The sequence below is a fragment of the Leptodactylus fuscus genome, chromosome 8 (genome assembly GCF_031893055.1).
Source record: "Leptodactylus fuscus isolate aLepFus1 chromosome 8, aLepFus1.hap2, whole genome shotgun sequence".
NCBI lineage: Eukaryota > Metazoa > Chordata > Amphibia > Anura > Leptodactylidae > Leptodactylus > Leptodactylus fuscus.
In genome coordinates, this window is record NC_134272.1 from 15,575,834 (window position 1) to 15,636,781 (window position 60,948).

General features: G+C 45.1%; 4 protein-coding genes across 4 annotated transcripts; 3 read left to right on the plus strand and 1 right to left on the minus strand.

The window, feature by feature from the left end:
- Positions 1-18,607: 18,607 nt before the first annotated feature.
- On the minus strand, positions 18,608-24,256 carry NT5M (5',3'-nucleotidase, mitochondrial). The gene is made up of 5 exons (XM_075285229.1): positions 23,465-24,256; positions 21,870-21,970; positions 21,206-21,266; positions 19,688-19,802; positions 18,608-18,965 (listed from the first exon to the last, which is right to left on the minus strand). The coding sequence occupies exons 1-5, from the start codon at positions 23,720-23,722 to the stop codon at positions 18,820-18,822; spliced, it is 681 nt and encodes a 226-aa protein (XP_075141330.1). The 5' UTR covers positions 23,723-24,256; the 3' UTR covers positions 18,608-18,819.
- Positions 24,257-28,043: 3,787 nt separating this feature from the next.
- Positions 28,044-38,806, plus strand: COPS3 (COP9 signalosome subunit 3). Its single transcript, XM_075285228.1, has 12 exons — positions 28,044-28,428; positions 30,930-31,059; positions 31,842-31,954; positions 32,037-32,086; positions 33,476-33,568; positions 33,840-34,019; positions 34,103-34,243; positions 34,338-34,511; positions 36,606-36,692; positions 37,449-37,562; positions 37,835-37,915; positions 38,499-38,806. The coding sequence occupies exons 1-12, from the start codon at positions 28,374-28,376 to the stop codon at positions 38,550-38,552; spliced, it is 1,272 nt and encodes a 423-aa protein (XP_075141329.1). The 5' UTR covers positions 28,044-28,373; the 3' UTR covers positions 38,553-38,806.
- A 3,522-nt stretch (positions 38,807-42,328) lies between these two features.
- On the plus strand, positions 42,329-53,634 carry FLCN (folliculin). The gene is made up of 12 exons (XM_075285900.1): positions 42,329-42,397; positions 44,578-44,947; positions 47,894-48,040; positions 48,406-48,627; positions 48,711-48,871; positions 49,257-49,348; positions 50,378-50,562; positions 50,655-50,768; positions 50,854-50,977; positions 51,050-51,181; positions 51,269-51,374; positions 52,916-53,634. Exons 2-12 carry the CDS (start codon positions 44,699-44,701, stop codon positions 53,115-53,117), a joined length of 1,734 nt encoding a protein of 577 aa, XP_075142001.1. The 5' UTR covers positions 42,329-42,397; positions 44,578-44,698; the 3' UTR covers positions 53,118-53,634.
- Positions 53,635-56,813: 3,179 nt separating this feature from the next.
- On the plus strand, positions 56,814-60,643 carry PLD6 (phospholipase D family member 6). The gene is made up of 2 exons (XM_075285306.1): positions 56,814-57,207; positions 60,393-60,643. Exons 1-2 carry the CDS (start codon positions 56,814-56,816, stop codon positions 60,641-60,643), a joined length of 645 nt encoding a protein of 214 aa, XP_075141407.1.
- The last annotated feature ends 305 nt before the right edge of the window (positions 60,644-60,948 follow it).

Here is a 60,948-nt window from a genome sequence, read left to right on the forward strand (position 1 = left end):
TCCATGTCTCTCACATATCAGTAACTCTTATGGTGAGGCACACAGGGGTTAATGTGAGGGAGATGATGGGGTTAACTGCTATTAATATGAGGCACATGGAGTTACTAAATTGTAATGCACATGACCAGATTTTTTATCCACAATTTGTCCTGGTATAGCGGTCAGCGGGTGACGTGACAGTATTTAGTCCTGTAGGGGCCACTAAGGGACATAATACTGTGTGCAGGGGCCACTGTTGGGTATAATACTGTGTTCAGGGGCCACTATGGGACATAATACTGTGTGCAGGGGTCACTATGGGACATAATACTGTGTGCAGGGGCCACTATTGGGTATAATACTGTGTGCAGGGGCCACTATGGAACATAATAGAGCGCGCAGGAATGCGTAGGAGGGACTCGGTCGAGATCTTCGGTGTCGGGGGGGCCCCATGTCAAAAGTTCGCCACGGGGCCCCGCCATTCCTAGTTACGCCACTGGCGGCGACCACTCTCATCATGGCTAGAAAGTAAAGACAGATCCAGACAAAAGACAAAAAACACCATATAGTTTTTTTTTCTTTTTTTATTGAGTAGCAACATTGTAATAAAGTTATTACTGGACCTTTAACATAGAATAAATGGGTCAGTGACTGAGAGGTCAGGCCGGTGGATACCATGGAGCTCGCTGCATTCTGACCACCATGTCCTGAGATGAAAGCCATCTGACCCAAAGGATCCAGAGGAAGGCGAAACGAACTCCCCGGAGCGTTATACCTCAGGGGGGCAAAAAATTCCTTCCTGACCCCACATGTGGCGATCGGATATCTCCCTGGATCCAAACTGTCCTGCTGCATACTGCTTTAGATTTGTATATTTTTTTATTTGTTCCGGAGATCTGACCCTGTAAGGAAAGAAAGAGACATCCTGCTCCTAGGAGCTTACAATCTAATACAATACACATTCTGCCTTTAAGAGCTTACAATCTGATAAAATACATAATGATATGATATTAATTATGTTAACCACTTCCGGACCGCCCATAGACTATAAACGTCTGGGAAGTGATTGCCTAGTTCTGACAGGACGTACCGGTACGTCCAATCAGAACACAGCAGCTGCACGGAGATCGTGCAGCTGCTGACACTGGGAGCCGCTGTAACTTCAGCCGGAGCTCCCAACAGGGAAGGTTTATTCCCTTCCCTGCATTCTCGATCGCCGTGTATACAGCGCTCAATGAGCGCTGTACACACAGCTATGGGCGCCGCCATGATGCGGCCGCTCTCTGACCCGGCGGTCACGTGATCCGCTGGGCTCAGTGTCTTACAAGAGCTGCTGGGTCCTACAGGACCCAGATCAGCTCTGTATACTGCGTATACTGCGTGCAGGAGGCTGGATTCGTACTGCAACTGAGGCTAAATGTACCAGCCCCAGTTATAGGGGAAATCAGTTTCCCTAACAAAAAAAAAGTGATCAGATGGCCCCAAAGGTCTCTTATCACCTTATGGGGACACAATCTGAAAAAAAATAAAAAAGTAAAAAAAAAAAAATTAATAAAAAAAAAAATTATAAAATAATATGCTAATAAAACGCTGTTATGAAAGGTTATAGCCCCACCCCTGACAACACCATACAAAATAAAAATTACCGTAACGGAGAGGAAAAACTATTTTGTAAAGTTTTTCAGTAGCACTTTGTGTTATTAAATAAAAAATCATAATAAAGTGAAAACCAGACACAATTTCCCTTCTATTATGTTTATATTTTCCCGGATATAAAAAAAATTAAAACAACATAAAAATAAAGCCCTATGTGTCCCCGAAAAAAGACGCAAAAATTAGTTGACTGAGACATGCGAGAAATATGTTACAGCCCTCAAAACCGCACATACAAAAAAACCCGAAAATGTGTCTGGTCCTGGAGCACAAATCGGCCTGGTACTGAAGTGGTTAATCACAATCACACAGGCCTTAAGACCCCAAAGACTATAATGGGGTCCGCATGGTCACCTGACAGACACCCAGTGGACTCCATTATAGTCAATGGGGTGAGCCCATGTACGTTTGTTACCGTAGAAACACTGATCCGGCCTCAGTTGTTAAGTTCCCCCGGCGTCCTGAATAACGAAGAGAAAGACGCTTGTATGAACCTAATGTCTGCAAGATTTTTTTTGGGGGGGGGGGGCTAATGGTCCAGTTCTGTGCCGCACCACGCAAGCCTCAGCCTGGTCTACCTGCTCATACTGTCCTCTTCAAGCTATTAAGCTCAAGTGACCCAAGATGGTGTCAGTGCACAACGTTACACACTGCATTCTGATTGTGATGTCATGCGGAATGTGTGATGTCATGCGGAATGTGTGATGTCATGCGGAATGTGTGATGTCATGCAGAATGTGTGATGTCAGCTGCCTCAACTAGAAACATATCATGTACTAACAGCTCGCTAGTAAATGGCGAAATAAAACTCAATTTTATTGATATTCATTAAAATACACCAAAGACCTACTGATAGGGAATGTAGATTGTGAGCCCTATATGGGACAGTGACTGACAATATCTGTAAAGCGCTGCGGAATATGATGGCGCTATATAAGTAAGCATAATAATAATAACTTTCAGAATAATAAGACTGCCTGGACTCAGCAAACCTATAACATTTAACCCTTTAACTTCCCATAACCCAAATAAAGACAGAACACTGTTTTAACACTCAATTTTGTGGACGGGGTTGGCCACAGCTTTATTGATAACCCACTGAACGTTAACTCTTTAACCGCAAGGCTCAACTGTACTTCAACTTGCCAACACGGGTAGGCGTGGCGTGGTATGCCGGCCGCGGGACTCCCCGCGGGCATGTCACCTCCACTCCTATTTTCTGTACTCTAAACCGCCAGCTGTGACTTCTAATCCGCAGGGTCTAAAAAGGAGACAGGCATCAGTAACAAACACCATCACATACAGAAACAATACAAAAGGGGAGGGAGGGCGGGAAAGCTTCTCTGCAGGGGGATCATGGTAGCATAGGTCCCAATTTGCATAATTAATTAATAAATCAGAACTTAATTAAAATATATATAAATACTTAACCCTAAAAAATAAAGACAAGACAACCAAAATTCATTTGTGGATGTTATTTGGCCACGGTGTTTATTTAAGGTAACGATAACAATCAATAATTAATCAATCCATCAATCAATAAATAAATTAAATAAGTGAATAATAATAAATTAATTAATAAAATAATAATAAATACTTTAATAAAACCAAAACCATCAAATAAACTTCTCAATAAAAGTAAAGTCCAACCAGCATAAGCTGATCGACTAACCACCTTCAAATAAACACCATGACGTCGTTCTTAAAACAATCACCAGCTTATCTGGGGTGGGTGGGCGGGGGCTTGATTGAAGAGGTTCTATCCGAATGACCCGAACAGCTGATTTCCCAGGTATTTATATTCAAATTTCCCGCCATAAAATTGACATGCTCCAATCAGCTGACGAGACCGAACAGCTGACCACTTGAACACGCCCCTTTTAGAAACATCTGGAAGGTCTCGCCAGCTGACCGGAGTGACCTTTCCCCTACATTTCACTACTTGAGGTGACTTGAAAATAGGCGGGAACATTAACCCTTAAACTGCCAGGCAAACAAAACCACAGATTCCTGAGGAGAAATACTACATTTTATTAAATGGTTACCACAGGTTATGCTGTGACCATGCCACCATGAGTCCCCCAGAGCTATGCAGCTCTGTGGGGCCCCCCCAGGATAAGAGGCCGAGCAGTTTGAAACTGTGAGGTTTATAAACAGGGATAAACCAAAATACAGTAGCCAATAACCTGTCGGGGGGGAGGGGGGGGGAGAGGAACTCTGACCATAAAGTTAAACAAACATAGTGTAGAGAAGGAGAGGGGCTACCCCTGCAGGAATGAGACATTCCCACATCTACTGGCACGGATTTAACCCCAATATGCATTAACCACTTATGGGAAGGAATACACAGTTAAAGCAGAAGAAGGGGACGCCATTCAGTCAGTAACGCCCAACCCTAAGTTATTCCAATAACAGCAGCTCCATCCTGTTTCTTTATTGTTTTACTCCTCTACCGCCTTGTCAGTCTCCACTATTATTCTGGCATTCTATTCATAGACCAGCAGTTCAGCGCTTTCTCCTGTGTAGACGTGCTGTACATGCTGAGCTTTGCTTTATAATTCACATCACACATGTATATTACAGCTAATAGTCTTATGTTCCTTCTTCTTTATACTGTGTATATCACATCACGCTGCCAAATCCCCTCGGGAGGCCTGAAGTCTTCTACGCGGGGTTATGTGTTCCTGGTAAAATATTTGCTGAATATCGTAAATATTGGAAGGCTTTACATGCTGTGACTTCTCATGTCATCACATCTTCTAATGTAGAAATCAATTTGCCTTAGTGGAGGGGCCCATAGATACATAAGAAACCGTTATATCAGGGATAGGGAGCCTTTGGCTCTCCAGCTGCTGTGAAACTACAACCCCCATCATGCTCCATTCACTTCCATGGGAGTTCCAAGAACAGCAGAGCAAGTATGCATGCTGGGAGTTGTAGTTTTGCAACAGCTGGAGAGCCGTACGTTCCCTACCCCTGCGTTATATAAACCACATGGTGGGCAGAGAACCCTGATACCGATTATACCGTAGGAACTAGTAGTGGGTCATATTATAATAGTTATATAGTTGTACACAGGAGCAGTATTATAGTAGTTATATTCTTATACATAGGAGTAGTATTATAGTAGTTATATTCTTGTACATAGGAGCAGTATTATAGTAACTATATTCTTGTACATAGGAGTAGTATTATAATAGTTATATTCTTGTACACAGGACAGTATTATAGTAGTTATACTCTTGTATATAGAAGGCAGTATTATAGTAGTTATATTCGTGTACATAGGAGCAGTATTATAGTAGTTATATTCTTGTACATAGGAGCAGTATTATAGTAGTTATATTCTTGTACATAGGAGCAGTATTATAGTAGTTATATTCTTGTACATAGGGGTTAGTATTATAGTAGTTATATTCTTGTACATAGGGGGCAGTATTATAGTAGTTATATTCTTGTACATAGGGCAGTATTATAGTAGTTATATTCTTGTACATGGGGCAGTATTATAGTAGTTATATTGTTGTACATAGGGGCAGTATTATAGTAGTTATATTCTTGTACATAGGGGTTAGTATTATAGTAGTTATATTCTTGTACACAGGGGCAGTATTATAGTAGTTATATTCTTGTACATAGGGGGCAGTATTATAGTAGTTATATTCTTGTACATAGGAGTAGTATTATAGTAGTTATATTCTTGTACATAGGTGTAGTATTATAGTAGTTATATTCCTGTACATAGGAGCAGTATTATAGTAGTTATATTCTTGTACATAGGGGTTAGTATTATAGTAGTTATATTCTTGTACATAGGGGGCAGTATTATAGTAGTTATATTCTTGTACATAGGAGTAGTATTATAGTAGTTATATTCTTGTACATAGGAGTAGTATTATAGTAGTTATATTCTTGTACATAGGGCAGTATTATAGTAGTTATATTCTTGTACATAGGGCAGTATTATAGTAGTTATATTCTTGTACATAGGAGCAGTATTATAGTAGTTATATTCTTGTACATAGGAGCAGTATTATAGTAGTTATATTCTTGTACATAGGGCAGTATTATAGTAGTTATATTCTTGTACATATGAAGCAGTATTATAGTAGTTATATTCTTGTATTATTCCATGCCGCTAGTAGAAAAAAGAACACTAGCGGTCTACATAGACCACCATTGTGAGGGGTCGGATTATGACGTGGATTCTACCCCAAAATCCGCCCCCTTTTGTCTCCTGTGAACGGGACCTAATAGTCTGCTTTTCTTTCATATGCGGAGGGTCACAGTGAAAACCCTTATGCTGTATGTTTACTAACAGTGTCACTGGGTGAAATATACCACTGCAGCCTATAGTATGGTGTATGTAAATACAACTGTTTGTCAGGGAATACTTCTATTATATACCTCCAATAGAAACTTGTGAAGAGAAGTTTACATTGTGGTTTGCTGACAGTCTCTCCCACTGTACTCAGGTTCGGAGCTGTCTAACTTGCATTGGTGACCGGTGCAGATGTTGCATCATGTATTTGCACTGCGGCTGATCACACCCCGTAGAGCCTTCCAATCTGATATGAAATGCTGCATGGTGTATACACAAAGATATTTTTGCTTTTATATTCAATGAAATTAATAGTTTGTCATCGCTCAGTTTACACTTTAAGAGACAGAAGCAAACAGCGCACAAGCTGACAAAACAAACACATCCTACTGTGTATTGTTCAGAAAAGTACATTTGGAGGTGTGGTGTCTTTCTCCGGAGGTAAGTGCCAAGGCTGAGGACAACGAGTGCTGAGCTGAAAATGAAAATCCAACTTTATAGCAGATTATGAGAAAAAGGGTAAAAGTAGTGACTGCAGAAAAGTCCTCAATATAAGTCCTGAGAGAGGGGCAGCGGCTGCTATAGAAGAGCCCAGAAGTATAAAGAGCAACTCCAACCACTGCTGAGATCAATATGGATGACACAGAAGGCCTAACAAAGTTATCGGGTAACAGTTCCCTGGATTCAATCAGAAGAGACAGGTTAATAAGTAGTAATTAAGATCAATTAGTTAATCATGAGCGTCCTATATAAGGCTGGTGTATAAGACGAAGAGCACAGGCTTGACTTATCTCAGTCCTTTTTGTTTTGTAAAAAAGCTATATCTGTATTCGGAGCTGTATATACCATGAAGTACCTGGTCCTTTATACCAAAGAGCCTACACAGTCTTATATAGAGTCTATAGGTTGGTGTATGGCCGTCAGCGCCGCACCTCGCATGAGGCGACCTGAAGCGACCACTTCAGGCGGCGCTATGCCAGGGCCCCAGGGAGGGCGGCATTTTTGCTGAACTAAGCCAGTCCAGGACAAGCTGTCCTGGACTGGCTTAGGGTCACCGTCACTGAGTGGTGGATTGGGGAGGTCGCTGGAGCAGCGTTGCTCCAGCGGCCACCCCTCAGGCTCAGGCAGAGAGCAGGTCCTCTCCCTGCCTGCTAAAGACACTCGCTCCGCTCGGCCCCGCCCCTTCCGCTTGGCCCCGCCCCCTCCGCTACCTCCAAGCTATGGTATACCAAAACCAGGCAACAAGTGAAGACTCATCAAGGAAGTAGAAGGTCTGAACACGTGTTCATCCTTACATATGCCTGTATTGTCAGCAGGGGCGTAACTACTGGGGTAGTGGCGGTAGCGGCTGCCACAGGGCTCGGGACATTAGGGGGCCTGGGAAGCCTCTGGCGTTTTTGTTTATTTTACTAGGCCATTACCTGCTGGAGTAACCCCAGCAGGTAACAGGTCCTATTTACTTACAGATCCTCGCTCCTGCTCATGGCCACCGACGCTTCCTATTCTGCAGAGGCTGTGATCAGGATAGGAGATCGATAAGTAAAGCCGCGGGCCCGCGAAACCCGTAAATACTGCTATCATTATACCCGGGGGTCTTTTCAGACCGCAGCATTTAATGATTGGAGGGCTAGGAGAGGTGAGGGAACATAAAAAATACTGTGACTTACCCTTCCTGGGCTCCGGTAGGCTGTAGGCCTGTTTGGTAACATCCTAATCCTCATGTGGGCCTGTGTCATAATACATCACAACGCAAGCCTGGCTCAAGTGACGTCTGATCCATCATTGAAGATGCTCGACATCAGCAGGGATATTCTTGTACATTGGAGCAGTATTATAGTAGTTATATTCTTGTACATAGGGGGCAGTATTATAGTAGTTATATTCTTATACATAGGGGGCAGTATTATAGTAGTTATATTCTTGTACATAGGGGCAGTATTATAGTAGTTATATTCTTGTACACTGGAGCAGTATTATAGTAGTTATATTCTTATACATAGGGGGTAGTATTATAGTAGTTATATTCTTGTACATAGGGGCAGTATTATAGTAGTTATATTCTTGTACATAGGAGCAGTATTATAGTAGTTATATTCTTGTACATAGGAGCAGTATTATAGTAGTTATATTCTTGTACATAGGGGCAGTATTATAGTAGTTATATTCTTGTACATAGGGGTAGTATTATAGTAGTTATATTCTTGTACATAGGAGCAGTATTATAGTAGTTATATTCTTGTACATAGGGGCAGTATTATAGTAGTTATATTCTTGTACATAGGGGGCAGTATTATAGTAGTCATATTCTTGTACATAGGGGTAGTATTATAGTAGTTATATTCTTGTATATAGGAGTAGTATTATAGTAGTTATATTCTTGTACATAGGAGCAGTATTATAGTAGTTATATTCTTGTACATAGGGGCAGTATTATAGTAGTTATATTCTTGTACATAGGAGCAGTATTATAGTAGTTATATTCTTGTACATAGGAGCAGTATTATAGTAGTTATATTCTTGTAAATAGGAGCAGTATTACAGTAGTTATATTCTTGTACATAGGAGCAGTATTATAGCAGTTATATTCTTGTACATAGGAGTAGTATTATAGTAGTTATATTCTTGTATATAGGAGCAGTATTATAGTAGTTATATTCTTGTACATAGGAGTAGTATTATAGTAGTTATATTCTTGTACATAGGAGGTAGTATTATAGTAGTTATATTCTTGTACATAGGGGCAGTATTATAGTAGTTATATTCTTGCACATAAGGGGTGACCATCTCCCAGATTTGGTGGATTGCTACTCCCTGGCTGGGCTCTTGGCATATTATGTGCCAGTTATGACACACAGAATAGTCTTGACTTGCTTGTTGCATGTCTGTATTACAAAAACAGTTTAGACAGATAGAAAGCAGTTCAGCTTCTTCTAAAGAGGGTATTATCAACCCTAATATTTTGACTCCTGTCCTAAAGGGATTGTTGGGTCCCACATTTATTTGTCATACAGATGACATATCCTCCAGTGCTGTAGCAGATATCGGGGCGGTATTACATTAATGATATTTTCCATGTCTTGTGCTGGCTGTAGCAGGCAGGGTTTGCAGCGTCCTGTTTGCACAGTGCTGTGAATGGATGCTCTCCATCTGTCCGGCTCTCTTCTCCAGATTTCCCTTTCACCTCGGCTCTTTATTTCACACCATTTATTTCCTTTATCAGTTTTATTATTCTGTGCGTTATGAAAGCTGCAATAAACGTGGCTCCATACTGTACATGAGATATCAGTCCAATAAGGATCAGTGAACGTGCCCTGGTGCAGGGGATGTTGGATGTGTCAGGGCCGGTGTGAGAGAAGCCATTGTGTGCCGCCTGACAGTGACTGTCAGAGCAGAATAAAGCTGTGTGAATTATAACTGAGAATGATTGCATTCATTTTATGTCTCATAATAATGTGATACTTCTATAACCTGTACATATGACTCCTCTTCTGTCATACAATATGTTCTAGTTGACTAGTTTTTAGTTTTATCTGTATCTGGGAAAGCTTGGTGGGCACCTAATATAGCTCTTGCAGGGTCACCCAGCTTTCCTGAGTGGTATATATTCCTGAGATGCTTCCCCTCCTGGGTCTGACTAGAGTACATTGGGCTGACCATTGTTATTGACTGACCCCTGGCTATATGGCGCAGATTCACAATTAATGGATCCTATTATGATCCTCTTTCAGGGGACGTCAGAACCTGCGCCCATCTGATGATTGTCCATTCCAGGGTGACCCAGAAGGCAGACATGTTGTTCATCATCTGGCTAGATATAACTGCAATAATTGAGTGAATGATTTATACTTTGTGGCTCCCCCTAGTGGAAGCATTTCTAGTATCTGAGCAGGTATCCTGGGAAAACCATTGCAATGTGCTGTAAAGGTGTATAATAGGGTTATAACAAGGTTGTCATAGGATAAGGGATGAGTTATAGCTCGATGGGGGTCCAAACACGGATTCCCTCCGATCATAAGCCTGGGGGTCCCTACACTGCTATGTAGATGGAGCAGCAGTTCTATCAGAGATAGCCAAGCGTAATACTTTGGCACTTGCACAGCCCCATAGAGATGAATGGAGCAAGAGCGCACCAGCATGACTGGGTAGTAGGGACTTATGATCAATGGGGGTCCCAGCAGTCAGACACCGTTGGATAGGGGACAAGTTGTAAACACGGCGCAGTCACTGACAATGTGGAAGTTTATCTGGGTTTGTGTATTTACTAGACTGCAGGGCAATGAAAGTGACTTGAATGGTTCAGCAGTGCCACCTAGTGGTCTAAAGGGTGCAGTGCTCCCTAGTGAAGTGGCTGCTCAAGTCATTGCACCTGGTAATTGGGGAACAGCTATCGGGGGTGCAGTGATAGGAATTGCTACTGAGCACTGTAGCTTTAGGGGTCCCACATACGGTAAATAGGGCCCCATTACATATCTTGTACTGGGGCCCAGGAGCTTCACGTTACGCCTCTGTCCGGTAATGTCTCACAAGGCTCTCGAGCATTTTTCGATCTGCTCCAATAAGATGCTTGTCACCTCCCCATAACAAGAGTCAAAAAGCCTCCATCAATATACCCTCAGAGGGACCCATAAACTGGGGTGTAACTTGAGGGGGGCAGAAAGTCTGGTCACAGGGGGCCCATAACATGCTTCTTCCCAATATGAGGGACCATTATTGTAAAGGATATGTTATAGGTGGGGGGCCTGTTACAGATTATTTCCTAGACCCTGGCATTTCATGGCACGCCTCTGTCTATAACAGTGCCAGGAGAGTGCCCCCCTCCATAAAAAAACACAGAGCTCCAAACCCCCAGCGTTTCTTCATACATCCATATAGGTATATGATAAAATTCTGTCTGGCTGTAGCAGCCACTAGGGGGAGCTCTCTGTATTTAGATAACAGCTTCAATTAGTCATTCTGATGAATATAAATGCATAATACAATAAGCTCCCCCTAGTGGCAGCTGTCATTACAGGGTATTTGCCTACTGACGCTCTTTCACCAGCGGTCACAGTCCTATGAGTCCCTCTTGTACACCTGCCCCCCCCCCCCTCCATTCCTATCATATACAGATGGTAAGTGCTCATTTTATGGCTCCGCTCAGGTAATTAAATCACATTTGTTGGGTTTGATCATAAAAAGCAAAATAAAAGAGATTGATAATCCGTGTTTACTCAGCATGTGGTGTGAGCAGCCCAGGAGAATACAGGGGAAGTCATCACAGCCGACTCTGACTAGTATCTTGGTTAATATAAAACTCCAAGAGCACATGATGATCCCACCGGCTGACAAAATGGGTTCCCCGTGTTCCTAAACATCCCCCCTCCTACGTCATCCCAGCCCTACAATAGAATTGACTGAGTTTATATGTGTAGTACCAATAATGACCAGCAGAGGCCTAGAATATATAATGGTGTGCTGCTAAACCATAGGCGTGATACAGTCTGCTGAGCTGTGTATCTAATCCTACCATGTGTGATACTGTCTGCTGAGCCGTGTATCTAATCCTATGATGTGTGATACTGTCTGCTGAGCTGTGTATCTAATCCTACCATTTGTGAGACTGTCTGCTGAGCTGTGTATCTAATCCTACCATGTGTGATACTGTCTGCTGAGCTGTGTATCTAATCCAATCATGTGTGATACTGTCTGCTGAGCTGTGTATCTAATCCTATCCTGTGTGATACTGTATACTGAGCGGTGTATCTAATCCTATCCTGTGTGATACTGTATACTGAGCTGTCTATCTAATCCTATCATGTGTGATACTGTATACTGAGCTGTGTATCTAATCCTACCATTTGTGAGACTGTCTGCTGAGCTGTGTATCTAATCCTACCATGTGTGATACTGTCTGCTGAGCTGTGTATCTAATCCTACCCTTTTGATACTGTCTGCTGAGCTGTGTATCTAATCCTATCCTGTGTGATACTGTCTGCTGAGCTGTGTATCTAATCCTATCCTGTGTGATACTGTCTGCTGAGCTGTGTATCTAATCCTATCCTGTGTGATACTGTATACTGAGCGGTGTATCTAATCCTATCCTGTGTGATACTGTATACTGAGCTGTGTATCTAATCCTATCATGTGTGATACTGTCTGCTGAGCCGTGTATCTAATCCTATCATGTGTGATACTGTCTGCTGAGCCGTGTATCTAATCCTATCATGTGTGATACTGTCTGCTGAGCTGTGTATCTAATCCTATCCTGTGTGATACTGTATACTGAGCTGTGTATCTAATCCTATCATGTGTGATACTGTCTGCTGAGCTGTGTATCTAATCCTATAATGTGTGATACTGTCTGCTGAGCTGTGTATCTAATCCTATAATGTGTGATACTGTCTGCTGAGCTGTGTATCTAATCCTATCATCTGTGATGTCTGCTGAGCTGTGTATCTAATCCTATCATGTCTGATACTGTGTGCTGAGCTGTGTATCTAATCCCATCATGTGTGGTACTGTCTGCTGAGCTGTGTATCTAATCCTATCCTGTGATACTGTCTGCTGAGCTGTGTATCTAATCCTATCATGTGTGATACTGTCTGCTGAGCTGTGTATCTAATCCCATCATGTGTGGTACGGTCTGCTGAGCTGTGTATCTAATCCTATCCTGTGATACTGTCTGCTGAGCTGTGTATCTAATCCTATCATGTGTGATACTGTCTGCTGCGCTGTGTATCTAATCCTATCATGTGTGATACTGTCTGCTGCGCAGTGTATCTAATGCTTTCATGATATTATGTGCTGAGCTGTGTATATAATCCTATCATATCTGATACAGTCTGCTGAGCTGTGTATCTAATCCTTTCATGATACTATGTGCTGTGTATCTAAGCCTATCCAGTGTTATACAGTTTGCTTCTAGCCTTTCTGTCAGTTTTGTAATAAATTGTAGAAATGTATTTCTGCAGTCACCACTAGGAGGAGCTATTTGTATATGGAATTATACTGTTAAAGGGCTTATCTAGATTCTAGTATTGATGGCCTGTGCTTAGGATAGGCTATTAAGATTAGATCTCCAGGGGTCTGACACCTGGGACCCCGCAGATCAGCTTACTAAGACAGTGTGACTCCCAATATTGTCCATATAACAGGGGCCACACTGCTGACTTGCTTTACAGACTCGCCGCTATAGTCGGGGGATTGAAAGCTATAGCTTTCAATACTGCAGGTACCAAAACGCCCAAATGTATCCGGTGCAGTGCTGGAAGGGTTAACCCTAGTGCGTGTACACACTATTCCCCCAGTGTTTCCCAGCAGGCTCCTTATCAGTGCTCGGGTTTGCTCCGGACAGGATGTTTGGGCACTTTCTGGATACACGAGGTTCTGCGGTGACACATGAGGGTTACGAAAGTGACACAGTGCGGGGAGGAGCAGAGGATTGTGGGAGCTGTGACGCCAAGAGCGCAGCCGGAATCCCCGTACCCCCCTCCCATGGTCATTATAACCAGATCATTCACACCCTAGGCCTTGGACTTTGTGTTCTGTTTATATACACAGCGCCGATCGATGAATTAGAGGGATATTACGGCCCTGCGGCGTTTACTCAGCAATGACATTAGGCCCGGTGACCATAACAATTACGAGATTCTGTTTGAAAATGGGATTCAACGTGGCGTAAAGAAAAACGTAACCCAAATAAAAGCCCCTCCCCCAATACATCTATAATATTCCATAATAATACTGTATATAACAAGCTTGAAATTACATGCAGCTTCCTCTAGAGGGCGCACAAGAGCAGTGATGTAAGCGCCCTCTAGTGGTGGATGCAGAACACTGGATTGAGGCAGGTATCTCCAGTCTATGCAGGGGATCGGGAGTTTTGTGAACTTTCTGTTCAAAGCGCTGCGAGAAGAACCACGATGCGTTCCCGCTGCGGCTTTTGCGCTGCGTATCGTCCCACATAGTATATGGTATATTACTATAACTGGATTCAATGGCCACCCTATACCTATAGAGCAGCATATGTCACAGGCTCATGTCTGTCACCACTCTGGATGTAGACGTGTGAATAGAGACTAAACGTCAGTCCGCTGCATGATCAGCAACAATAATAACTGGGCTTCAACTGGGATATAAGTGGTGCTACAGTGCCCCCATGTGGACAGTACAGGTCATGCAGGTTGTACATTAGGTAAAAGGAAAATGTTTGTTTTGGTACCGTGTTAGCCAGTGGTTATGAAATATAAAAAAAAAAAAAAAAAAACTTTGCAAGTCTAAAAAAGGTATCACCTACTGAAGGTTGTACATTAGTAATATTTTGGTATATAGTGATATGGACCTTACTGGTATAACCTGAGTATCTCCTATATATCCTACTAATTCCTTCCTACTAATATTATAAAGGTGAAAGTTTGTGTGTTTGTTACTCTTTCATGCAAATGTGGCTTAGCGGATTTAGATGAAATTTGACACATAGATAGTTTGTAACTTCGATTAACACACAGGCTACTTGTTATCCCAGTAAATGACATGACTTCAAGACTGTTATGAATTTATGTTCACGTACTATATTACACTGCTCCCGTAGCAGCATCTCAGGTTCCAGGTCTGTTATCTCTCTGTGTAAACACTCAGCTAACCCTCAGTCCATTCTGTACATGTATTTGCATATTATCTGATCTGCTCCAGGCAGTGCTGACACACTGGATGGGAAAACACCTTTAATCCAAATAGGCAGTTTGCCAATTTTAAGCATGCAGGGAAAAAGAAAATCTAATTTGTTGCAAAATTCTAAAACAACGACAGGTATGAAGGTAGCCAGAAGTCACAGAGTTCTCCTCAAGCGGAGCTCAGGGGGATCATCGACACCAACAACACGCTCATTACATTGCGTCCCAGTGAGCTGCTGAGATGCCGGAACAATTATAGGCATGGTGCGAGTAACAAGTTCAGCAGCAGGACAGCTCGAGAGCCGCTGAAACGCCGGAGCAGGCGAACCATCGACGGGAGCAATTTGCTGAATATAGGCGGATCATTGATGCCAACAACACGCAGACAAAGTCGTGGGCAGAGGCTAGTAATTCTATATGTACAGCCGGTATAAGTTATACATCTCGTATACAGTATATTGATATGGGCCATGCCGGTATAACCTGGGTATATACTGTATATAATTCTATATATACAGCTGGTATAAGTTATATATCTCCTGTATATAGTGATATGGGCCGGTATAACCTGGGTATTTCCTGTATATAACAATCTCAGTAATAACATCACTAAGCACCAAATAGAAGTATATATTTTACAGTACATTGGTTTGTTCACATATAGTCATTTATAACAGTGCATATATGATATCTTTTATATATATTTGTTTTTATAATAACATTTCTGTATTTCTCCAACTTTATAAGATAACATAAAAACATCCCACCCCATACACACAATGGAGGCAGCTACTGTTACAGTGAACCAAGAGACGGTAAATGGTGAGCTATTTCCATACATAACATAAGACACCGTTCACACGCAGGAGGTGATGGCCGGGGAGGGTCCTCTATTATTGGGATATCACATTATCTAAAATAGAATTTTTTTTATTCTTGTTCTAGTATTTCAAAGGCGTCTCCTTTTTTTAAATTTTTTTATAAATAAAGATAATTGAGACAATCAGTCTTACATATCGGACCGCAGGTAAGGGGACGGCACAGTTTGGAGTCCGTGGACGGGGTACGTATGGTTTGTATGCTTGTTTTCAACTTTATTTACAAAAAAACGGGAAACACCCTAGAAGGCTTTAAAATGTTTTGTAGGCCGCAGGTAGAAAGCAGCCTTGTTGCCCCTAGCAACCAGTGTTTAGCCTTTAGTTTTGAAAGGCTCTGCTTGAAAGGTGGACTCTGATTGGTTACATGACATGTTTCATTCGGCAATATACAAAATGGGGGTTCCACAGAAAGGGAGACGTCCCCTTCCAGTAAAGCAGGGCTCTATGGAGGTTCCAAGATGTCCCCTGCACCATCAGTCTTAGCCTGGTGTCCACAAGTATATTGAAGGGTCATGGCCATGTGATGGAGTGTGGCCTATATAGAAGGGCATGGTCTGTGACAACGTGGCTTTGTACCCCCCAAAATGTCATTACGAATCTACCATCATGTATACAGTTACCATGTTAAAACCTAAAAATCTTACCTTTCACCCCAATATCCCCCCCCCCAAGTCGCATTCACAGTGATTCAGGAAGCTGAGATATGTGAAGCTGTTTGTTGGTGTCCTCACTGCTTTGTAGAGCTGCTATAAAGGAGCTGGTTACATTTCTTAAAGGGATTCTATCATTGGGAAAACTCATTTTTAACTAAGCATATATTTGCATAGCCTTTAGAAAGGCTATTCCAGACATACCTTTTGTTCGTTAATCCCCTCAGCTGTTTTTGAATTAGCCCGCTTTTATTGATATGCTATTTAGCCACCAGCGAGCACCGGAAGTTCAGTGAACACTGTCTGCTGGGTGTACACGGGGGGAGGTGAGAGCAGCTCCTGTGTACAAAAATGGCTGGGAGGATTAAGAAACAAAAGGTATGTCTGGAATAGCCTTTCTAATGGCTATGCAAATATATGATTAACTAAAAATGAGTTTCCCAATCATAGAATCCCTTTAAAGCGCCATAAACACTACAGCCAATAGTTTTTTTTTAATGGCGACGGTCATGTAATTTATCCATGTGACCTCTTCCTCCGCTACGTCCTCTTCTGCACTGATGCAGAAAGTGGTCAGAAAAGGAATCAGTTGGGTCAGGGGTCACATGGCCGCCATCTTGAGAGCTATGGATATCATGGTAGCTGGAAGACTTACACTAAGGGCCTCAGAGACCACAGCTGTGCAAATAACGCCCCATATCTCAGCTTCCTTTAAGTGGAGTTACATATTAATGGTCCTTCACACTACATAATGTGGGACATAAACAGCACTCTATAGCGCCGCTTATGGTGTTGGAGTCTAATGGTTCACCCCATCAAAATAAAAAACACCCAAAAAACAGAATCAAGCAAAACGTTACTTCACAATGAGTATATGACAATGGCTCTCGCCCCCTCAGGCCTCCCCTATATTCCTTTAAGAGGTCAGGCACTAATACTGGCAATGGTAAGTACAATATCCATAAATATATGGAGTTAATAGATAAAAACTAAAACAGAATAAAATCAGAGTAAAAAGCTATAAGACGCCAATAAAATATGTTACACCGCCGCTGGAACCGCATATGGCGGCAATGTGGAATAAGGTAAAAGAGACTTTCATAATGCCAGGTGTGGATAGAGCCATAACCTGAGGGCAGCAATGCCAGAGAAGTGCTGAAGATGCGGTCAGAGGGTTCACAGATGTTGGACCCCATGATCATAAAGCTTTTGTGTATCCTAGCAATAGAAAGGTAGGGATGCCCCTTTAATAAAGCCAATTTCTTAGTTTTTCAAGATCTCTAAGAAGATGCATAAATTAAAAAAAAATATCAACCTAATACTTCTCACAGCTGAGGGTCTGGAACAGATAGATAGATAGATAGATAGATAGATAGATAGATAGATAGATAGATAGGAGATAGATAGGATATAGATAGATAGATAGATAGATAGATAGATAGGAGATAGATAGATAGATAGATAGATAGATAGATAGATAGGAGATAGATAGATAGGAGATAGATAGATAGGAGATAGATAGATAGATAGATAGATAGATAGATAGATAGATAGATAGGAGATAGATAGGATATAGATAGATAGATAGATAGATAGATAGATAGATAGGAGATAGATAGGAGATAGATAGATAGATAGATAGATAGATAGATAGATAGATAGATAGGAGATAGATAGGATATAGATAGATAGATAGGATATAGATAGATAGATAGGAGATAGATAGGATATAGATAGATAGATAGGAGATAGATAGATAGATAGATAGATAGATAGATAGATAGATAGATAGATAGATAGATAGATAGATACAGAACAAGTATTGCTTCAAAGGCTATGTTCAGACATGGCAGAATTGCAGTGTACAACCCACAACACAAGTTGAACAGAACATTTTCCACACAACCCCCCTGAGAAGCTGTGTACCTGAAGAATCCAGGCATTCACATCTCTGGAGAACTGTCCAGGTGGAATGCCCCTTTAAGGTAGAGTGCTGCGTATGTCCCACATTTTCCCTTCCTTTAAGAGCACTTTCACCATCCCCACTACATACAACTCTGGAGTTGGTGAACGTCCTCTTTAAAGTGCACCTGTCGGCGGCCATTTTTACTTACCTTGGGGTATATTCACATTAAGTTTTTCATGTACATTCTGTTGTATATCTGTTTTTTTCTGAAGGATAAAGAGTGTGTTAGACAGAAACCAGCCAGAAGAGATACAAGAGAGAACAGTTTTTGGCTGCGCCGCTGGATATATTTTTAGAGCTATTTTGCTTATGGAAACATCCACAACCATCAGACGGACAGGAATAACATGGTGTGAATGCGCCCATACTCGAATGTCAAAAAATGTCAGGAGCGGCAGTGAGTCTTGTGTTCAGGTACATTAATGGACATTGGCTCGGTGTGCAAAATGGCGGCCTGTGTTAGATGAAGCTAATGTGCACAATATACTTGACGTACTGGTAATCATTACCTATTGCGTCGCTGTGCGTTTCCGTTTGTGCGCATGAATCATGTATCAGTGTACGCTTGAATCATTCCAAAAAATAATATTATTAATGTGTGGGCCAATCAGAAATCTCAGCCCCATCCAGGACCCCTCAAAAGGGGTGGGGCTTTGTAGATTGCTTGGAGGTGATTGGTTACTCTGTAGCCCCTGACTGACAGGTTCCTTGGATTTACATATTAGCTGGCCTGTCTCTTGCTGTCTAGTATCCCCTTCCAATCGTCTTTCCAGGACAGAAGTCTGCGGTTGGGCGGTGTCACTACTAAATGGCGGTTGTGGCAGGCTGTGAATAGGATGTGCTCCCAGCTGGGGTTTGGTTCTGCCCCTGTGGGGGTAAAAAAGCAAATTAAAACATATCATAATATCATAAATTTTCTTTCTCTCTGGAGAAGCCATTTTTAGCAGCTCTGGGGCTGATATTTAGTCACAGGGTCACACAGGCTCCAAAGAAATCCATAGCCCCTGCCTTCTCCTCACGGAGGATGGGGCCAAATTAAGAGCCACCAGGCCCCCACTATGATGTCCATATGGCCTACTAGGGCATGTAAAATGGGGAGGTGTTCATGAGACAACCCCTGTAATACAGGACACAAAGGGCTAGTTCACACGGGGCGCGGGATGGTGTATTTTGGTCCTGATTTTGACGCGGGAAGCCACGTTAGAATAGGACCAAAATGCGCCTGCCTCGACTGTCGCGGCTTCCCGCTCCAGAGTAAGCCCAAATGAATGAGCCTAGTCCGGAGGGTGCTGCCGTGAGCGGGAACATGCCTCTCACAGAAAAAAGTAAGCTAGCGGTCTACATAGACCTCCATTGTGAGGAGGCGGATTCTGACCTGGATTCAGCGCCAAAATCCGCCCCCTCTTGCCCTGTGTGAACGAGCCCTAAAGGGATTTGTTTTGCCATTCTCTATGTCAACCAGATTAATTTATAACTGCAGGAAAAGAAGATTTTCCAGGCTATTAGTTGTTTAACTGCATGTAATCTGCCTGTACTGCCCGAACTATTCACCCCGCACATGAGGAGTGACCTAAAGTAGTAAACATTACCCAAAATATCAGGCCGGTCATCTATCAGAAGGTCGGCAGAAACCACAGTCTTGTCCCTGGTCAGAATAATCTGCTCCAAAAATTCATGTCCAAAGTGTTTCTCCACCCAAGCATACTGTGAGAGAGAGAGAAGAGAGAGGAGTCACAAGTACTGCATGTCCATCCATTATAGTAGTTATATTAATGTACATAGTGGGCAGTATTATAGTAGTTATATTCTTGTACATAGGAGCAGTATTATAGTAGTTATACACTTGTACATAGGAGGCAGTATTATAGTAGTTATATTCTTGTACATAGGGGGCAGTATTATAGTAGTTATATTCTTGTACATAGGAGGCAGTATTATAGTAGTTATATTCTTGTACATAGGAGCAGTATTATAGTAGTTATATTCTTGTACATAGGAGCAGTATTATAGTAGTTATACACTTGTACATAGGAGGCAGTATTATAGTAGTTATATTCTTGTGCATAGGGGCAGTATTATAGTAGTTATATTCTTGTACATAGGAGTAGTATTATAGTAGTTATATTCTTGTACATAGGAGCAGTATTATAGTAGTTATATTCTTGTACATAGGGGCAGTATTATAGTAGTTATATTCTTGTACATAGGAGTAGTATTATAGTAGTTATATTCTTGTACATAGTAGTAGTATTATAGTAGTTATATTCTTGTACATAGGAGCAGTATTATAGTAGTTATATTCTTGCACATAGGAGCAGTATTATAGTAGTTATATTCTTGTACATAGGGGCAGTATTATAGTAGTTATATTCTTGTACATAGGAGCAGTATTATAGTAGTTATATTCTTGCACATAGGGGCAGTATTATAGTAGTTATATTCTTGTACATAGGAGGTAGTATTGTAGTAGTTATATTCTTGTACATAGGAGGTAGTATTATAGTAGTTATATTCTTGCACATAGGGGCAGTATTATAGTAGTTATATTCTTGTACATAGGAGGTAGTATTGTAGTAGTTATATTCTTGTACATAGGAGGTAGTATTATAGTAGTTATATTCTTGCACATAGGGGCAGTATTATAGTAGTTATATTCTTGTACATAGGAGGTAGTATTATAGTAGTTATATTCTTGTACATAGGAGCAGTATTATAGTAGTTATATTCTTGCACATAGGGGCAGTATTATAGTAGTTATATTCTTGTACATAGGAGGTAGTATTATAGTAGTTATATTCTTGTACATAGGAGCAGTATTATAGCAGTTATATTCTTGTACATAGGGGCAGTATTATAGTAGTTATATTCTTGTACATAGGAGGCAGTATTATATATATATATATAATTGTACACAACACAAGACGCTATTTCATTATCATTTTATGTCTTATAATTACCTAATACCAGTTTTTTGTATGTACACTATTGTGTGTTAATTCTGTATTGTGGATGTTTTCTACTGATCTTAACAAGATATGAAGCTGATGGCATCGGTGACCATAATACAGGTTCAGTTTTTTCACCCTTCCATTTAGTTCCCCATTTACCTTCTCATACGGACAGAACTTGTATCGCTTTATGGGGCTGGTGCAGATGAAGACATCAGTGCTAAAGGGAAATAAGACCAGTGGTTAATACATCATCAAATCAACATCATCCCTGCTGTCACTCTCGCCTCTGAAGAACACTACGGTCAGCCTTTCCGCTGAATAAAATGTCTGATAAAAGATAACAACAGATTGCCGCTACGTAGAGAGTAAATGGAGAGGAGCCAGGATTTTGGCTCAAGGTCCCTTTAACTGAGCACATCATGGTGGGGGTTGTGAGCAGACTTAGCAGTTTCCACATTCCCTTGGCGCACCAGGTGCTGAGCAACAAGTCACTGCATGTCCTGTCAATCAGCTGCGCCTATGGCTGTGACAGATAATACTACAGGCGGATCGCTATCTTGTGGCCTAATCTTACACAGTTGTCAGTTTCGTTGTCCTTGGGTGTGAACCAGTAATTTGCGAAGTGTTATGAATTATCGACAATAACCTGCAACGCACCCACTGCATGACTCCTAACCTATAGTACAACTCCCAGCATGCAGCAGTCAGATCCTGCTGGTAGTTGTAGTTTCACCTGCGATCAGGAAATATTGTAAATCATTGAGTCGTCCTTTACTAATAACTTGTGAAAACATCAATTTCTTCTAAACCTGACACTCACTTGGGTAAGCTGGACATTTCTTTCAAGGCCTCCACGGCGCCATCAATAGGATCCAGATCCAAGAAGAAGTTCTTTGCTTCCCAGATACTTATCGCTTTCTCCTAAAAAACAGAAAATGAAAAAGAAAATCTGTATAATGTCAAAATGGGTTTTTAGTCTTTCATGAGGATGTCCAAGAGTGGTTATTGATAGCCTATCCATAGTGTAGGTCATCTATATCAGAGGTACAAAACCCAGCACACCCACAGATCAGCTGCTGGATCAGCATTGTGTATGCACATGGAAGCAGGTGGCCCCGTGATGAGCAGCTGAGCTGAAATAGTGCAAATTGGCCACTGCACAGTGTAAGAAGCCACCTGACTCTGTACACTCTGGAGAGCCAGTGGTTGTTGTAGATGATCAGTGGGGATGCCGACTGTTGAACCCCCAACGATCTTATATTTATGGCGTATATTCAGGCAAGGCTATCTTTTGAAAAGAACCTTTAGACTGGGTACACATGTAGGAATCTGCCACAGATTTAGGAGTGGGTTCAGCCCTAATCCATCTCAGATTCTGTCCAAATCTGCCTTACATTGCTTTCAATAGGAGGGGAGATCGTAGCAGCATCCTGCTCCATCTTGCTGCAGATTTCGCAACTCAGGAGTTCCTACTGATTCGGCCTATTCATCTGGGCAGAGAAAAGTCGCAATGGAATGCCAATGCCTTACACCAGCATACCGTTGCAACATTCCTGCAGCAATGAAAGATGAAGAGGAATTTCTCTTCATTTTTTGCTGTGTGAACCTAGCCTTAAGAGTAATTGTTCTTTTAAACAACTCTGGGGCGTGTCATACGCAGGCTTGGGACACTAAACCAGTCTATAAGGACTCATTGGTGTTCTGGAACAAAATATGGGTAGCTGTGACTAGATGCCGATACAATGCACCGGGATCCAGTCGTGCTCTCTGCTCCGGATTAGACCCAAATGAATGGGCCTAGTCGGGAGGAGGGAGTGTCGTCAGGTGGATGACGCGAGGCAAATCCGCTTGAAGAATGAGAAAAAAGAACTGACCGGCTCCCATTGAAATCAAGGCAGATATGGCCTCAAAATCCTGACCAAAATACCCTGTGTGAACGTACCCCTAGTGTCCCAAACCTCCTGACAAACAATAGAGACTGTTAAGACTGTTGCAGTATTTGCCAGTCTCAATAATGTCTGCGCAGGTGACAAAGGCGTCAGAATTATTAAGAGCCTCCACTCTCAGTAATTCTGGCACACCAAGGTCCCATGTACCAAAAAAGAAATCTACATGTTTCCATTCCCCAACAGCAAGCAGAGATCTTGTCTATTCCAATCAGGGCATATTGCTATGGTATGTTGTCACTTGGTGATTGTGGGAGTCTAACCTTAGGGTCCTCCATCGATCCTGATATGGTACAGTCTGTGTGCAGGGAGTTACAAGTGACCCCTTCACACTCAGGATTAGGGGGGGCCCAGGGGTCGGACACAATCATAAAGTGATCACATGTCAGATGATACGCCCTATGTGATAGCCTTTAGCTGCATAGTCTACCAATACAAAACGGTGCCCCCACCCACTTCAATAACTTACGCTTAGTCCTGGTTTCAAGTTCTCATATTGCTCCGATACCCAGAATCCCCTTCGGTCCTCCAGGTCAATGTAAGGTTCTTTGGGGTACTGAGTTCTGTACTTTTTCAAGAAGCCGCCTTCAAAGTCTGCCAGGACTCCATCCATGTCCACCAACACCCTGAGGCGCCTGGCAGAACTTGCAGAGGATGAACAGGACCTGCAACTCTGGAGCCCTGCAGTGAGTGCGCCGCCCCCGCGGAGCAGCCGAGGTATGGACATGGTGCTGGATAAACTAGTTGTGCATTATATGGGTATTACGGACAAAGTGCTTGTATTCATAGAGTATCAGATCCACACCCATGTAAGCAAGAAGGAGGCTGAGATGAAAGCATCCTCTCGGGGGACCCCTTTACATTACGCATGTGCAATATGACCCCAGCTGGGGTTACCATTCATGTCCCTGGAGATCTTCTTCTTGGTATTGAGTCCTGTTCATTCAGCAGCACCCGGGGTCTGTAGGGAAATCATTGCATGAATATGAGACTTGTAGTTCAAGGCATCACAAATGCAGCACCGGTTATACTGCAGGGTGTGAACTAGTGACAGGAACACAGCAGTGATGCAAAGAGGGCAGTCACAGGAAGGAGGCGATAACTGCAGAAATGTCCTCAGCATGCAGAAATCTCAGCTACACCTTGTTATGTAAGCGGCACACTCACTGCATGCACCGACCCCCTGTCCTACATACACAGGGAGAGCTCAGGATCACTGCATGCACCAGCCCCCTGCCCTATATACAGGGAGGGCTCTGCAGCCCACTGCAGCCACAGGCTCTCCTCATCCTGCCAGTTCCTGTGCTGCTGCCTTGTAAGGACAGGCGGCCTCCTCTACTTAAAGGGACAGGCACCTGATGTTGTGTTTCTGTTCTGCATAGCAACTCTCCAGGGGAGGAACTAGCGAGAAATATTAACTCCTTCATGTCTGAGTTACATCCTGACAGCCATAAGGTGGGAAGGTGAAGAAGGCAGAGAGATGATATAGAAAGGTAGACAGATAGAGCATAAATAGATATAATACAGGCAGAAAGAAGGATGATAAAGACAGATAGATAGATAGATAGATAGATAGGTAGATAGATAGATTTGAGATAGATAGATAGGAGATAGATAGATAGATAGATAGATAGATAGGAGATAGATAGATAGATAGATAGATAGGAGATAGATAGATAGGAGATAGATAGATAGATAGATAGATAGATAGATAGATAGATAGATAGATAGATAGGAGATAGATAGATAGATAGATAGGAGATAGATAGATAGATAGGAGATAGATAGATAGATAGATAGATAGATAGATAGATAGATAGGTAGGAGATAGATAGATAGATAGATAGATAGGAGATAGATAGATAATAGATAGATAGATAGATAGATAGGAGATAGATAGATAGGCGATAGATAGATAGATAGATAGATAGATAGATAGGTGATAGATAGGTAGGAGATAGATAGATAGATAGATAGGAGATAGATAGATAGATAGATAGATAGGTAGGAGATAGATAGATAGGAGATAGATAGATAGATAGACAGATAGGAGATAGATAGATAGATAGATAGGAGATAGATAGATAATAGATAGATAGATAGATAGATAGATAGATAGATAGATAGGAGATAGATAGATAGGCGATAGATAGATAGATAGGTGATAGATAGGTAGGAGATAGATAGATAGATAGATAGATAGATAGGAGATAGATAGATAGATAGATAGGTAGGAGATAGATAGATAGGAGATAGATAGATAGACAGATAGGAGATAGATAGATAGATAGATAGATAGATAGATAGATAGATAGGAGATAGATAGATAGATAATAGATAGATAGATAGATAGATAGGAGATAGATAGATAGGAGATAGATAGATAGATAGGCGATAGATAGATAGATGATAGATAGGATATAGATAGATATGAGATAGATAGATAGATAGATAGGAGATAGATAGATAGGAGATAGATAGATAGATAGATAGATAGATAGATAGATAGATAGATAGATAGGAGATAGATAGATAGGAGATAGATAGATAGATAGATAGATAGATAGATAGATAGATAGATAGATAGGAGATAGATAGATAGATAGGTAGGAGATAGATAGATAGATAGGAGATAGATAGATAATAGATAGATAGATAGATAGATAGATAGATAGATAGATAGATAGATAGATAGGAGATAGATAGATAGATAGATGATAGATAGGATATAGATAGATATGAGATAGATAGATATTAGATAGATAGATAGATAGATAGATAGATAGATAGATAGATAGGAGATAGATATGGTAGATAGGAGATAGATAGATAGGAGATAGATAGATGATAGATATGAGATAAATAAATAGATATGAGATGATCCTGTGCGCACATCATTAGGGAATGTTCATACTGGGTTTTTTGCAGGCGGATTTTGACACAGAATCCGTCTCAAAATCCACCTGCAAAAAAGTCTCCCATTCACTTCAATGGAAGCCGCTCACTTTTTTTTCTGCTAGTTAGCTAGTGGCAAAAAGAAGCGACATACTCTATCTTGCCGTAGATTCCTCAGTTGAGTCAGCCGCAGCAACGCGCCTCGAGACTCACTCCCAATTAGGTCCATTCATTCGGCCTAATCAGGAGCGGGATCCCGTGACGGAAAGCTTATGCACTGCATCGACATCCCATCATGGCTAGCCACGTGGAGAGTTCACACGGCAGAAAAGCTTTCCACCATGTGAACATACCCTTATACAGTGTACACTAGGTTCACACCAGCGTTCGAGTTTCTGTTCAGGGAATCCTATTCCGCTTTAAAAGGTGGTTACCTACAGACCATATAGACTATAATGGGGTCCACTGGATTTCATCTCAAAAAATGCATAGAGAAAAGTCTTGCTTGTAGGACCTTTATCTCCGCAATTTTTAATTGGAATGATGGACAGAATGACCAAACGGGTACCGAGCGCAAGTGTGAATCCAGCCCTACTCACAACTTTATTAAGAAGTTATGTGCTCCCCACCTGAAGCCCTGACCTCCTCACTCCTCCTCGGATGTACACAATGTTTCCTACATGAACAAGTCACAAGGTAGATCCACTAGAACCACAATCCTCCCATAGACCTGTGTTGTCAGTTTGTCCTCCTGTTTATGACATTACCCCATATACCAGCCCATCATCAATTAAAGGGGATTACATTTCTTTTTATCGGATTGTTCCTATTAAGTGGTCAGTGCATCAGAATAAGCCTGTACAGGTGTCATGTGCCAGATGGAGTAGGTGCTCTAGCAGGACCTAAATGGTTTAAAGAGGGGTCTAACACTGTCACCCCTTTGGCAACACCAGTACTTTATTGTATGCTGCCAATGCAGCTAGGGGCCCAGGGTCCGCCATCTTTGTTTCACCATTCAGCCTCTGTCGCTGCCGGTTGTGTGTAACTGCATCGTGACTGCTGCTCCTCAAGCGGAGGAGATACTAGAGTAATGGAACCAGGTGAGTATTTTCTTGCGGGGGGCAAGAGGAAGGGGGCATTATATCCCGTGAGGGCATTTTAATGTGTGGGGAACACAAAAAAGGGGCATTAAACTGTGTCAGGACCCAAGAAGACATTTTAATGTGCGGGAACTACAAAGAGGGGGCATTATAGTGTTTGAGGACTCCAAGGAGACTTTTTAATGTGGGGGGTCACAAAGAGGGTGTATTAGACTGTGTGGGCCTGACAGGAAGGGGGTATTATAGTATATGGGGAGAATAAAGGGGGGAATTACACTGCGTGGAGTCCACAAGGAGGAGGCATTATACTGTTTGAGGTCCCCAAAGAGACTATTTAGTGTGTGGCGGCAACAAAGAGGCGCATTATACTGTGTGGAGGCCACAGGAAAGAGGCCTTATACTGTGTGAGAGCCCCAAGGGGACATTAAATTATGTGTAGGGCAACAAAAAGCGGGCGATATATTGTGTGAGGGCCCAAAGGATAACATTTTAATATATGGGTGCCACAAGGAGGTGGCCTTTTACTGTATGAGGGCCTCAATGTGACAGTAAAGTATGCGGAGGCCACAGAGAGGGCATTACATTGTGTGAGGACCCAGAGGAGGGCATTTTAATGTGTGGGCGCCATAAGGAAAGCCCTACGGGGATAATATAATGTGGGGGGCCATTGGGGGATGTTATACTATTTGAGGGGATACAAATGGGGGGATTGTGTAACATCAGCGGTCATGGGGTGGGGTTAGAAGGACGACTTATTTACATACATTTGCGGCAGTACCCTACCTGCCCACAGATTTCATCCCTCACTCACCCCAAAAACTAGAGCGGAGGAAAGTGACAGAGTTGTCACGAGGGGTCTCGCTAGGGTGTGTGCCGGGGGGGCCCCCAAGAAGCCACTTTATGTATTTAGGACATTAAAATGACCCTTAGCCCCGGCTGACAGGAAGCCCAGCTACAGCTCTGGTAGTCACCCGCAGCAACCAATCAGATCAGTACTTTCATTCTCTGACGTGTAAGAGCTGCAAGCTGATTGGTCGCTAGGGGAGCCCATGAGTTTAGCCGCCTTCCAGCTTGCGGGTGTCAGGGCATGCTGGGAATTGTAGTTTCCACCATCGGGGGCGCGTCACAGCGCCCATACCGCCGGCTATCATCACGATACCGGTCCCTGTCAATTCCGCACTAACCTTCTGGTGACTTTTATCGCGATAGTTCGCACAGTGACCTGCCGCAGCCCCGCCCCCTCCTCGCGAGAAGTGTCTACCCGCCTGCTCGCCGGTCTCGCGAGATTTCGGCGCGGTGAGTGAGCTCGGCCCTGTGCTCCTGCTCTCTCGGCTCCCGGCACCGGCTCTCCTCCGCGGAGGGAGGCGGGAGACTTCCCGCACCATGGCGTCCGCTCTGGAGCAGTTCGTGAACAGTGTCAGGCAGCTGTCCTCTCAAGGTGAGGAGGCCGGGAGCGGCGGGCTGGAGGCCGGGGTGTAGCCTGTGTGTGCGGGGCAGGGGCCGGAGACATGTATGAGGGGAAGAAGACCCCAAAAACTAGAGCCGAGGAGCAACCAATCAGAGCCGTGCTTTCATTCTCTGCAGTGTGAGAGCTGGAAGCTGATTGGTTGCTATGGGCTACTCCACTGTGCAGTAGAGTAGGGGTGTCTGCCCTGTGTAATGGGGGTCTACTCCTGGCGGGGGCGCTCTCATGATGTTTGTTGGCGCCAGTCCTGTCACTTCCTCATAGACATGTCACCTTTTCACTATCTCTGCTTGCTGTCAGTGTGTAGGAACCTCCATGTTTACCTACAGAGGTCGAAAACTCGGCTTGATCCTGTCAGAACCAAAGTTGTTACCGTGTAAAGATAGCTGACTACAAGAGTCCTACACCCCCAAAATAGGAAACCATTCACATTGCTCACAAGTCGCGGTAGTGGCGCTGGTTTATAACAACGTTGGGTCTGCCGGTCATCACAATGGAGACCTACCCTTAAAGGGGTCCTCCGGGATTTTTATATTGATGGATTTGTCATCATTTGAAGATCATTGGGGTCTGACACCTGGGACCTCCTCGGATCACAGGACACGTGACATCACGTTCATTGGTCACATGGTCCGACCCCTCAGACCTCACTGATCAGGAGAATGGAGATGGTCTAAGTACAGCACGGCCATTGAAATGAATGGAGTGGTGTGTGAGCTTCAAAAAAAAAAAAATGCAGGACCTTTCACATCCTCATAGATGTTCAGTAAATATACGGCAGAAATCGGCGAAGAGAAAAGTCCTGTGCGGTATGAAAACACTGGACACCCAGCGGACGCCGTTATAGTCATTGGCTGTTTTAGCGGTTACATGCAGACCTGTAATGGCGCTCACCGTTTCCATACCAGGCAGGACTTTCCTCTCCACTGCAGTCACCAACAGGAATAGGCAGAGAAAAGTCCTGTATGATATGAAAACTGTGAGCGCCATTATAGTCAATGCGGGTCCGTGTGTAACCGCTACAATACTCTGGCACAGATGTGATCTTAGGGCATGTTCACACAGCTGGATTTGGGGGCAGATCCTGCTTCCAAGTCCGTGGCAGATTTCCCCCTCCCGTTGTTTTCATTGAGATCGCAGCAGGACGGGGGAAAGAAAAAAAAGAAGTGTCCTGTTTGATTTTGCCGCAGCTTGAGACTCCCTGCTGACTAGGTCCAATTGATCAGGTCCTGATCAGCAGCGGCAGGGTGCGTTGGGATGCCGATGCCCTGCACCAGCAGCTAGATTGCGGGCGAAAATACCAGTGGATGAAAACGAAGAGGAATTCCTCTTCGTTTTGCGCCGTGTGAACATACCCTTAGCCTCTGGGACGACCTGCAGACGGCTCCTTATCACAGCGAATGGTTTGTTACATCTGTGCCCAGTGTAGACCTTCTCTGTATCTCCAGCTGATACATTCTACCTGCACTGATACATTGTAACAAACTGTCAGGAGAGAGGTTTATCCTGTTTTGTATTTACCTGTGTAGTGTTGTCCAGGCTGGATACACTGTAACATGCCCTCAGCTGTGAATAATAATGTTCCCTCCTTCACTAATGTAAATGAATGGAGTCTCATTGTGTCGCGGAGAAAAGGAACAGGACTTTATTTTTGCGGTCACAATGTGTCTCCATTCACCTAAATTAGTGAAAGAGTTGCAGGGGTGACTTGGCGATCTTTGGTCATGTGACAGGACTGTGTAGCCTCAGCCTAATAATGGAAAGTCTCACTTTCGGCGTTCAGTATGGACACCAAGGACTCTTTCCAGTTCTTCAGTATTTTGTAGATCTCTGCCTGCTGTCAGTGAATGGAGACCATCTTCTTCACATCCAGAGGTCCCAATCACACAGGTGTACCGCCGGTCACACGAGAGTTGGATATCTATCTATTCTAAGGCTTTGTTCACATTTGCATTAGAGATTTTGTCAGTAAACCTGTTATATTTGCTGGAAACAATGATGCAGCATGCCGTGCTATAACTGCAATTCTAATCGGTGATGTCCGTCACGTAACAGATTCATCCTTGGCTTTCTTTCCTGTTGTTGTAACTGACCAGAATGATGGAAGACACATGCAGATGTGATCGTCGCCTAGGGCTGTATTCACACGGTGCAATTGGATCATTGTGTGAATATTCCCTGACCACGATAATCCGTTGCCCCTGTGAGCAGCCCCTGAAGGTATAAAGGTGTATTACACAGCACATGACTGGGCAACCCTTTAAAAGGATTTTCTGGGACTTGTATACTGTTGACCTTTCCCAAAGATCGGTCATTAATATGCGATTGGTGGGGTCCGCCACCAGAGGCCCACGCAGATCAGCTGGTCATGGTATCAGTCCTCAGTCCATACCTGATGCCTAGACAGTTATTCGGTCACACGCTGAGTGATATATGGTATGATGTATAAGACCCCTCCCCGCTTTACATTTCAGGACAAATGACTCAGCTGTGTGAGCTTATCAACAAGAGCGGCGAGCTGCTGGCCAAGAACCTCTCTCACCTGGATACAGTGCTGGGGGCTCTAGATGTCCAGGAACACTCCCTGGGGGTCCTTGCTGTTCTGTAAGTATGGAATTGAGGCCAGCACTACTGACACTGGGTAAACAGGAGTCGAGATTGCAGTGTCGTTGTGTAAGGAAGAGTTTGAGGGAAGCCAGGATGGAACGATCAGTGATTACATTTTCTGGGATGTATACATTTTAACCTTTTCTTAGAAAGGAGTAATATGGGGGTCTGATACCTGGGAACCTTGCGGATCAGCTGTATGACGAGACTGTGGCCTCTTCCATGTGCAATGATTACATGTTCACTGGGCAAATAGTACGGCAACAGCTCGGTCCGATTCAAGTGAATGGGCAGAGATGCAATGCAGTGTACAGCACTGTGCTTAGTATTCATTGGAGAGGCTGCAGCAATCACCCGAACGCTGTGGCCTTTTCAATCAGCTGATCTGTGGAGGTCCCCAACATTCACATATATTGATGACCTAGCCTAAGAATAGGTCCATTACAATCTAAAGCCAGGAAAACCCCTTTAAAAAAGTAATACCATCACTTTATGATTATTAGGGGTCAGTAAGTACCTTCCTTTTATGATTGGTAGGGGGTCAGTTAGTACCATCACTTTATGATGGGTAGGGATATGACTATTGGTAACCCCACAATCCCAGGAATGAATGGGACACGGTGCTGATTTAGCCCTGAATCTTCAGTTTTTCACTCCACAGTGGTCAGGAGTTGTGCTATATACAGTAGATGGCTTTTCTTGCCAGGGAAATGTTAGCTACTGCTTTGTAAGTCTTGTCTGTTATCCCTCTAACAATGTCGCCGGTCTCTCCTCTGCAGGTTTGTGAAGTTTTCCATGCCCAGTATTCCTGATTTTGAGACCTTGTTTTCTCAAGTCCAGCTCTTCATCAGCACTTGTAATGGGGAGCACATTAGATACGCCACAGACACCTGTGAGTATGGCGGTATACAGGGAAGGGTGGGCTTCCTGTACGATGCAGGCACTGACCTTGCCTCTCTTCTTCCCATATACAGTTGCTGGTCTTTGCCATCAGTTAACAAATGCACTTGTGGAGAGAAAACAGGTGAGTGGCCTCATGTCACAAATGTGCTCAAGCCGCCCGGTCCTGCCATGGTTTAAATAAAAAACAAAACAGTGTTTATATCCCATAAAAACCAGACCGCTGCCCCTACATGTGGACGATGGGTCATCAGTATCCAATACAAAGGGGTTCTTGGACAACCCTTTAAGCTTAATCCTTGTGTAATGTCATGTTTTGCCAATTTGAAGATCTCTGTTTGCTCTCAGGTAATAGGTGAATTCGGTATTTCCAATGAGGGAATGCTGCAAACCTGACCTGATACAATCCTACCCTTCCACTAAAAACGTCAGCATTTGTCTCTCTCCTGTCCTGCTAGTTTGTAACCGTGTATGAGTGCAGGTAAAATATATCAGGTTACCTAGACTGGACACATTGCAGCAAACTGCATGAGATCCCCATTACTCTGTGAGCATCACATCATATTATATATTACATATAGTTGTATTTATCTGGGCCTCCTAATTCAAGGCCGTGACTGCTAGATTACCCCTAAGCCACCAGTATTAGGGAGTTGCTACTTAAAGGGATTCTACCATTAAAGCAACTTTTTTTTTTTCTAATTACCACGTCGGAATAGCCTTAAGAATGAAAGATTATGAATGATAATCTGTTTTCCCTTAGCCCAAACAGCAGCACAAGACCCAGTTGTGCTGCTGTTGGGCGTAGTGGGAAAGGCTATTAGTCTCTTACCTTTAGATGTGGTCTGCGTCGCGCCGTTCCTTAGAAATACCGGTACTTACTGGTATGCTAATGAGGTCTCGGCAGCAATGGGGGCGTCCTTCTTCTTCATCTGCCTCCTCCTCTTGTCTGTCGTCTTCTTTCTTCATCATGTCTGACGCCTGCGCAGTCGGCTCTGAGACCCTGTTAGCCGACTTCGCATGCTCAGTAAGGTCCGTACAGCCCTCCGACGCCTGGATGAGTTCACTTGCGCATCGGAGGGCTGTATGGACTTTACTGAGCATGCACAGTCGGCTCTAACAGGGTCTCGCTGTCAGAGCCGACTGCGCAGGCGTCAGACATGACGAAGAAAGAAGACGACAGACAAGAGGAGGAGGCAGATGAAGAAGAAGGACGCCCCCATTGCTGCCGAGACCTCATTAGCATACCAGTAAGTACCGGTATTTCTAAGGAATGGCGCGACGGAGACCACATCTAAAGGTAGGAGACGAATAGCCTTTCTTAAGTCTATTCCGATGTGGTAATTAGAAAAAAAAAGTTGCTTTAATGATAGAATCCCTTTAAGGGGTTGCCCAGGACTGTGATGTTGAGCTCCACTTCATCTTTTCAGGCCATCCATTGGGTCATGCTGCAGCTTAGTTCTGTCGGCTACGTACTAACAAGGTTTCTTTACTTCTTTTTCTCACTTTTCAGCCTTTACGAGGAATCTGCGTTCTCAGACAAGCCATAGACAAGATGCAAATGAATACAAATCAGCTGACCTCAATTCACGCAGATCTCTGCCAGGTAATACATCCTGTCCTCTATGTACTGTCCTGCTACACAGCAGACGTGGGGGAAGAACAGCAGCACAGTCTGAACCTCCAATGACACAGGAGATGAATTTCAGGCTACCTTTGACTTTAATAGATGATGTAGCAGAGCTGGAGCCACTGACCATAGCTGTGTCCTCCTAATAAGTTTGGGGGGTATGATCTTGCCTGTTGCAGTCCTTATACATCTTTGTCTTGCAGTTTCTCCTCTCCTTGGACTTACTGTCTTTCTTTTGCCCTCACAGCTCTGCTTGTTAGCGAAATGTTTTAAGCCGGCACTTGCTTACTTAGATGTAGATATGATGGACATATGTAAAGAGAACGGAGCGTACGACGCCAGACCCTTCCTGTGCTACTATTATTACGGGGGAATGATTTACACCGGGCTGAAGAACTTCGAGAGGGCGCTTTACTTTTATGAGCAGGTATGAAGAAGAATGGTGACATTTCTATAATCTGGTATATATGGGAATGGATATAGGATCATTTTGTGGTCTTGGTTTTTCAGGCGATCACAACGCCGGCCATGGCTGTTAGTCACATCATGTTGGAATCCTATAAGAAGTACATCCTAGTTTCTTTGATACTCCTAGGAAAAGTTCAACAGCTGCCTAAATATACCTCACAGATTGTCGGTAGATTTATTAAGGTGAGTGGCGGTGTGATGTGATGGATGGCGGTGTCTGTATTATTAGGTCTGTACCAGGTAATTTGGAGCTGCCGTTATTGTCTTTGCTTTGCAGCCTCTTAGCAATGCTTACCACGAGCTGGCACAGATCTACGCGACCAACAACCCGGCCGAGCTGCGCAACCTGGTGAACAAACACAGCGAGACCTTTACCAGAGACAATAACATGGGGCTGGTGAAGCAATGTCTGTCCTCCCTGTACAAGAAGAATATTCAGAGGCTTACCAAAGTAAGTGGCACCTACCAGCACACAGAAGGGGCATGGAGGGGCCGCACACTTAACCTGCTGCTTCTATATCACGGCACAATGGGACCTAAATGTTCAAAGGGATTTCCTGGACTTTGAGTTGATAGGATAGATCATCAGCTGAAGGTAAATGGGGAGTCCAACAGCCCAGACCCCCATGGATCTTCTGTTTGAAATGGTATTGGCGCTCCCTGAGCACCAATTGTGTGTTCATCGGTCACATGGCCTGTTCCCAGGTCAGTCCCATTCAAGTGACTGGTCTGAGCTGTGATACTAAGCCTGGCCACTATACAATGTATGGCGCTGTGCTAACTATTCTATGACGTGGTCGCAGAAATCGCCCAGACTGATCTCTTCAAATAGCTGAACAACAGGGGGTCCCGGATGTTGAGCCCTCATGATTTTTAATTGATGACCTATCCTAAGAATACGTCATCAGTTGCTAAGCTCTGCAGACCCTTTTAACGGGGTTTTCCACTAACCTAAAAAGAATTCCTATGGGTACGACAGACTCCTTCCTAATCACATTTTACGGTTTGTGTCTCACTACTGTTTTGTCCACTTGTCATGTGACATTAAGAAGGTGGAGCTTCGTGTGACAGTAAGATGTCCCGTCGGCTGCTGCAAAATATTTTCTCACCAGCCTCAGATGACTTGTGAAGGGGCCGGGCTTGTAACATAGATAACAGGAAGATGCCTGTGAAGGGTGTGTCCTGCCATCTGTCACATGATGGTTACTAAGAGGTTCGCCCTGTTAGGGTGCATTCACACTGAGTAAACGCTAGCTTATTCTGAACGTAAAACACGTTCAGAATAAGCGGCGTCTAAAGCAGCTCCATTCATTTCTATGGGAGCGGGGATACGAGCGCTCCCCATAGAAATGAATGGGATGCTGCTTTCACTCCGTGCAGTCCCATTGAAGTGAATGGGGAGTGCCGGCATGTACGCTCCGGCATGAGCAGAGCTTGCCGTATACGCCGGCACTCCCCATTCACTTCAATGGGACTGCACGGAGTGAAAGAAGCAGCCCATTCATTTCTATGGGGAGCGCTCGTATCCCCGCTCCCATATAAATGAATGGAGCTGCTTTAGACGCCGCTTATTCTGAACGTGTTTTACGTTCAGAATAAGCTAGCGTTTACTCAGTGTGAATGCACCCTTACACTCCTGCTAGCCACCGCGTCTCACATGTTAGCCATGTCCCTTTATGGCCTCTGAATGGATAGGGGTTGCAGGAATGTAATCCGTGTAACTGGCAAATTTGACATCAGGCCACGTGACAGGGGCAAAGCAGAACTGTCAGTCAAAATGTAATCTAGTCTTCCTCCTTGGCTACTACTATACTATTAGGAACTTTTTCCATTCCATTTTGGTGAGTAGACAACTTATATAACCATAGGGGAAAAGTTGTGGTGGTTGCAGGAACTCTGTGTTAGTTTATAGTGTGAACACCTGATATTTTGGCATAGAACAAAAATAGACCAATGCTACGTTATCTGAAATGAACCCCCTTGGTTTTGTCAGCTTTGCAATGGGGCATCAGCTTAGAAAGTTTCTTCTAGAAACAGTGCTACTCTTGACCATGGCTGGGGGTGGTATTACAGGCCAGCCCCATCTGGCTGACCTGCAAAACCAGATATGGCCAATGGACACGAGTCGCGCTGTTTTTGCACATTTGCAGCCATGTTCTTATAATGTGATTCAGCTCCTTTATCATCGATTTATGTACATATATTGGTGTAGCTGTAAAATAGACAGACATTGTGTGTACTACAGAAAAGTACACGCGTCAGCTCCTATCATGTGAATGAGGACGTGGTTTGTTCCATCCATTTTTTACAATCATGCTCATTTCTAATATTGATTTTTTTCATGAATGTATGATGAACTAAGAAGACATCGTGTGTTTTTTGTATCCTGTGCCTCTTATATGTTTTTATCTTTTGTATTTAATTAAAAGCTATGTTTTAGCGTATTACATGTTTTGATGCTGGACTATTTTTTCTTTTTGTGTGTGTTTGTTTTACTAACCCTTTGTTTATCTGCTGTTTTTTTAACTTCTTTTTCTCCTTCCAGACCTTCCTAACGTTGTCATTACAAGACATGGCCAGTCGAGTTCAATTATCTGGTGCTCAAGAGGCTGAAAAATATGTTCTGTATATGGTAAGCGTCTTGTGGCTGTGACTCAGGATGTGTGTGAGACGTAGTCAGTTCTACACCACAATGCATCAACATTTTAGACCCCCGCAGGTCTAAGGCCCTGTTCACAAGAGGGGGCGGATTTTGGTGCAGAATCCACGTCCTAATCCGCCCCCTCATAATGGTGGTCTATGTAGAAACGAGCTGCCCTTTCTTCAGGCGGATTCCGCGGCTGAATCAGCCGCGGACTACAGCACCCTCTGGACTAGGCCCATTCCTTTGGGCCTAATCCGGAGCGGAAAGCCGTGACGGGATGTCGTGCACTGCATCGGCATCCCGTCGCAGAAGCTGAGACGGAATATGCACATGCATAATTGCGTGTGAACTAGCCCTAATATTGATCAAACATCAATCTTAGAGACTGAATAACGCCTTTAAAGATGTAACCCCGGCAATCTCAAGAAGACCTCAGATACTACCTTTCCAGACCATGTCAGATTACAGCTTGTACAGGGGTAGAAACAAACAGACATGTAAGCTGAGGCCCCTACAGAGTGAGGAAGGCGGCTTCCACTATGTACAGGAATACAAAGAACCTCAAAGTACTGAAACCTCAATAAATGCAATGATTAATATAGTACTGGTGTATAGATGGGGGCGAATGCACTGTGTGAATCTGGTCCCACTCTGATCAATAGTGTAGGCTTCACTTAAGATTTGTGTCCTATCTATCTATCTATCTATCATCTATCTATCTTTATTTATTTTCAATCTTTCCAGATAGAAGATGGAGAAATCTTTGCAAGTATTAATCAGAAGGACGGTATGGTGTGCTTTCATGATAATCCTGAGAAATATAACAATCCCGCTATGCTTCACAATATTGATCAGGAGGTAAGGATTTCATTGGGGGGTAAGGGATCACGTGGGGATTTTTCACAAGGATATTTTGGCGTCATTTACTCTACAGTCTATAGCAGATCTGCCAACAGTCCAATTTTCACAAAATGGGTGGGGTTTATTTGCATTGAAGCAGGTGGACCTATTTGGAGGTGTCCCTGGATTTCAGTGTTGCAATTTATTTTTTCGGCTCTGTGGCCCAGCGATTCTTTTCTATGTAGACCAACATATGACGTGTCTTATAACTTGTCTGTTTCCGTCACCAGATGCTTCGCTGTATAGACCTTGACGATCGATTAAAAGCAATGGATCAAGAAATCACGGTGAACCCACAGTTTGTTCAGAAGGTAATAATCGTCCAATTCTAGTCTGCAGTCTGCAAGTGTCTCTACTACAAACTTGGCCCCACATCGGACGGCACACTGGGTTGTGTACATGGGGCTGAAATGTAGTTTTCACTAGTAAGCAGATCCTTGCATGCTTCAAAATAAGGGTTGGCCAATCTGGCTATTACAAGCTGATGGTGTTATGGGGTGCAGGTTTTATAAGAGAGGGCACAAGGGATATGGGTGAAGTCACAGATACAGGGCAGATGGTTTATACGCGTTAAAGTTGTATGATGGGAAAATCCCTTTAATGCAGTGTCTTGTATGAAGTATATTGGACTGGAGTTCAGCACTCTACTCTCTCTATACGTCGCATAGCTTTGAATAGGGTATGATCAAACATGCTTGACTGTTGTTCCAGGGGCTTAAAGACCCCCTGTTTTGATTAGTGAGGGTCCCAGCAATCAGATCACACACATCACATTGGTGTTCGCCAGGATTTCATACTGTTCTTGCATTAAACCAGGTCTTAGTGTTGTACAATTCGCTCGACATAAAACATCATTTTCCTTCTATGCCTAACCCCCGACCTTGTGAATTGCAGAGCATGGGCTCTCAAGACGACGACTCAGGAAACAAGCCATCGAGCTATTCTTGAAGGGGACGTCCCTGCATCTCCCACAACTCCAGAATGTGGATTGTCAGCAATGCAAAACCTTTTTTTTTTCTGAGTTGAACCGCAAAACAATGTCTTCGATAACAAACTGGGAGAATTGCCACCACCTCTATGCCTGGACATTTAATGGAAAACCAATATTTATGAAAATTTTTTTCTCTCGGTCCTGTATGCGTTCAGTTATACTCTGAGGAACGGAAACCGACCTATACAAATAAAGTCTGTTGTGAATTTGGCTCTGGGAACTTCATTGGCTGCAGTGCAGTAGGGGAAGCGGTACGGTACAGGGAGACAGGTAGAAAATCATAGGGGTTATGTAAGGTTCGGATACTTGCCAGAAATAATCTTTCAGAAACAGCAAAAAAATTCCAATAAATGCGCTTTTAATATTCCACTACTATCTTCTCCAGGCTTGTGTGTATAGTAGATGAAAGATGAAACATAGATTGAAATAGTCGGGCGCCAAACAGAAATTAACAAAGGGTAGGGAAGGGGTTAAAAAAAACCTTAATTTGCCTGTCCTTTGCCCTGCCATCCCAAATGCAGCTCCCTGGTTCTCAAGCAATGATGTCCCCATGTCCCATCGGCTATGTCCATTCATTTCTATGCGAGCGTGCTGTTTGGATCGGCTGATCCGAACAGTACTCGCTCATCTCAAATAGAGAAGTCTGATCAGTCATTTTAGTCCTTGCATACAAGGTAAATCAATGGCGGGACCCCGTATGAGAGTATCACAGAAATTACCTTTGACTTGTACGACGCCCATATGCACATATGTAATAATGTCATAATGTAAACTTCTATTATGGGATTAAAAACCCTAAATAACAAAAAATGTAGAATGTCTAGGTGGCATAAAACAAAACCACTTTGTACACAAGCACGAGGAGAGCAGTGCTAGTACAGGGCTGGGATTTCTCCAGTGCGCCTCTATTGCAGCTGCAGATCTCTTAGGGTTAGTTCAGAAGGAGTTTGTTGGCAGTGGATTTGATGCGAAATCCGCTGCCAAAACTGGCTCTGATTGACTTGAATGGGAGCCGCTCGCTTCTTTTTTCCCGCTATCTAGTAGTGAGAAAAAGAAGCGACATGCCCCTTCTTCCCGCTGATTCCGTGGTGCGAGATTCCCTCACGATTGGGGGCCATTTATTCGAGCCTAATCCAGAGTGAAATGCCACGACGAGATGCCGGTGCACTACATCAGCATTCCGCCGCGGCTAGCCGTGCGGTATGTTCACACACGGAATCCGTTTTCTGCCATGTGAACATACCATTACAGTATCCTGCAGTAAGAGCTGCCGATGTCACACTGTTATGTATGGCCAATAGTCAGAGGTTATAGATGACTGCATTGTTCTGGGTCACCAGTCCAAAGGATATGAAGGCAGATCGGTTCTTTTTAAGGAAGCCCGCACACAGAGTTTATGCTAGCTTATTCTGAACGTAAACTCGTTCAGAGTGAGCGGTGTAAAAAACAGATCCCATTGACTTGAATGAGTGTCGGCATACGCGTGTATCACATTGAAAGCAATAGGTAAAAGCCTCCCATTGATTTCAATGGGGAGCGCGCGTATGCCAGCACCCATTCAAGTCAATGGGATCTGGTTTTTACGCCGCTCACTCTGAACAAATTTATGTTCAGAATGAGCGAGCGTAAACTCCGTGTGCAGGCTCCCTAAGGCTGAGGCCACACATTGAAGAAAAGCTGCATTTTTTTCTTGCAGACAGACAGACAAAGTCAAAGCCAAAAGTAGATTTAGGAGAAGGGACAAGCGCTTCCTGTTTTTTTAAATTTCTCTTTGCTTCTAAAGCTACTCCCTGCAACTGCAATGTGTGGTCTAAAGGCTACCTGCATATAACCATAGTGGTTTGTATTGTCTTGTATCGGTATGTCATTCAGAATCAAGGATTCACAAAAAAAACACTTGTATTGGCCAGGCTGTGGCAAACAAGAATCGAAGCTGGACCATACATGTGGATGGTTTGTAAAACCTACTAGAAATGAATGGGTCCCTAGGCTATCCACAATTACAGATCTGGAATTGTAGACTGTCCATGTACAAGTAGCCTGAGACCTGCTTTATACAGGCAGGTTTGGTCTGTGAGATACTGAACTGATGTCGACTGTATTCCCTGGGCCACATGTTGACCTGGGACCTGTGTAAGGTGGCTCTACCATCTCTATACACTGACCTGTGGTGTGGTTGGGACTCCTGGCATCACAGATCAGACCCGACACATCAGAAAGCCTAAGGCTAGGGGCCCCACGTTGCGAAAATGCCACAAAATACCTGCAAAGTGGATGGAATTCCAGCTAATCCCATCCACACCTTGCAGAAAAATATCTGCAGTGGAAATGCTGTGATTTAAAAAAACAAAACAAAACGTCAGCATGTCAATTATATCTATGGAAATGCTGACTGTTTCTGCATAGTTATAATAGGGAAAGAAAGTCCACAGAGGGGAAACTCTGGACTTTCTGTGAAAAACACTGCAGTCTTTTCCGCTTTGCTTTTTGGCTGTGGCTCGCTATAGGGGGCCTTATCCAGACCATTACAATCGATGACCTATCCTAAGGATCAAGGATGCACTTGAACATTTCTACTTCTTCATTGATTACCGATAGATACTCTTCGTTTTGTAGTGGCCGGGTCTGGTACTATTGTGTACCGCAGCTTTGGAGCACTTGCTTGAGTTCTGCAGCCCCTTCAATCAGCTGGTTCGTGGTGCACGGATCTCCTCCTTTCACGAGGATGGGCCATCAGTTTCATAGCCATTTGTGGACGATATAGGACATATTTACACTTAGCAGTTTGGGTGCAGAAATTTCCGGTATATCTGTATGACAAGGGCGGGTTTGGTCTGCGATATACGGGCCGTGTTTACAAGCGTGAATCCTGCGCCTGAACGCCATCATCATAGTGATCTATAACAGGAGTCTAGAATTCCCTGCAGATCTTTTGTCCTGTACTATAGCGGTGGGGATGCAGGGACTCCTCATCATAAATCATTGTGATGCTGCAAGTTCAGGTCTGGGAACTAAGGCCAATACACAGCCCAAATCTCACCAACTGTACCCGCCCCAAGGCTGTTTCTGCTGTATGTACAGGGAGTTTTCCAAAACCCTGGTAGTCATTTTTGCAACAAATCTACCCAAAGTGAATATTTCCCTATAGAAATAGAGAAATCCCTGGCCCTGATGTGTACACACAGTCCTACTTGCATCTGGAAGCCATATAATGCAATAGAGGGATCTTTGGTTCCAAAAACTGCACCACCCCTGTCCTCCGGTTACTATTATAGTTCAGATCCTTTGAAGTGAATTATGCTGATCTGCAGTACCACACCCAACCTGTGGCCAGGAGTGGCGCTGTACATGGAACCTAACAGCAACAGGACAAAGCAGTAGTCCTGGACAGTCCCTTTAAGAGCACTGAGTAAGGGTATTTATACATGCTATAACGTGAGCTGCCCCCCTCTGGTGACAGCCCTGTGACACAGCGCACCACATGCAGGGGGAGGAGTCATGTGACTGCATCAGCTGACGCATTCCTGGCGAAACCTAATCATCGGGTTAAACCATCTGTGCGCGCTGCACGGGGGGAGTGGCCAGGAGTTAGGTTTATAATCGCTGTCTTCGCTTTCCTCTTTCACATAATCCACCATTATTTCACACCATATAAAGTGAAGATTTTATCACTGCAGCTCCTGAGAAGTGATTTCTAGGTGTAAATGAATCTTAATCCCCCCTCTCAAACTCCTCACTTGCGCTCGCCCACAGAAAGGGAACTCAGTCAGTGTCATGTGATGTAAACATGGCGGAGTGACAGGTGAGTGTGTGGCCGTATCGGGGGTACTAGAGGGGGATTTGGGGGGTGCTGGGACACGGGGAGCCTGTGTGGGGGCAGGACAGGCTGGGGATTTCTTTCTAGGTGCTATAGGTTTATGTATCCAGGCATGCTGGGACTTGTAGTGCCATGCAGGACTGTCCAGTGACCCTGCCATAGCCTGTGGCCAGCTACAACTGTGTGACTGCTGGGGGATGTCTATAGGCCCCCCCCCCCCTAAATCATTGCAATGAATTGGTGCAAAATATGGCTCGTAATCAGGGCCAACACGGTGGCTCAGTGGTTAGTATTGCAGCGCTGGAGTCCTGGGTTCGAGTCCCGCCAGGAACACCATCTGCAAGGAGTTGCATGTTCTCCCCGTGTTTGTATGGATTTCCTCCCATTCTACAAAGACAGACTGATAGGAAAAACATGTACATTGTGATCGCTATATGGGGCTCACACTCTACATAAAAAAAATAAAAAATAAAAAAAAAATCTGGCTAGTATTCTGGTCTATGGGGAACCGAGTGCGCCCCGGAGAAGGCGAAAAGGTAAGTACTAAATCCATATAGACCAAAGGCTTGTAGGACTGGCACCCGTCTGCACTGTCCCATATAGGGCTCACCATCTAGATTTCCCTATCAGGATGTCTTTGGAGTGTGGGAGGAAACCCACAAAACACAGGAAGAAAACACAAACTCCTTGCAGACGTTGTCTTTGTCTTCATTCACTTCTATGAGAATCACAGCAAGAGCGCCCTCACCAGGCAGGACAGAGGGCTCATTCTGGAGACAGGTGCCGGTCCTACAAGGCTTTGCTCCCTATATACGGACATAGTGCTTGCCTTTTCACCTTCTCCTGGGTACACGTGGTTGCCCCATAGACCAGAATACTAGCCATATTTTGCAGCTCTTTAATGCAATGATTATGATATTGCCCTTGGCTGGAATCGAACCTAGGACTCCAGCGCTGCAAGGCTACACTGCTAACCACTAAGCCAACCCCTTAGTATGAGCTTATTGGGGTGTACAATGTGTGACCCCTCCCCCCCCAAAAAAAATAAAAAATTAAAATTAAGCTAAGAAGTATGCAATTACAATGCCCCATCACAGGCCTTAGCTCCGCCCCCAACAATGGAAATCTATTTGAAACCTACACGAAAAATTCTGCATTTTGTACCACTAAAAAATGACAGAAAATGTTTTAGCCTTCAAAACTAGTTACCCTGTAAGTTAATAACTCACCAATAGTTGGCGCTAATACTCTCATTTGGTCAAAGGGCTGTATTGTAATGCTGTACTACTACACGGGCTGCAAGAAAACCTGGATTTCTGAGGGTCCTACCTCTGGGAATCCTAGCAGTCATGAGAACAGAGTGGCGTAACACGCGTGTAGTCTCTATTTACTATGAGACAGACATAGACTGCTGTGGTTTAATTGCATAGAAGTGTATGGACAAGTGGCTACGCACACATTCCAATGCTGTATGTACACTTGCAGACCCCTGTTCTCATGATCAGATTGGTTCAAGACGCTTATCTTATCCCTTTAAAGGGACCTATGAATTGATAACTATTTGTAGGATAGGTCATCAATTGAGGACTAGTGGGGGGGGGGGGGGGGGGGTCCAACACCCGCGACCCCTGTGGATCAGTGGCAGCAGCACTTCTTTACGCCTGCCTGTTCATTCGATGTCACCTTCATCAGTCATATGGTGTGACTGCAGCTCAGTCCCATTTCAGTGAATGAGCTGAGCAGCAGTACCAAGTACAGCCACTATACAATATATGGCGCTGTGCTTGGTTGTCTGTGAAGAGGCTGCAGCACTCAACCAGACAATGCATCCTCTTTAAACAGCTGATCAGTGGGGGTCCTTGGTGTTGGACCTGTGAGTGCAATCCAGTCAAAGTATCACCATATTGAAGGAATCCAAGATTGCTACAGGGATGGCCCTGCAGCGAATCCAAAATGGAGCACATGGATAAGCCGGCATCCTCCACAGACCTCCATCTATCTTCAATCGACGACCTATGCTAAGGATAGGTTATCAGTTAATTAGCCTGGAACATCCCTTTAAGATTAGCAAATCTGCTCTATTCCCGAAAAAAGAAACCAGTCTTTTTTGTGCCACCTCATAAGCCAGTGTCCGATTCTTAAGTTGTCTCTTCTCCTGTGCTCAGTTCCTACAGGATGATGATCTGTGTGTCTGGAGTGAGACAAGGTGACGGCCATCACTGACTATTCTGCAAGATGACCAATATGAACTGACTCCAACGCGTTGAAAACTGTCAGGCAAGAATCATGAACGCCATTGTAGCGCTGTGTCACTTCTGTGAGCTCCATGGACCCCGCACACTGTTCTGCACAGAAGCCCTGCATTCACCCCTACCCCAGGGGGCAGCCTGTGGAGATAGCCTAGGTCATGGGGAACAGGTGGAAGAGGAAGAAGGAGGAATTCAGATGAGTAGCAGGATCCGTTCTCACAGCCCTGCAGATGGCGCCAGTGCCGAGTCCAACAGCCCCAGGCTAAAGAAATCAGATATGTGCGAGGTAAATAATCGTATGAAAGTGATCTTACATCAGGGGCAGTGTTATCATTGGAGCTATAGATGTGTACATAGGGGGCAGTATTAGGGAGCCTTCACACGATGTAACGCTGCGCTCATTCTGATTGTAAAAACACGTTCAGAATGAGCGCGTAAAAAGCAGCTCCCATTGTCTTGAATGGGTGCCGGCATACGTGCGCTCCCCATTGAAATCAATGGGAGGCTTTTTTCCCTATGCTTTCAATGTATTACGTACGTAGTAGTTATATTCTTGTACATAGGAGCAGTATTATAGTAGTTATATTCTTATACATAGGGGGCAGTATTATAGTAGTTATATTCTTGTACATAGGGGGCAGTATTATAGTAGTTATATTCTTATACATAGGGGGCAGTATTATAGTAGTTATATTCTTGTACATAGGAGCAGTATTATAGTAGTTATATTCTTGTACATAGGAGCAGTATTATAGTAGTTATATTCTTGTACATAGGGGGGCAGTATTATAGTAGTTATATTCTTGTACATAGGAGTAGTATTATAGTAGTTATATTCTTGTACATAGGAGTAGTATTATAGTAGTTATATTCTTGTACATAGGAGCAGTATTATAGTAGTTATATTCTTGTACATAGGGGGGCAGTATTATAGTAGTTATATTCTTGTACATAGGAGTAGTATTATAGTAGTTATATTCTTGTACATAGGAGTAGTATTATAGTAGTTATATTCTTGTACATAGGAGCAGTATTATAGTAGTTATATTCTTGTACATAGGGGGGCAGTATTATAGTAGTTATATTCTTGTACATAGGAGTAGTATTATAGTAGTTATATTCTTGTACATAGGAGCAGTATTATAGTAGTTATATTCTTGTACATAGGGGGGCAGTATTATAGTAGTTATATTCTTGTACATAGGAGTAGTATTATAGTAGTTATATTCTTGTACATAGGAGCAGTATTACAGTAGTTATATTCTTGTACATAGGAGCAGTATTATAGTAGTTATATTCTTGTACATAGGAGGTAGTATTATAGTAGTTATAGTCTTGTACATAGGAGGTAGTATTGTAGTAGTTATATTCTTGTACATAGGAGCAGTATTATAGTAGTTATATTCTTGTACATAGGAGGTAGTATTATAGTAGTTATATTCTTGTACATAGGAGCAGTATTATAGTAGTTATATTCTTGTACATAGGAGCAGTATTATAGTAGTTATATTCTTGTACATAGGAGCAGTATTATAGTAGTTATATTCTTGTACATAGGGGGGCAGTATTATAGTAGTTATATTCTTGTACATAGGAGTAGTATTATAGTAGTTATATTCTTGTACATAGGAGCAGTATTACAGTAGTTATATTCTTGTACATAGGAGCACTATTATAGTAGTTATATTCTTGTACATAGGAGCAGTATTATAGTAGTTATACTCTTGTACATAGGAGTAGTATTATAGTAGTTATATTCTTGTACATAGGAGCAGTATTATAGTAGTTATATTCTTGTACATAGGAGCAGTATTATAGTAGTTATATACTTGTATATAGGGGGCAGTATTATAGTAGTTATATTCTTGTACATAGGGGGCAGTATTATAGTAGTTATATTCTTGTACGTAGGAGCAGTATTATAGTAGTTATATTCTTGTACATAGGGAGTATTCTAGTAATTACCGTATTTTTCGGACTATAAGACGCACCCAGGTTTTAGAGGAGGAAAAAAAATTTGGAAGCAAAAAATGGTAAAATATTTAATATATGGGAGTTGTAGTTTTGCAACAGCTGCAAGGCCACATTGACAGGTGACCCTGCAGCTGTACGGGGACGCATAGAGTGTTTTTTTTTGCGGGGCCAGAAGTACTTTTTAGTTACGGTATACCATTTTGGGGACTATATATTGCTTAGATCACCTTGTATTGAAAAAAAAAAACGGTGGTTTATGATATATGATTTTCTACTTTTATATATATATATATTCTAGGGACAGGAGGTGATTTAGAACTTTTATTTATTTCATATTTTTATTATATATTTTTAAAGTTTTTTTTTTTTTTTTACTATTTTATTCCCCCCCTGGGGCTTGAACCTGCGGTCACTTGATTGCAAGTCCCATAGACGGCAATACAACTGTATTGCCGTCTATGGGACATTCTGTCTATTAGTATTACGGCTGGTCATAGAGACCAGCCGCAATACTAATATAGCAGTGACAGGCCTGGGAGCCTCATTAGGCTCCCGGCTGTCACCCGAACAGGTCGGCTCCTGCGATATCGCCGCGCAGGAGCCGGCCTGCAACTTCACAGGTACGGGGCCGGTGGGGACCGGCCCCGGGGGAGAAGGGGCCGCTGATACTGACCTGGCATCCGCTGTACTAGAGAGGCGGATACCGGCGAGGGATAGACGCCAGCACAGGTGCCGGGACCTGAGACATCGCTGCGCTCCTCTGCCCTGCATGAAGCCAGCGGCAGGGGGGACGGAGGAGCGGAATAGCATCGCCCCTGCCGCTGCTGGCTTCATGCAGGGCAGAGGAGCGCAGCGATGTCTCAGTCTATCCCTTGCCGACATCCGCCTCTCTATTACAGCGGATGCCAGGTGCCGCATTCAGACTATAAGACGCACCCTTCTTTTCCCCCCAAATTTGGGGGGGGGGAAAGTGCGTCTTATAGTCCGAAAAATACGGTATGTTCTTGTATATGGGGTCAATATTTTAGTAGATATAATCTTGATAATGGGGCAGTGCTATTTGCTGTATTTCAAGACACATGACAGTCGAACCTCCATCAGTGACAAATACAGGGGATACTGGAGATAGTCCCCAGCACTGGTGCAGTTTCTTCTGGTGACACATATCCTACTCTGCTCACTTGCCCTCAGTTCTTAGCATTGACAGATATTGACCTTTTTAATATATTCTGCTTTGTTTTCTGCTGTTCCTGTTTAGGGCTGCCGCTCTTTGGCTGCTGGCCACCCTGGGTACATCAGCCATGATAAGGAAACTTCTATTAAATACGTCAGCCACCAGCACCCCAACCATCCTCAGCTCTTCAGCATTGTGCGTCAGGCCTGTGTGCGCAGCTTAAGCTGTGAGGTAATAAGCAGTCACCTCTTGTGTATACATCTCCTATGCCGACCTGTGTATCTCCATTGTTACAGATGACAAACAATCTATTTGTAGTCTTATCTTTGTTATATGCTACGCCATGCCTTCTCCGTTACAACTAGATGGAGGAAAAGTCACATATGACCGCAGAATCAGACCACACAGGTTTGCTTGTAGTCTGTAACCACAGAGATAAATAATTCAGCATAGGGGCTGTATACATGAAACGGTAGCATTTTTTTCAATAAAACTATTTGCAGAGATTCTTCATTCCTAATTTTAGATGCAAGGGAGCAATACAGACTGACTCCTACAGCTTTGTCAATATTGCTTGACATATTTCTGTCTTCTAGGTCTGCCCAGGCAGGGAAGGTCCCATCTTCTTCGGGGATGAACAGCACGGCTTTGTTTTCAGCCACACGTTCTTCATCAAGGACAGTCTCGCCCGAGGGTTTCAGCGCTGGTACAGTATCATCGTCATCATGATGGACCGGATCTACCTGATCAACTCCTGGCCGTTCCTGTTGTCCAAGATCAGAGGGGTTATAGATGAACTTCAAGGGAAGGCCTTAAAGGTATGTAAAAGCCACCCATAAAACCGCCAGATTGTTACCTTTCCATGCTGCAGGTAATAATGTATTTGTGTTATGTTTTGCAGGTGTTTGAAGCAGAACAGTTCGGGTGTCCACAGCGCCCCCTTCGGATTAACACAGCATTTACACCATTTTTGCACCAGAGAAATGGCAATGCAGCTCGGTCCCTGACATCACTCACCAATGATGATAATTTATGGGCCTGTCTACACACGTCCTTTGCATGGTAACTTTACTCACTTTTCTGATCTCTTCTAGATTAAGGCTGTGTTCACACCTGCATTCTATTCGGAATCTCAGGCGCAATGTATGGCAGAAATCCGAGTTTAGGGCTAGCTTCCCACGTCAGAATTGGGAGACAAATTTGAGTCAGTCTTCCACTTCAGATTCCTCTCCAAACTGTGTCCGTGTGGATCCCGCAGCAGAAAGCCGAAGCAGAGCTTTCCACCATGTGTGATGTGAATGGTGATTTCTACTGCACAGCAATAAAATAAGATGTATACAATAGATTAATGCATTGTGATGGAAATATATCACTCACCCAATGGAACGTGATCCCCTTATTTCTAGTTATATGATATGGTATATTAATGTGACAAGGTGTCCCGCAGGTTACTGAAGGCTTGTGGCTGCCGTCTGACCGAGAAGCTGCTGGAGGGAGCCCCCACAGAGGATACTTTGGTGCAGATGGAGAAGCAGGCAGGTATGTGTAACTCAGGACTTTACTGATGGATATAAACTATGGTGAAGCAAGTGTTGTGTATATCACTGAGTCACCAGAGACTGTGAGATGCAGATATCATGGAGTCACCCAGGACTGGGATTTGGGGATATTACTGGTCCTCAGGCTGGAAGCTCTTTTACTATCACTGGGTCACCAGGAACTGGGGGCTCTAGATATTGGGTCACCAGGGACTGGAGGCTCTAAATATCACTGGTTTACCAGGGACTGGAGGCTCTAGATATCGCTGGGTCACCAGGGACTTGAGGCGCTAGTTATCACCGGGTCACCAGGGACTTGAGGCTCTAGTTATCACCGGGTCACCAGGGACTTGAGACTCTAGTTATCACCGGGTCACCAGGGACTTGAGGCTCTAGATATCACTGGGTCACCAGGGACTTGAGGCTCTAGTTATCACCGGGTCACCAGGAACTGGAGGCTCTAGATATCACTGGGTCACCAGGGACTTGAATCTCTAGTTATCACCGGGTCACCAGGGACTTGAGGCTCTAGTTATCACCGGGTCACCAGGGACTGGAGGCTCTAGATATCACTGGGTCACCAGGGACTGGAGGCTCTAGATATCACTGGGTCACCAGGGACTGGAGGCTCTAGATATCACTGTGTCACCAGGGACTTGAGGCTCTAGTTATCACCGGGTCACCAGGGACTTGAGGCTCTAGATATCACTGGGTCACCAGGGACTTGAGGCTCTAGTTATCGCTGGGTCACCAGGGACTTGAGGCTCTAGATATCACTGGGTCACCAGGGACTGGAGGCTCTAGATATCACTGGGTCACAGGGACTGGAGGCTCTAGATATCACTGGGTCACCAGGGACTGGAGGCTCTAGATATCACTGGGTCACCAGGGACTGGAGGCTCTAGTTATCACTAAAAAAGGGTCTAAGACCTCAAGATTTCCTTGAGTCACCAGTAACAAAGCATTGTAGATATCACTGCGGTCACTAGGGTTGTTCTAGCTCAGTACCTCTAGATTATTATTTCTGCAGACTTGGAAGAAGAGTGTGCAGCCTGGGAGAGTCACGAAGAAGAGGAGGGTCGACCCCGACCGCAGCCTGAAGTTCTAGAAGGAAGAGAACTGTCCAAATGCCATACAGATTCATCAGCCCTGTCAGAATGCGGCTGGAACATCCGGAGGACGGGCGTGTTTCGGTCTCTGCGGCACATGAGACAGGTAAATGATATCGGTTTGGGTCCCCAATTCAGAATCCATATTTTGCCAGTTCACCAGTCTTACAGACTGTGCCGTTTTGTGTTTGCCTTTAGGTGCTGGGTGCCTCCGCTTTCCGCATGCTGGCCTGGCATATTCTTATGGGGAATCAAGTCATTTGGAAGGGACAGGACCGAGAGCTCATCCAGTCTGCATTTGATGTCCTGCAGGTGTGAGCAGCTGAAATATACTAACATGATATATCATGTGGCGCACCTTAACTCCACAGTGACCCTTTAATCCTCCCTATCTCAGGCCATGCTCCCTGTAGGCTGTATCCGTGTCATCCCATACAGTGAAAAGTATGAAGATGCCTATAGATGCAATTTTTTGGGACTGAGCCCCCAGGCTGAGATCCCCCTACACGTTCAGTCCTCTGGTGAGTCCTAGGCTCCAGTGCCAGGCTGATGTCACATTTGTACATGGTTGTAATAATATCTTGTCTTAACAGAATTTGCCGTTATGATTGAGGTCCGCACGGCTCCGCGATCCAACCTGTACCCTGTCTTGTTTGTGGACGATGAGCCTCTCAGCAAATACGAATTTGTGCTGACAAGTGGGAGCCCAGTGGCCACGGACAGGGGTGAGATTGATGCATAGACACTCCTATAGTTGTATGTATAGTATTTGCTTATGAGAATCCTCTTACCTGGTGCTTTATCTCCCGCAGTGGGACTGACCATCCTCAACAAGATCGAAGCTGCTCTGAGCAATGAGAACCTGTCTATGGACGTGGTGGAGCAGTGCTTGGTGTGTCTGAAGGAGGAGTGGATGAAGTAAGGGGCTGCACTATTGGGGGAATGCAGAAATGGGCACTTGTTAGAAGTACATAGAGGTTAACCCCTTCCTGATACTTGCCGTATGTGTGCACCATAATATAGGCAGGCAGTTCATAGTGGGCTCAGGAGCTTGACCTGCTCCATACATGACACCTGCCAGTAGCAGTTTTTAACCTTTAGGCAATGTCCGCCTTACTATTATTATTTCTTTAAAAGATTATGGTTACTCTGTAGCAGTGCAGCCGCCATAGCTACTGGGTCCAATGCAGCAGAGACCCGGAGCTATTACATATGAGTAGAGTTCACTCAGGATGCCCCCCAGGGCCAGTCACCACCACCTCCATACATTTACTGTTGCTGGACGGCTCTAATCTATGACCAGCCCCAATGTCTAAGTAGCAAAAGTCCAATAGACTGCAAAATTTGGATTTTTTTTTTTATTTTTAAAGAGGACCTTTCATGGATTTGGGCACAGGCAGTTCTATATACTGCTGGAAAGCAGACAGTGCGCTGAATTCACTGTCGGCTTTCCCGATCTGTGCCCCGGATGAAGAGCTATCGGTCCCGGTACCGTAGCTCTTCACAGTCAGAAGGGCGTTCCTGACAGTCTGTCAAGAACGTCCTTCTCTGCAGCAGCGCCTATAGCGCTGTACAGTGTGAGCGGGGAGGATTGCCCCCTCCCTCTGCTCACAGTGTTCGTCCATAGACAAGTATTATCAGGAGGGGAGGGAACGTTCCTCTCCGCTCACACTGTACAGCGCTATAGGCGCTGCTGCAGAGAAGGACGTTCTTGACAGACTGTCAGGAACGCCCTTCTGACTGTGAAGAGCTACGGGACCGGGACCGATAGCTCTTCACCCGGGGCACAGATCGGGAAAGCCGACAGTGCGCTGAATTCAGTGCACTTTTGGCTTTCCAGCAGTATATAGAACTGCCTGTGCTCAAACCAATGAAAGGTCCTCTTTAAGGGGTTAAAGCCTAAAAGCAGAAAAACCTCTATAAATTTGGTATCCTTGGAATCGTATCCCACACAATACAGGTGACGTCATTCTGACTGCATAGTGAACTCCATAAACGCAAAGTCTATAAGAAAGTCGCACAAATGCAGTTTTTTCCCCCCCATTCTGAATCTTTTTCCATCCTCCCAGTACATTGTACAGAATATTACTTAGTGACACTACAAAGTACAATTTGTCCTGCAAATATTAAGCTCTCATATCGCTCTGTGAACAGGAAAATAACAAAGTTATGGGGTTTGGGGAGTCAAAAACAAAAATTGAAAACACAAATATTCCCCATTTAGCTAAAACTTTGAAAAATAAACATATTAAGCATTGCTGTGTGAAATAATACCCGTTTCACAGTCCATGTGACGTCACATTCATCGGTCACATGCTCCGGTCACTGCGCAGTCCCATTCAAGTTGAAGGTGCTGAGCTGCAGTACTGAGCACAGCCACTGTATAATGTGTGGCACTGTACGTTGCAGTCAGGCACAACCCCTTTAATGAGTATTCCTTTTTATATTTTCTGTTTTAGTAAAGTGAAAGTTCTCTTCAAGTTCACCAAAGTGGACAGTCGCCCCAAAGAGGACACACAGAAGCTGCTGGGCATTTTGGGAGCGTCAGAGGAGGACAACGTAAAACTGCTCAAATTCTGGATGACCGGCCTCAGCAAGACCTACAAGTCACACCTAATGTCCAGTGTGCGCAGCCCCACCTCATCCGAGTGCAGGAACTAACAAGGCCCCCGAGGGGCAGTGTGGAGGGGAGAACGGTAGTATTACAACATGGACATGTATATTTCGGAGCTCGGAGGACACCCACATGTGGACATTATAGACATACAGACATGTGGCCACTGTTACAGCTGCATCTCATTGTACCCTATGCAAACGACCCCAGGACCTATATGAATTCTTATGTGTATGCTACACCAGAGATGGCTGCCTCCTATATAATGCTCTGGGAGAAGGACACAGGAGAGGGTGGTCCTAGCAGGACCCTATATAACTGTGCCACGGCGTAGACTGTCCTGGTTTTAAAGGGGTTGTACTGAATTAGAAAAGCATGGCCACTTTCTTCCAGAAACAGTGCCATGTTAGTCCACTGGTCGTGTCTGGTATTGCAGCTCAGCTGTGTTGGATCTGAGTTGTCCATACACCACCAGTCATGAAAGCAGCCATGTTTTACGATGTTTTTTTCTGGAATATTGATAGTTAGAACCATTTTAACTTATTTGCTACAAAAAGCTGAAAATCCAAAACCAGACACCAATATATCGGACATGCTTTTATGTTGCCTTGTGACCTTCCTTGGCCACTTCGTAAAACTTTTTACTTTTCTTTTGCACTTTTTGATATTCACCTTCTCTTCTCCATTCACGTCCAAAGCTAAATTCGGAATTTTGTAAACAGGGAGCGAGCGATGTCTTCATCCAACCTCAATGACTTTGGGGAAGCCCAGACGGCACTTAGGACTTGTTCACACATATTTTGGTGTTACGTAACTTCTTAGACAACCTGGAGACATTTGACTTCTACTATGGGTGAAAATCGGTAAAACACTTTGACTCAAAAACTCTAAGGGCTTATTCACATGGCCATGTTACGGACGCAAAGATCATCCCGATTGCAGGTGTGCGGCTACAGTAGTTTAGGCCATCGGACTGAAAGTCGCGTCAGGACTTGTGGCACATTCAGCGTATTACGACATCTGAATTACTACTAGCAAAAAAAAAAAAAAAGTTAAATTTCTCAATGATTTGAATTAAACACAGTAAAAAGGTAACAACAGAAATTGCACATTTTAAATAAATTTTCACAAAATAAATTTTCTTTGGCATGACTTCCTTGGTCTGAACTTACTGATGGAGAAGAGGTAGTGACAGACGCCGGAGCATACAGCGCTGCCAACCATTGCAACTTTCTGATACCCTCTTAAAGGGGTTGTCCAGGCAAAGTTGGACAACTTCTTTAAAAAAAAAAAAAAATTAAAAAAATGTATACTCGCCTGTCTCTGGTGCCCCAGTGTCCACTCCTTCCGCTAAATGAGTCTCTTCCGGGTACTATTCCGTTATCGGGCCAGCAGCAGCGCAGTTCAGCAGCAGCTTTCGGGACAGCAGTTCAGCAGCGGGAATTACAATGACATCCGAGGACTGCTGGCCCGATGCTTGTGCCCAGTAACCAGTACATCGATGACCCCCCTCCCCCATCCTTCTCCTCCTGCCAGTGCTGCCCCCCAGCTCTCCTTACATCTTCCCCGTACCCTCTCCCCGCCACACGACTAGGCCTCACCTCAGCGCTAGTACCGAGACCGAAAGGAAAGACACCGGGGCTCAATCCAGGCCCTGACAAGAAACACGCCGACTATAGGAACGGTGAGCTACAGCGAGCCGGAGGGACAAACTTTCTGCAGCGTCCGGCGGCTATCTAGTAGCATTCATTGCTCAAGATTTACGGTGAGGCCTATTACAGGGAGAGGGTACGGGGCAGATGTAAGAAGAGCTGGGGGGCAGCACTGGAAGGAAGAGGAGGATGAGGGCATCGATCGATGTACTGCCTACTACACACAAGCACGGCCTCTATCATCGGGCCAGCATCGGCTTAGTCATGTGGCGGGGAGAGGGTACGGGGTAGATGTAAGGAGAGCTGGGGGGCAGCACTGGAAGGAGGAGGAGATGGAGGGGGGGTCATTGATGTACTGGCTACTGGGCACAAGCATCGGGCCAGCAGTCCTCGGATGTCATTGTAATTCCCGCTGCTGAACTGAACTGCTGTCCCGAAAGCTGGTGCTGAAATGCGCTGCTGCTGGCCCGATAACGGAATAGTACCCTCTTCCGTTCCCCTGAAGCTGCTGTTTAGTCTCTAGCAAGAGACCCGTGATGTCACAGGTAGTGACATCACATACCACTCACTGATTGGCCTCAGCAGTCATGTGACCACTGAGGCCAATCAGCGGACTACAGAAGAGACCCGTACAGCAGCAGGACTGGAGCGCGCCAGGAAGACACGGAGCACTGGGGACAGGTGAGTGTGAATTTTTTTATGTTTTTCAATGCCCCCAGATGAGGGGGCAACTTCAAACAGATTTTTGCAGGCGGATATTTACAAGGCAGAATCCACCCAAAAAAAAATAAATCACCTCCCAAAATTTCCCATTCATTTCAGTTGGAGTTGGGCAGATTTTTATTTTTTGCTCCACCTCCCATTTATTCCGCTCCTGACGCCCATGGAAATGTTAGGGCTAGTTCACACGGGGACATGGAGGAGGATTTTGACAGCGGAATCCACGTCAGGGCTCGTTCACATCTGCGTTCTCCTCTCCGTACTGCAGGCTTCCGTTTCCTGCATAAAACAGAGCAGGATACAGAGCGTTTTATGCTCTCCGACGCGAAACCGGGTTTTATAATCCGGACACAGAGTCGGACATGCAGTACTCTGTGTCCGGATTAAAAAAAACGGTTTCGCGGCGGAGAGCATAAAACGCTCACGGCCGGACTCGGTCTGTGGTTTCCGTCTTCTGGCATGCAGAAGACGGAAACCACAGAACGGAGACCCTGAACGCAGGTGTGAACCTAGCGTCATACATCCTCCTCCATACAATGTTCAGTCTATGTAGACTGCTAGATTTTTTTTTTTCTGCTAGTAGATTTTTCTGTCTTATGCAGCGGCTGGAACGAGCGACAATTGGCAATCATGCCGGCGCTTCCTTAGCATGACTGCCAGTTGTAGGTGGTCCAAGAGGTGAAGGAGGGGATGTCTTATTTTCAGGGAAACAGGGTAGCTTGAGGAAAAGGAACCCTATGTGCGAGGCAGAAGCCGTTAAAATAAAAATAAAAAAAATCTGAAAACTTCTTCAAAAATGGCTTCTAAAAAATCAACAAAACCTGCCTCAAAAGGAAGATATTTTTTTCTGCCTGTCAAAAAATTCTGAAGAGATTTTTCAATTTTTAGTTTTTTTTCTTTTATTTTTTAGGTGAAAAAAAAGACTAGCATTTGTATAAAAAAAAAAAAGAACTCAAAAGTGGCTAAAAATCCCCCAAAAAACTTATGAAAACTTCAAAAATGGCTTAAAAAAACCCAACAAAAATATTTTTTTTCCTGCCGAACAAATCTCTGAAGCCGCCCGACGCATTTACGAAGTAGTCTATCCCCCATTTCATGCAAAAAGTGACACGCAACCCATCTGAGGTAATATTTGTTGCGACGTCTCCAAAAAAATGAAAGTTTGTCTCAGATTTAATTAAACACCCAAATTCTGAGAGTTTATAAGACTTCTGATATAGTTGACAGCTCTGTCACACATTAGGCTCAGAATTATGGGATTCCCGCCTCAGCCCAATCCGCCATTTTGTCTGTCGCCTCCTCAGCCTGCTCACCTCGCGCCCCTCCCCTGAGGCTTCACTTCCCGCCATTTTCCCGGGCCCGCCTCCTGTCATGTTCCCCGCGGTGTCATGGAGGCTACTGGGCCTGGCCGCTGTGGCCGTCAGCCTGAGCCTGGAGCTTGTGTACCGCTTCGTGAGGAGGAGGAGGCCGGTGCGGGAGGTTCTGTTCTTCCCGGCCCCTCTGGTATGTACGGAGCCCCTGCTGAGCCCCGGCCTGTCCTGCTCCTGCCCTTTACCTCATGACAAGGACAGCGCCCTGTACCAGCTGGTGAGGCGGCTCCTCGGGGCCCGGCGCTCTCTGGAGCTTTGCATCTTCACCTTATCCAGTCCTCCGCTGGCCCGGGCAGTGCTGCTCCTCCATAGCCAGGGAGTCCGGGTGAGAGTCATCACTGACAGCGACTACATGGCGGCTGCTGGCTCCCAGATCGGATCCCTGAGGAAGGCGGGTAAGATGGCGCCCGGGGAAGGCTGACAGGATATCATGGGGTGGAATGACTGAGGGGGGGGGGGAAGTGGATAGGGCATATGGGGGGCTGTAATGACTGAGGGGGGGGGGATAGGGCATATGGGGGGCTGTAATGACTGAGGGGGGGGGGATAGGGCATATGGGGGGCTGTAATGACTGAGGGGGGGGGGATAGGGCATATGGGGGGCTGTAATGACTGAGGGGGGGGGATAGGGCATATGGGGGGCTGTAATGACTGAGGGGGGGGGATAGGGCATATGGGGGGCTGTAATGACTGAGGGGGGGGATAGGGCATATGGGGGGCTGTAATGACTGGGGGGGGGATAGGGCATATGGGGGGCTGTAATGACTGAGGGGGGGGATAGGGCATATGGGGGGCTGTAATGACTGAGGGGGGGGGATAGGGCATATGGGGGGCTGTAATGACTGAGGGGGGGGGATAGGGCATATGGGGGGCTGTAATGACTGAGGGGGGGGATAGGGCATATGGGGGGCTGTAATGACTGAGGGGGGGGATAGGGCATATGGGGGGCTGTAATGACTGAGGGGGGGGATAGGGCATATGGGGGGCTGTAATGACTGAGGGGGGGGATAGGGCATATGGGGGGCTGTAATGACTGAGGGGGGGGATAGGGCATATGGGGGGCTGTAATGACTGAGGGGGGGGATAGGGCATATGGGGGGCTGTAATGACTGAGGGGGGGGGGATAGGGCATATGGGGGGCTGTAATGACTGAGGGGGGGGGATAGGGCATATGGGGGGCTGTAATGACTGAGGGGGGGGGATAGGGCATATGGGGGGCTGTAATGACTGAGGGGGGGGATAGGGCATATGGGGGGCTGTAATGACTGAGGGGGGGGGATAGGGCATATGGGGGGCTGTAATGACTGAGGGGGGGGGGATAGGGCATATGGGGGGCTGTAATGACTGAGGGGGGGGGGGATAGGGCATATGGGGGGCTGTAATGACTGAGGGGGGGGGATAGGGCATATGGGGGGCTGTAATGACTGAGGGGGGGGATAGGGCATATGGGGGGCTGTAATGACTGAGGGGGGGGGGATAGGGCATATGGGGGGCTGTAATGACTGAGGGGGGGGGATAGGGCATATGGGGGGCTGTAATGACTGAGGGGGGGGGATAGGGCATATGGGGGGCTGTAATGACTGAGGGGGGGGATAGGGCATATGGGGGGCTGTAATGACTGAGGGGGGGGGATAGGGCATATGGGGGGCTGTAATGACTGAGGGGGGGGGGATAGGGCATATGGGGGGCTGTAATGACTGAGGGGGGGGGGGATAGGGCATATGGGGGGCTGTAATGACTGAGGGGGGGGGGGATAGGGCATATGGGGGGCTGTAATGACTGAGGGGGGGGGATAGGGCATATGGGGGGCTGTAATGACTGGGGGGGGGATAGGGCATATGGGGGGCTGTAATGACTGAGGGGGGGGGATAGGGCATATGGGGGGCTGTAATGACTGAGGGGGGGGGATAGGGCATATGGGGGGCTGTAATGACTGAGGGGGGGGGGAATAGGGCATATGGGGGGCTGTAATGACTGAGGGGGGGGGAATAGGGCATATGGGGGGCTGTAATGACTGAGGGGGGGGGGAATAGGGCATATGGGGGGCTGTAATGACTGAGGGGGGGGGGAATAGGGCATATGGGGGGCTGTAATGACTGAGGGGGGGGCATATGGGGGGCTGTAATGACTGAGGGGGGGGGCATATGGGGGGCTGTAATGACTGAGGGGGGGGGAATAGGGCATATGGGGGGCTGTAATGACTGAGGGGGGGGGATAGGGCATATGGGGGGCTGTAATGACTGAGGGGGGGGGATAGGGCATATGGGGGGCTGTAATGACTGAGGGGGGGGGATAGGGCATATGGGGGGCTGTAATGACTGAGGGGGGGGATAGGGCATATGGGGGGCTGTAATGACTGAGGGGGGGGGGATAGGGCATATGGGGGGCTGTAATGACTGAGGGGGGGGGATAGGGCATATGGGGGGCTGTAATGACTGAGGGGGGGGGGAATAGGGCATATGGGGGGCTGTAATGACTGAGGGGGGGGGAATAGGGCATATGGGGGGCTGTAATGACTGAGGGGGGGGGGAATAGGGCATATGGGGGGCTGTAATGACTGAGGGGGGGGCATATGGGGGGCTGTAATGACTGAGGGGGGGGGCATATGGGGGGCTGTAATGACTGAGGGGGGGGGCACACGGGGGGCTGTAATGGCTGGAGGGGGGGATAAGGGCACACGGGGGGCTGTAATGGCTGGAGGGGGGGATAAGGGCACACGGGGGGCTGTAATGGCTGGAGGGGGGGGATAAGGGCACACGGGGGGCTGTAATGGCTGGAGGGGGGGGGGGATAAGGGCACACGGGGGGCTGTAATGGCTGGAGGGGGGGGATAAGGGCACACGGGGGGCTGTAATGGCTGGAGGGGGGGAAAAGGGCACACGGGGGGCTGTAATGGCTGGAGGGGGGGAAAAGGGCACACGGGGGGCTGTAATGGCTGGAGGGGGGGGGGGAAAGGGCACACGGGGGGCTGTAATGGCTGGAGGGGGGGGGGAAAGGGCACACGGGGGGCTGTAATGGCTGGAGGGGGGGGGATAAGGGCACACGGGGGGCTGTAATGGCTGGAGGGGGGGGGGATAAGGGCACACGGGGGGCTGTAATGGCTGGAGGGGGGGGATAAGGGTATATGGGGGCTCTAATGGCTGGGTGGGCAGAGGATAGGGCATATGGGGGATGGAACGACTGGAGAGGTGACAGTTAGGACAGATGGGGATGGAACATTTTGGGGGGGGGGGCTGAGGAGGTCTGTAATGACTGGGGCAAGGCTGATGGGGAGTGACTACTGATTACCCTGCTGGTAAGGATAGCACATGGGGTGAATTTTAAATGGGGGGTGGTCAATCTGATGAGGGGTCACAAGCAGGGTTGTCAGGCATTGGGGTCTATACATGAGGCGCTTGGTATACTTGGGGGACAGGTCACAGATACATGGAGAGGCAGCCATATTGCCATTATCCCTCCTGACCGATTCTTTTTACCTGTATGTACAGAACTGGGGCTAGGTACGTACTAGCGCCGTATTGTGACTAACACCAGGATACAAGTGTCTCCTTACTAAAGATTTCCCTCCCCCTGATTTTGCAGGTGTCGCAGTCCGTCACAATCAGTCCTCCGGCTTCATGCACCACAAGTTTGCAGTAGTGGACAATACCATTGTCATCACTGGCTCCATGAACTGGACTATGCAGGCCATCCAGACGAACCAGGAAAACCTCCTCATCACAGATGATGGTGTCTGCGTCAGGGCCTATAGGGAGCAGTTTGAGCGTCTCTGGAAGGAGTATGACCCCACAACCTACTGTTTCTTCCCAGAGGAGGACAAGAAGCAAACTTAATGCCGCATATCTCTGATCATCACGCCTCTGAATACCGGCGTACGTTAGTGGTTTTTTAACTGAATGTTTCTTCCAAAGTTTGTTTGTTTTTTTTTAATTTTATTTTATTCATACTCTCCCAGAACAATGGAGAACTTTCAGAGTAATAACTTAGACATGGATAACACCTATCACTGCCTGGAGGGCACAAAGCAGCAGGTACCAAGTATGTTAATGGTATTGAGATGAGTATGATAGGAGTCTTAGAACTGTGGACTGATGTCTTGCAGGCTGCACGTTTTAATGTTACTGGTAAGCAGACAGAT

Bases quoted from the DNA above. Each gene is read 5' to 3' on its own strand.
- NT5M (XM_075285229.1), bottom strand. From the start codon at position 23,722: ATGTCCATACCTCGGCTGCTCCGCGGGGGCGGCGCACTCACTGCAGGG. The intron at 21,971-23,464 runs GTAAGTTATTGA...TCTGTTTTTTAG, and splicing joins ACTTGAAACCAGGACTAAGC to GAGAAAGCGATAAGTATCTG. The intron at 18,966-19,687 runs GTAATGTTTACT...TTACCCCCACAG, and splicing joins TGACCGGCCTGATATTTTGG to GGGCAGAACCAAACCCCAGC.
- COPS3 (XM_075285228.1), top strand. From the start codon at position 28,374: ATGGCGTCCGCTCTGGAGCAGTTCGTGAACAGTGTCAGGCAGCTGTCC. The intron at 31,955-32,036 runs GTGAGTATGGCG...TCCCATATACAG, and splicing joins TAGATACGCCACAGACACCT to TTGCTGGTCTTTGCCATCAG. The intron at 36,693-37,448 runs GTAAGCGTCTTG...CAATCTTTCCAG, and splicing joins AAAAATATGTTCTGTATATG to ATAGAAGATGGAGAAATCTT.
- FLCN (XM_075285900.1), top strand. From the start codon at position 44,699: ATGAACGCCATTGTAGCGCTGTGTCACTTCTGTGAGCTCCATGGACCC. The intron at 50,978-51,049 runs GTGAGTCCTAGG...TTGTCTTAACAG, and splicing joins CCTACACGTTCAGTCCTCTG to AATTTGCCGTTATGATTGAG. The intron at 51,375-52,915 runs GTAAGGGGCTGC...TTTCTGTTTTAG, and splicing joins CTGAAGGAGGAGTGGATGAA to TAAAGTGAAAGTTCTCTTCA.
- PLD6 (XM_075285306.1), top strand. From the start codon at position 56,814: ATGTTCCCCGCGGTGTCATGGAGGCTACTGGGCCTGGCCGCTGTGGCC. The intron at 57,208-60,392 runs GTAAGATGGCGC...CTGATTTTGCAG, and splicing joins CGGATCCCTGAGGAAGGCGG to GTGTCGCAGTCCGTCACAAT.